The sequence below is a fragment of the Vitis riparia genome, unplaced genomic scaffold (assembly GCF_004353265.1).
Source record: "Vitis riparia cultivar Riparia Gloire de Montpellier isolate 1030 unplaced genomic scaffold, EGFV_Vit.rip_1.0 scaffold509_pilon_pilon, whole genome shotgun sequence".
NCBI classification, from domain to species: Eukaryota; Viridiplantae; Streptophyta; class Magnoliopsida; order Vitales; family Vitaceae; genus Vitis; species Vitis riparia.
Window position 1 is genome coordinate 177363 of NW_023269692.1, and position 72089 is coordinate 249451.

The following is a 72089-nucleotide window of genomic DNA, read 5'->3' on the forward strand; positions in this document are numbered from 1 at the left end:
ATCAATGCTCGAAGATGATGTACGAGCAGCCACCCAGCAAGTCTTGGTTGCCGGACAGGCATCCAGAAGTGGTGCGAAAAGAAGTGCCAAACTTCCGGATCCAAGACCATCCGATCGAAGGCAGGAAGGGCCAAGTCACCCGAAAATGCCACCCTTCACACCCCTTTCCATATCCCATGAGAAGCTTCTCCCTATGATCCAAGGCATGTTCGATTTCAGGTGGCCTAAACCCCTCGGAACGGACCCATCCAGAAGAGATCATAGTAAAAAATGTGCCTTCCATAAGGAACATGGTCACATGACGGAGGCGTGCAGGTGCCTCCAGTATTTAGTCGAAAAGCTTATAAAGGCGGGACATTTGAAGCAATACCTCCGCTCAGATGCTGGAGGTAGAGACGCTTCCCGAAATCACAACTCTGGAGCCCCCACGGCTCCAGCCGCCCCCAAGGCCATTATAAACTATATTAATGGAGGTCCATCGGATGAGGAGCATGACTCCAAGCAAAAAGGACAGAGATTGTTACGAGAAGCATTAGTGCGCGAGTGTATCAATTCCATCCGGCCTGGGATAACTGGGGGGGCCCTCGTCCTATAGATGGGACAATCATTTTCCCACCAGTAGATCCCACCCGGATATTGCAGCCGCACCGCGACGCCCTCATCCTATCCTTAGAGATGGGAAATTTTGACGTGAGACGCATCTTGGTTGACCCGGGCAGCTCAGCCGATCTTGTACAAGCATCGATCATTAGCCACATGGGACACAGTCTCACAGGCCTTGAAAATCCTAGGCGAATCTTGTCCGGATTCAACGGGGCATCAACTACTTCCTTGGGAGATATTGTACTGCCGGTCCAAGCTGGCCCAGTCGCTCTCAACATGCAATTTTCGGTGGTACAAGATTTATCACCCTTTAATGTCATCTTGGGGCGCACATGGCTGCACTACATGAAATCCATCCCCTCTACATATCATCAAATGGTAAGCTTCCTTACCAAGGATGGACAAATCAACCTATACGACAACCAATTAGTCGCTCGCCAATGCTACCAAATAGCGCGAGAAGCGGGGACCAGCCACGAGGATAAACCCCTCCTTGAGTCCACCCATACACTTGACCAATAGCAATCACTGTGTCCGGCGGACAAAGATCCCCCGGTAGCGGATCCCTTGCAAACAGTCCAAATTTCGGAAGAAGGTACTCACCTTACACACATCAGTTCCCTCTTGATGCCTGAAGAGACCCGGAACATTCAAAACGCTCTCCGACAAAATCATGATGTCTTTCCATGGGCGCATTCTGATATGAAGGGAATTCACCCCTCCATCGTCTCTCATAGGCTTAACGTCTTGCCAACAGCAAGACCCATCCGACAGAAAGTTTGACGTTTTCACCCGGACAGGCAAAAGATTATCTGGGATGAGATTGACAAGTTGCTGGAAGCCAGATTCATCAAAAAGGTGGAATATCCAGATTGGTTGGCAAATGTAGTGGTGGTACCCAAAAAAGAAGGCAAATGACGAGTGTGCGTCGATTACACCAACCTCAATAATGCATGCCCAAAAGACAGTTTCCCTCTGCCACAGATAGATCAAATCATGGATTCCACTACTGGGCAAGGGATGCTCTCATTCTTGGACGTCTTCTCCAGATACCACCAAATCCCCATGTCCCCGGATGACGAAGAAAAGACAGCCTTCATAACGCCACACGACCTTTATTGTTACAAAGTCATGCCATTCGGACTCAAAAACGCTGGCGCTACCTATCAGAGACTGATGACGAAGATCTTCAAACCTCTGGTTGGCCGCACAGTGGAGGTGTATATTGATGACATCGTGGTCAAAAGCAAAACCCGAGAGGAACATACCCTCCACTTACAAGAGGTCTTCCAACTCTTAAGGGAGTATGTCATGAAGTTGAATCCTTCTAAATGCGTCTTCGGCGTAAGTGCTGGCAAATTCCTAGGATTTATGGTCAGCCAAAGGGGGATAGAAGTTAGCCCGGATCAAGTAAAGGCAGTCATGGAAACACCACCCCCCAGAAGCAAAAAGGAATTACAGCTCCTCATAGGCAAACTTGTCGCGTTAGGGCGCTTTATAACCCGCTTCACTAATGAACTACGACCCTTCTTCTTGGTAATCCGCAAAGCTGGAGCAAGCGGATGGACGGACAGCTGTCAAAACGCTTTCGAAAAAATTAAGCATTGCCTCATGCAACTACCCATTCTAAGCAGCCCCCCCCCCCCCCCCCCCCCCCCCTAGAGAAAATTTGTATATGTACCTGGCTATGTCAGATTGGGCAATTAGCGCTACTCTGTTCTGCTGCCCCTCACCCAAGGAGCAGAAACCTATTTACTACGTTAGCAGAGCGTTAGCAGAAGTAGAAACAAGGTATTCAAATATGGAGCTAACAGCCTTGGCCCTTCGAAGTGTCGCCCAGAAACTTCGCCCTTACTTCCAAGCCCACCTAGTGGTCGTGCTAACCGACCAACCCCTTTGCAACATACTGCACAAGCCAGACCTAACCGGAAGAATGCTTCAATGGGCCATAGAGTTGAGCAAATTTGGAATCGAATTCCAACCCAAGCTATCCATGAAAGGCCAAGTGATGACTGATTTTGTGCTGGAGTATTCCCGAAGGCCTATCCAGCGCGAGGAATCAAGTAAAAAAGAATGGTGGACTTTGCGGGTTGACGGAGCCTCCCGGTCGTCAGGATCCGGAGTAGGGCTCCTGCTGCAATCCCCAACAGGAGAACATCTGGAGCAAGCCATCCGACTGGGGTTCCCCGTCTCTAACAATGAAGCGGAATATGAGGCCATCCTATCCAGATTGGACCCCGCCCTGGCTCTATCCGTCTCCAGGCTCCAGGTCTATAGTGACTCCCAACTTGTGGTAAGGCACGTCCAGAAGGAATACGAAACCAAGGATGAGCGCATGGTGCGATACTTGACCAAAGTAAGAGACACCTTACAGCGGTTCACCGAATGGACGATTGAAAAAATCAGGTGGACTGAAAATTCATGTGCAGACGCCCTAGCAGGCATAGCTGCTTCCCTCCCCATCAAAGAAGCCATATTATTGCCTATACATATGCAAGCCAACCCCTCTGTCACACAAGCCTCCACTTGCAATACCATTGAGGCAAACCAAGTAGACGACAAAGGTTGGATGGAAGTCATCATAAAATATCTCCTGATAGGCACTTTGCCCGAAGAACCCAAGCAAGCACACAAGATCCGGGTACAAGCCGCCCGCTTCACCCTGATTAGGGGGCACCTGTACAAGCGATCCTTTACATGCCCCTACCTCAGATGCCTAAACCACTCAGAGGTGTTGTATGTATTGGCTGAGTTGCATGAGGGGGTATGTGGAAATCATTCCGGCGGTCAGTCTCTGGTGCACAGGGCCCATTCGCAAGGATATTACTGGTCCACAATGAAGAAGGATGCGACACCTATGTCAAAAAATGTGACAAATGTCAAAGGCATGTTCCCATACCACATGTGCCGTCAGAGACATTGAAACCAATTTCAGGCCCCTGGCCCTTCGCGCAGTGGGGCATGGACATAGTAAGACCCCTCCCAGCCGCAGCCGCCTAGAAGAAATTCCTGCTCGTTGCCACGGATTACTTCAGTAAATGGGTGGAAGCTGAAGCATACGCTAACATCAAAGACAAAGATGTCACCAAGTTCGTATGGAAGAACATCATCTACCGCTTTGAAATCCCCCAAACCATCATAGCCGATAACGGTCCGCAGTTTGATAGCAAAGTTTTATGGAATTTCTGTTCAGAACTAAACATCCGGAATTCATACTTCACACCACGTTATCCTCAAAGCAATGGCCAAGCGGAGGCCACAAACAAGACACTGATAACTGCCTTAAAAAAGAGGCTCGAGCAAGCTAAAGGAAAGTGGGTGGAGGAGCTACTTGGCGTCCTATGGGCCTATCGAACCACACCTGGACGTCCGACAAGAAATACTCCCTTCGCCCTCACATACGGTATGGACGCAGTCATTCCTACTGAAATAGGGCTACCCACTATCTAGACCCAAGAAGAATCTCAGGATGATGCGAATGCAGAAATAGAAAGACATTTGGACTGGGTAGACGAAACAAGAGAGACCGCATCCATCCGGATGGCTGACTATCAACAAAGGGCAGCCGCTCACTACAATTGCAATGTAAGGCCCAGGAGCTTTAAAAGTGGTACACTGGTCCTTAGAAAAGTTTTTGAAAATATTGTTGAAATATGAGCAGGAAAATTCCAAGCCAACTGGGAAGGCCCCTATATAGTATCTAAGGCAAGTGAAAGTGGAGCCTATCATCTACAAAAGTTAGACGGAACCCCATTGCAACGACCATGGAATGTATCTAATCTAAAGCAGTATTACCAATGAAAGAAGAGATAAAAGAGAGATAGAAACTGTAGACCCTCAATTTTGTCTCTTTAGCACATGTCTTTAAATTCGTTTTCAATGCTCCACAGTAGTTCCTTGGTGGCCCATTGGTACTCATACTACTTACCTTTCTTAAGCCACCTTGGAGACTCTAGTTAAGGAATTGCCTAACCCCTTTATCGTGACCCTTGGCAGTTTTGATATAGACTTAAGCTTTCCATTCCTTTTTAGGATAGTTCTTAGGCATGTTTAGGTCACTTAGACCATATCCCGATTACTTTAGGACACTCAGGTACACCTAGCCCACTTAGGTCCACTTTAACCCACTTAGACTCACCTAAGCTCATTTAGGCACATCTAGGCCCACTTTGGTTTGCTAGGTCCACTTAGGCATCCTGGCCCACCTATGTTACCTTTTAGATAACTCCTGTATGACTTGCGTGTTTGCATGGCTCATGGGGCCCAATTTTTGTTAATTTGTTTATTTTTATTTATTTATTTTATTTTTAGTTTTAGTTTTATGATTATCATTCACTTTTTATTGGTTATCTTCCCCTTTATATTATTTTCCTTAACTTATTTATTTTTTTTATTATTTTTACCATTTTCTGATTTTTTTTTTTTTTTTACTTATTTATCTATTCATTCAATTATTTAACTTCTAAAATTTCATGCTTTTTGCAAGGAAACTTACCAAGAGAGTTTAAGGAAAGTGGGACTCTTCTTGGAAGGTGATTCTAGAGGGGAAGGGAGAGCATATTCGGTGATGAAGTGGGATGGTTTTGAGAGGAGAATAGGGTAGAGGATTCAAAGACAAGAAGAGCACCATTGAGAAGAAAGGAGAAAAAAAAAAATGAACAAGCAACAAAGGAGAGATTGGAGGATTTGGGGGAGAGAAGGAATTCTGGTGATTTTTTGGGGGATGGAAGTTTGGGAGAAGATTTCTCGGTCTAAAGAAAAGGTGCAGTAGCAGGGAGCCGAGCAATAGGGAGAGGAGATCGTGCAGAAGCGGTTCAGAATTCGCAGATTATACAGTAGGATTTGCCTCCTTATATTCATCAACCTAATGATGGGACGATTATTTGTGCTACCACTGAGGGGAGCAATGCCATTGTTTCTTCACGGTTGAAGGACAGCTTACGCCACTCACCTGCTCCTGTTGCACTGACTTTTATAGAAACAACAGAGCCTGTGAAGGAAAAACAGGAGAGAAATTATAGGAAGTTAGATTTTTTTGTTTCTGTTAGAAAATGGGAGTTCATACTGCAACTGATGATCCTCATGGAAGCAGCCTTGTTGCCATTCTCTGCTGATCTTATCATTATATGGAGAGGAATCACCGACTTCGAATAGCTAATTCTTTAATGAATTGGTATTGTAAATTCAATTCAATGGTTCATGTACCCAGATTATTTGATAAAACTCCTCACCCAAAATCCCCCAGAAAGAGGTCTTCCCAGAAACATAGGTTCCTTTGACATGGACTCCATTGCCCAAAATTTTCGATGACACAAGATGTCAATCAAACTGTCCCAGATGGTTCATATGAAGTGAAAGATTCAAATTCCTTTGTATATAGAGCATTATTGAAAGAACCTTATGTCAGTAATGCGTGCTTGAGAGCCTATAATGATCAACCAGACTTCGAGATCAATGAACTAGAAGCATTCTGTATTGCCTTTCTTGGTTTTACTTCTTTTTTTAATTCACAATCAAGACGCTGCAGTTTCGGATGACCAGGACATACTTAATCTTAATGGCTCACCCTTCAATACACCTGAGGTTCAAACTGATACAACAGATAAATCAGTCTCTGTACGAAATATTTCTTATGATTCCCTTGTAGTCTCTGATGGGAAAGTGACAACCGATGAGAACTCTGAACTGGTTAAGAACCTTCAGTTTGGATTGACTTCTTTCCAGAACTTATTGACAAGCAGCTCAAATTTGGCATCCATATCTTCTACTAAAGAACAGCTATTGTCTCTTTACGGGTGTTTCTTCGTGTCTGTTGCTTTAGAAAGTAACATTCTCCAACTTTGCTTTTAAACTTGTGGTTTAAGGATAACTGATCTTTCATCATTCTAGAAAGTTTCGGAGATACCAAAGCTTTGAATGAATTAGCTGCAGCCTGATTAAGTTTTCCTGATGATTACGCATTATAATCCCACTAGTCACAAGGAACCGCAATGTTAAAGCTTCCTCCACTTCCTTTCATTCTCACTCCATGGAACTTTGATGATCTAGCAATATGCTACACCCACGTAATAGCAGCACACTGCTCCAATACTTAACACATAGGGGATCTGCACTTTTTCTGGTTGCTCAACTTGGTGGTCAGTTTTTATGGTGATACTGTGAAGAACCTAATTGAAACAATGGAGGATCTCGGAAGAGGGGACTAGCAGCACTCACGAGGAAGAGGGGAAGAAAGGAAACAATTCAGATGTGTATTTCCTAGATGATCCCTTCAGTGTAGTGGATGCACATACAACTGCAATTCTTTTCTATGCAAGCGTCATAGCTGCCCTTGCTCATAAAATCATCAGTCTAGTGACTCATCAAGTGGAGTTTCTCTTTGAAATCGATAAAATTCTAGTTGCGGAAGCTGGATAGATAACTCAATCAGGAAGCTATGAGAAGCTCTTGACATCCGAGACAACATTTGAGTAGCTTGTAAATGCATATAAGAATGCAGTAACAGTATTGGAATTTCCAAATGATGTACAAGTAGAACCTCAAAAATTGGATCAGAATCTGCTAGAGAAGTCTCATGGATCTCTCTCCACCAAAGAAAACAGTGAAGGGTAGATTTCTATGAAGGAACTGCCTGGGGTTCAGCTCGCCGAAGAAGAAGAAATAGAGATTGGTGATGTTAGCACCTGAAGTTATTATATCTTGTGTCCTTAAGTTTATTGAGAATCTGTTGAACATTGATAACGAATTGGAAGATGAAGACATCACTATCGAAAAGGAAAGAAAACTCAGAATTCTGATGCATGTGTAGAAGCTTTGCAACTTATTCGAGATATTATACCAGTTTCAGGGAGTGAAACTTCTCCAAAAAATCTTGAATGCCATTTCTCCTCTGCTAATTTCTGCTAGACTGGATGTACGTTTGGTTATTTGTGGCCTTCTTGGTGATCTTGTTGAAACTGACCTTTAGGTACTCTCTGTGGCAAATCTCATAAATGAATTGAATGTGACCTCTGTTATGGAAACGAGTGGCCTGGATTATGACACCATAGTTTATGCTTATGAAAAGATTAGCATGGAGTTCTTTAATAATATCTCAGAGAATCAGGCACTGGTCATTTTGTTGCGTTGTATATATGATATGTCATCCAATGAACTGACCTTAAGGCACAATGCATATAGGTCATTGGTCTCTTTGTTGAACTCTCCGTCCAAACTCTTAGACTTGAAGTGAAGAGTGACCGTGAAATGTCTGAAGCAATAGTAACATCCATACCTGATGGTTATTGGACTGAAGCATGCATTTAGCGCATGATAAACAAATTCCTTTTGGAATTGGCAGTATGTTGGGCATAGAGTTTGCTAAGAGAATTTCTGAAACTGTTGAGGTGGCTCTCTATATTTGATTGAATGCGAGACATCATAAGAATGTTGTAGGGGAGCAGAATGCTGCAATTCTGGGTAGATGGGCAACTTTAATGATGGACAATATGAAGTTGCTGCACAGCTTCATTCTCAAGCTCAGCAGATTAGTGTAGTTCTATATCCTAAAGATGCTACAGAAAGTGGAAAGCTTTTGTGACTAAAGCAACATTTTTTCCCTATGCAATGCCTCACTTCAAGACATCGTTTTCAGATTTGAGGAGAAAATGCTTTTTTTTTTTGTGGGGACTGCCGTCATTGATTTGAATACCAAATGCAAGGATATAGATCAAGTTGTGAAGGAATTTTTGTGAATGCCAATCTGCAATGTAGTTTCCCGGACTATCATCATCTCTGGTTTTGTTCAGAAGGATGACGACACCAATTATTAAATGAGATATGCAGTGAAAGAGGCAACAATGGGGATGGTGATCCTTGTCATGATAAGGGTTTTGAAGGTCATGATTCATGCTTCAAATGCTCAGAAGTATGCGACAGTTTTGAAGTGAACCAGAAGTCATTGCCAAGGAGAAAAGGTAAAGGTTCCAGAGTAAAGCATGCAGGCGACAAGAGCTTATTTCAAATCATCTATTTTATTATCGGTTCTCCGTTAATTCACGTTCTCTTTCATATTTTCAAAAGAGCAAGTGCACGTGGCTGCCCTATTAGAAAGCACTTTGCAGCAGCGCCTTACCCTAGAGTAGAGACTGGTACAAGAAAGCAAGGTCTTATTACCTCACTTCTTCCTACTTATGAAGATGGATTATGCCCACTCCTATAAAGAGCAATTTTGAACAGAACGGGAATCTGTGTTCGGATCTCTTCCAAAACAGAGTCCCTTGCTTGGCGTGCTCTGAAGATTTTCTTCCTTAATAGAGAGCAGGATGTATCAGCATTTCAACTAGTTGATTTGGGAATAGTCAAGTATCCAACTTATAATTGCATAAATTCATAACATATCTTCCCAGGCTTGAATGATTTACTTATTTATGAAGAGACCATCGAAAACGATGCTGACCTGGGTGGACAGATTCAAGCAATTCCGACCTGATCAGGCCTGAAACGTTCAGTGAGGGTTGGTTGGTAGAAGTGATAGTAATAGAGGACATTTAAATAACCAAACATCAGGACTTGTTCAAGAAGCTGATGCGTTAAAACCTGAAAAACAGCAAATCTAATTGGCTCGTACACTCTACCAGGATGCCGGTATATATCCCTTGGACGTCCCATTCAGTGCAGTTGAAGCACATACTGAAATGAATCTATTGAATGAACATGTAATGAGTGCATTATCAAGGAAAACAGTCCTACTCATGACCCACCAAGTTGATTTTCTTCCTGTTTTGGTTCTGTTTTGTTAATGTCAGATGGGAAGATCCTACATGCGGCACCTTATCATCAGTTGTTGACGTCAAGCCAAGAATTTCAGGACTTTATGACTGCACACTAACAGACTGCTGATTCTGAAAGGCTTACAGAGGTTGCTCTACCTCGTAGATGTGAAAACCTCTACAGGAGAGATCAAAAGAACTCATATTCAGAAAGAGTTTAATGCGTCTGGATGTGATCAATTAATCAAGCAAGAAGAGAGAGAAATAGAAAATCCAGACTTTAAGCCCTACATGCTGCATCTAAATCAAAATAAGCAATTCTGGCTCTTCCCCACAGAGAGGGATGAAGATCACGGGAGTCCAGAAGATGATGATGATGGTTCTGAGTATGAAGGTGATGACACAGATGGTTCAGATGCTGGAAGCAATCTTTACAAGGATGAAGATGACAGTTCAGGAACTTATTGGGAAGTCAGACTGAATAGATTGGACTTGCTATCATGTTGAACTCATGAAGTTTGATATGGAGATTCAGCTACAGTTCTAGGTCCAGCAAGGCCATTGTTCAAATTAAACCTTTTGGAGTGGAAGTCCATTGCATTACCATAGATTATGAGAATATGATAAGCATAACAGGCTTAAGGCCTGGAAACACTGCCTTAGATTCAAGATGGAATAGGCCAAATTGTCATTCAACCACTAACTACTCAAGAAAATCTTAACAGCTCCAAAAGGCATCAGTAACGAGCAGATCATCCAACTTCGCACCTTTCATGTGATGGTCCTGCTTCATAGAACAGAGAAGAAGCCTGTTGAGAAGGAACCTTCAGGAGGAATGAGAGAATGGTGGAGCTTGGTGTCTTCTCGGCAACCACTCTCGAAAGTTCAGAGATGTAGGATCCATCAGAAAGTCTCTAGCTTACTACCCATTTGCCTTCACACATGCGACTAAGTTGCTGAATGCTTTTGACTGAGGGTTAATTTTTTTTATTATGGACAATTTTATATGCCTGAAGAATGAGGAGTCATTAGAGGAACTGGGCATCTGAAAATCAATTAGGACATGAGCACTCAGTTGAAGAAAATTATCTGTGAGCAAGTTGACGATAGAAGCAGAACTCAGATGTTAATTACACTCAAACGACCTCATAACATTCTCTGAACCTGAATTAGAAGAAATGTTGGGAGACGTCAGTCGAAGTGCACCAAGTTCTTGCTCAGGTTGTGAAGAATTCCATTTCAGCAATCTACAGAAGCATCCTCAGGCAACCTAAGTAATTCAGTCTCAAAAGCAGCCTAGACACTAATCTAGCTTGGCCGCCTTGCCACACATCATACTCCTCCGAATATTTCTCCTTCTTCTTTTTTGTGATCTTATGCATCTTAAAGCTGGATTTCAAAATCTTTTTCTGTAAAAAAATGAGTCTAATTTTCTTAAAAATTCCTTGGGAGTTTCTAGGCTTAAAATCCAGATTTCAACAAATCTTTTGCTGTCATTTTCCTTCCGACATGCGTTTTCACTATTTTATTTGATTTTCGGCTATTTTCATGGTTTTCTCGATTTTCAACAAGCATGAACAAAATTCATGATTCCAAATAATGAAATTTATAGAATCAACTCATGCAAAATTAATTAGGGCTTTGGAGGGGGGCCCGACATTCATGATATTTCCTCAAATATTTTTTGTTTGATATTTGATTAATTGTGCTTTCTCTTTGAGATACGTGAGATTATTATGCACCTATCATTAAGCAATCTTGTTTCCCATAGAGGCTTTTTAGCTTGCTATCTAGGTACGCTCCTTCACACCTATTTTTGAGAATTCTATAGACACATATGTTACTGATGACTATACCCATACATGATGCGATTCTTGGATGTTTTGATATATGCTTGATTTGCTTGGATAAAACACTTTGTGTGATATATCATCTAAACTAAGCATTGATGTTTTATAATAGCACTCAAGAAGCGGTTCAGGTACGCACCCTAACTCTCCTTTATTGTGATCTTATCTTGTTTAGCATGCAATTTTTTTGAAATCACCTTAGCTCACTTAAGTATCCATGATTAACCATTTAATTGCCACGTTTCCCTCAACTTAGTCAGTAGAGACCTTTTAGGGCTTAGAGGGGTGCTACCTCCTAGAGGTACGTTCCCAATAAGTAACTTGATCCTCAGACCTAGACTCAGGTTTCCCAAAGACATGCTTTTTTCCAAAACTATGGAGTCACTTTTTAGGGTTTTTCTTTCTTGTTTTATTTTCCCTTTAAAATAAAAATAAAATAGGTGGCGACTCCAACTTTTCTAAAATTAATTTTTCACAAATAAAAAGCGAGTCTCGCCGACCGAGTGGAGACGCACATGAAAAATCCGGGTTCACATAAACACAATTTGAATAAGTATATTTTATTGATACTTGTGAAAAATTGTATACAAAGAGGTCTCTGGACTACAAAGTACAAAGAGAAATCGCAGTAAAATTACAAAAAGAAAAGCTCTCATTTGGTGGGCTTGCTGCGCAGCTTGTCCTCCTCGCCCGGAGGAATCGAAGGGACGTCCCATTTAATCCCATGTTTCTTCATGCAGCAACGGTAGCCGAAAAAGAACATTTCGTCTACTTGCTTCTGGTAGTCCACTTCAAGTTCCTCTCTTTGTGCAACAAACTCAGCCTCCAACTCTTCTTTCTGTACTGATAGGCGCGACTACAAATCCTCTCTTTGTTTCTTCTCGATGGATACCTCTGTCCGGAGTTACCTCACCTCTCCCCTCAGCTGGGCCATCTCATCCTCCGCCTCATGCAGGCGGGCATCTGTGGATTCCTCCCGGCTCTTCGCCTCAGCAAGTTCCATCCGGAGAGCCTCATTGTCCTCCTAGGACTTCTTCAAAGCTTTAACATTTTCTTCAAAAGCTTTCCGGGCAGCGGATAAGCTGGCTTCGGCCTACTCCAGTCTCGAGCGTAGTTCCTCTTCACTATTCATGTGCCGGGAAACGAAGGCCTTCATGTGATCAAAAATTCACAGCAGGTCCGTAAAAAGAACGTGTTGTTGAACCATGCCACAAATCCCGCTCACCAGCTGCAGAAAAGCAACAACAAATTCAATCATCAGTCATGTGACAAGCACACCAGCATGGCAAGGAAAATTCAAAGGAAGATAAGCTATACCATTTCCGCCGATTCGAACATTTTCGTTGAAGGCGCAACAATATCTGAGCCGGATGGAATCCGTTTCAACATCTCTCCCAACTCCGCGTAACTGAAAGTGCTAGCGGAGGTGCAAGCTGCATCATCAACGGGACTCCCCCCTGATGAAGCGGTAGGGTGCGACTCCTCCCTGGGATCTGAGGCCCCATCAGGCACAACCGGCTGGACCTCTCCGGGTGAATCCTCATCTGGGACCAGCACCGGGACAGTTGGGTTCCCTTCTACCATCTCCGTCTCGCTACCTTCCGGATGATCCTCCTAGACGGATGAGCAGTTGACTTCAATGGTCTCCAGAAGGCGATCCTGAATCCGCCCGAAGAGGCCAGACTTCAAGTCACGGGCCGGACGAGACCTCCTTATAGCTGGCCCCTTCATCGGTACAGGGGCAAGGGGGCTTAGCTCATAAGGAGGCACACCCTGACTTTCAACTGCCATTTCTTCTGTTGGAGGCAACATTCCAGTATAAGAGACCCCGACTGTATCCTCGTCCGGCTGGGGAGAGTTCGGCTAGTTCATTGAGGTCACTTCCTCAACCAAGAGAGTCAGCCGTCTAGCCGCTGGCGCCGAAGGCCCGGATCCGTTCAGACATGCGAGGCGTCCGGAGCCGCTTGAAACAGACGGCAAGGCGGGGGGGGGGGGGGGGGGTGGGGGTCTGGCATTCTTATTGTTACTGCCTTTAAATAAGTTATAGGCAGTATTACCACTTCCTTTAGGGGAGTTGGAAGTTTTATTTTTTTCCCCTTATTGAGAGTCTTCTTGTTCTTCTTCTTCGCTGAGGCGCCAACAGTAGGAGTGGACGAGGGGCGTTTATCCCCAAGAGCCTTCCGCAACGTTCCTTCTTGTCTCTTCTCCTCCCGTTTGTTAAGACGGGCTTTGCGTGCCCGGGCGTTTGCCTTTTGTGCCTCTGTATAAAGTGGGAGGTCTTTGAGAACGAAGTGTTCTCCGGATACCACCTCCTTGGGCAGCCGCCTAGGGAGGATGTTCAAAATGTACGGCTGCGGGTCTTGGATAACCGCGCAAAGATTCTGTGTGGAGAGAAGCGTTTCACAACTTCTCTCGGCCACCGCAATCTCAAAAAGCCTGTTCAACCGGTCGAACGAGGCTTTCTCCACCCACTCTACCAGCTTTTCCCTTTGGTCCTTGCCTGCACCTAAGAAAGCAAAGCACATCAGCCACCTGATAATGCTGATTGAACTCACAACAAGAGGAGACTGGGAGTAACTTATTCATACCTGGGATCCTCAGTGATCGGTTGGGAGCAAACTGCCTCTCCGGATGTGTCATCAAGCCCGCCCACAAGCCCTTGACCAGCACACTTCCCTTGGCAGCCCCCTTGGTTGAGTCCGGAAGGCTGGTCACCATCTGAAGGGATGGCAGGCTGGCAACGAAACTGAAGAGGTTATTTTTCCCCTTCTTAATGGAGTAAATGAAGAGGACTTTCAGCAGCGTCAAATCCAAATTGAATAGCATACTCAGGATGCTGCACCCCATCAGCACCCGGACCATGTTCGGATGGACGTAAGCTGGGGGAATCTGGGTCAAATGAAAAAACTCCTTAAACAAAGACGGAAGGGGAAACCGGAGCCCAACGTTGAACTACTCCTTGGTGAAGAAAATAGAGCCGTCCTCAGATTTTTCAGTTGTTATAGCTTCTCCATCCATAAGCTCAATGAACACTCCATTCGGAATGCAGAAGCGTTCTCGAAACTCCCTCACGTTCAGTTTGTCAACGGACTTCTCCGCCTGAACATCTCCGAACGAGCCAGCTGAGGTAGCTTCCTTGTTTGCAGACATTTTTCAGAATAACGTTGACACAGAACCTACATGAAAGAATACCAACAGTAAAAAAACTGCAATCTGGACCCACAGTCCTAAAACAATATAAACTCTCTCAAAACCTAAAACATAACCAGCATCCCCATCCCAACCCTTATCTCTACACCAAAGACGAGTCGATACCCACAAAAAGCCCAGAGGGGCAACAAAAATCCTAAACCCACCCAACACACAGTCAAATACTCCCCGAAAAAGCCCTAAAAACTAGTACTAACCCCCAGTCACAAGCAACTTGCCCAAACAAACCAAAAGCAACCACAAAGCAAATAAAAATGGTAGGAAACAGTATAAGAGAACGTATCGAGTGTACGCTGGCAAAAAAAAAATGAACTCCGTAGTGCAGTCACCGTCTTGGCAGAAATGTTGCTAGCAGGAAACCTTCGAAACCTCACTCACAAACGAGAATACGCAGAAGGCTGAAAAGAAAGCGCTAATAGCAAATGCAGTAGAAAATGCAGAAGACAAAATGCAAAAGTGAAGGACTCCATCTGCTATTTAAATGAGAGACATCCTCTCGGTATTCTAAACGCCCAAACTGCGCTATCATTGAACAGACACGCTGCCTAGGAATTCCCAAGAGACGGCGGCTCATCATAAATGCTCTACTTCCTCTTCGCCTTCTCGCACCACGTGGCCCAATGAGCGAAAGAAGTAGCCTCAGTTTCAAAAACAATCATTTTTTAACCAGCCCATTTTGTCTGGGCAAAATGGGCAGGTTAAAAGGGGGGCATTGTAGGGACCCTTCTCCCTGATGACACGTGGCACGCATTTCTATCCGAATCAGCTCCATCCAGATTCCCCCAAGAGGACACGTGGCGCGCTTCTCTTATCCGGACTCTCTTAGGGAGAAGCACACGACACTCGCAAACACCACATCCAGACGACCGCCATATCACATCTGGACGACCGCCATATCCTATCCGGATATATGGTTGTCCGGATCGTTGACCAAAGTAAGAAAGTCTTACTACGTCATTTCGACAGCCTGCCACAGCCCACATTCCGCTATCTGCAGAGCGAAAGGACAGGAATGATGGCAAGCCACTTCCCACGATCTGTGACAGCCAAGTCACCTCCAAAGATCTCTGACAACTGCTCGTAGGGTGATGATGGCCCTGCCACCACCTAGAGGCATCATGACGAGCCAAGAAGTCTCCTCACCATTAAAGAGGGAAGTAGAGCTTCTGTCACTATATATATGAACCTTCACACAAGGAGGAAGGTAAGCTTGCTATACCTAGTAAAAGGCCAACTGATAAGTCTCTCTAGATACATGGCTGACAAAACCATCGGTGGGTGTGTCCGGACCCCTTGTCCGGACATCTTTTGCAGGTATTACTGAACTAGAACTCAGTATTGGTTGGGATCGTGCATCCATTCAGCAGCTATGTGGATCATAGGGACGTGAGGCCTCAACAGTACTTACAGAAAGCTTGGCCCATAGAACCCACACAGCCAACAGGAGAACAAGCAAATATGGCTCTCAATCACACGGACCACTCTACTATGCCCTTTTGCTTTAGCATCATCAAGTGCAGTTTGACAATCATCATTCATCACTAATGCATATGCTCCATGTGAAAGAAGCAAGTGCACAGTTTCCTCAAGCACAAGCATTTCATGCCACACATCCAATATCATCAACAAGAGTACATAAATTAATCATTCAATCATATGCCATACCTAGCGCCCAAAGTATGACGACAAGGTCCCTACTGATCCAACACTAGGATGAGGCCTCCCAGCTCTTGCAGCAACAGCTGATGCAGGAGACTGACCCAATTGGGAGCTCTAGTACGCACCCAACCCTTGGAAAGCAGCCGGAGAACCATAAGCACCAAGCACACCCGGATTTATACTATTCATACCAAGCTGTGGACCAAACCCTTTCTGGTTATCATAAGTTCCATCCTTGTTCTCACAATCAAAATGATCAGCAGAGGAATCGTCTTTCACCACCCCCATTTATACTCATGTCCATTTTCCTTCAATGTCTTTATGATGTCACTAGTATACTCGCGATTCTTGAGCCCTAGAGTCTCATCTTTGTGTCCAAATCCTTTCTGATTATAATTCTTACTCCTCGACAAGTTGTGCCAAAACACATTCGCATCAAAATCAGAATCAACAGCCACAGACGGGGAAGAAGAAGACTCGGACTCACCTAAACACCAAACAGAGAGAGGCTTCCGACGCCGCCAACAGTGGCCAAGGCCACGGCCATAGCGGATTAGGTGATGACGCTCATCGACGGCGCCACGCAGGGCAGTGATATGGATGTCGCGGCTGAGTTTGGTACCCAGTTGGACTGAGTTGGCAATAAGGTGCATGTCGCAGCTGAGTTTGGTACCTAGCTGGACTGAGTTGGTAGTGAGGTGGATTCACAACCACTGAGGGATCAATGACAGACTATGGGAGCATAGCTACTGGACCCAATTTTGAAACTACTTTACAGATTTCCTCATCTTTCCCATGATTCTCTACGGTCACCACGTCTATCAACATGCTAACTGTTGCTTTGGTCATCACAGGATAACCACTCTGTTCAAGCCCTTTCCTCAAGACCCTGCTTTTATTAACATCATCGTGCTCAGGCTTTGCAGCTTGCATCCACAACTTGACCGACACGGAACTGACAATCTGGGTGATGACGTGTAGATCACAGCTCTTGGAGACCTAGCAGTTCTTGGTATTTCACCATACCGACATTTTTACAGACACGCACTGTGGCTTGGCTCGATGGATGAGTATGTGGGTGAGAGGATATAGAGGTGTCCTTGTGCATGGGACTAAGAGGATGCGTCTGTTGGGTGCAATAGGTTGGTGATAACCCGACTCTTGGTAACTTGGCATGTAAGGGTATCAACAAAATTTATACCTAACATCCTTACACTAAAGTAGCAAAGCTACTATAGCATAGTGGCTCTAGCATCGAACACTGGGAAGGGTTTTTACTTTAACTGGTGAAGTTCCGAGGATGGAGTGAACTTTTCTTAATAAAAATTACGTTTAAGATGAAAACATAAAAAGATGAAGGTGTTGTAAACTAAACTAACATGAAAATAGGTTAAAAGATGGAAAAAGAAGTTTCTCAAAGCTTTGGATAGCCATGCTTAACTCACTGAGTAAAAATGGAGATTTTGGGACTTTTCACCTCGAGTTGGGGAAGCAACTAAGGTGATGCTTACTTCCCGAACCGGTATGAGTTTAACAACTAAGTTTTAGTCCTTGAAAACTTACAAAAAGGGTAACTGAACCTCATAAATGCTCTTTTATTGATATAGGACATCTCCTCCACTTGCAATACAATGGCTCGTAGGAGATAACTAATGAACGTCAGTGGATCTAACAATAAGAATCCACTGAGACCAAAAGGTTATCAAGTATTGGCCATTCAAAGCAAGTCAGAGGGATTAAAAGCTTTACTTTGAATGAAAACATTTATGATGCTCGGCTACTTACATTTATGGCTTGGAAATCTCCATCCTGACACGGGAGCTTCACAAGGCATCCATTACTTCAAGAAACTAAAAGGTTTTAGCCTCTCATCCTTGGGGATTTCATCCTCCAAGGATGTTTGGCTACTAAGAAAATGAGAAAGAAAGGAGAAAAGAAGCGTATGAACAAAAGTGCTCTTATAACTTCTAAGGTTACAGGTTACCAACTTTCTTTCGTCTGAGGCTCTTCACCTCTATTTAAAGACAATAACAAGCTAAATTACAAGAGCTATTACAAAAGCAACCTTTTCATTGGTTGATTACAAGGTTACAAAAGGAATTTACATGAGAAAATATCAAGCTAAAAATATATGGGAGGTCGGTGGTGCGTGCGTGGAGAAACAGAGGAAATTTGGCATTTTCTCAATGTGCCTAAATCCTCCTTGCGAAATTTCACAACGTTGCGAAATGGAAAAATTTCGCACCATGAGGAAAATCCCCTTGCGAAATTTCGCAAGGAGAAATTCACCTTGCGAAATTTTCGCAAGGTTTGATGCAGTTGTCTTCCGAAGGCCATATCTTCCTCATTTCAGCTCCAAATCATACACGGTTTGAAGCGTTGGATTCTTGACTTCATGATCTTTGAAACAGTATATAGCATGTAGAAAATGGACTTCGGGAAGTGCCCCAAAAGTGTGAAGGAAGACTGCAGCTGCTGTCCTCTGTTTTCCTCTTCTCCATTGTTCTTTCCTTGCATACTTTGAACGACTTTGGCAAAGGGCTATGGAGCTCCAAAGCTTGGTTCTTTATGAATTTGAGCTTCCAAAATCCTTGCTTTAACTTGTCCAAGTAGCTCCTCCATCATTTGGCATGCTTGAATTGATTCATAAGCTGATAAAAACATGTAAACTTGCCACAAAATGGTTAAAACCAATTACTAAGGACCTTAATGAATTAATTGGGTTAAATGAATATGATTACTACACAAAGGTGCTTAAAACCATTATAATTAGGTCTACAAAATAGCACTTTTTGATAGTAATCAGTTGGGCATAAGAAAGGCTTAGAAGCACATGGAGAATGGGTTAGTTACTCCCATGCATGGTGCCCACGTACGCATGATAAACGAGTAGTGGTCTGGTTGGGGAAGGCATGCATCCTATTTTCAATAACTGTAGAACTACTCTCCAACAAGGTTGCTGATGAGGAAGCTTGATTGTCCATTGATATGCTCCGGAATGAGAAAACCTGAGAAGAGATAAGAGTCTCAGTCACCTCGGGTGCAGTTTTCCCTTTGAATCTGTAGAGCGCTTGGCCTGATGATGGTCTCACATTCTCTGGAACTCTACCATACTTCAATTTATCTCTATTACGGGACTGCCAAGCCACTATTTCTCCTCTATAAAAAGGCCTCAACGGGTGAAGTTGCACATGAAGAGCATCTTGTGGCAATATTTCCTTGCCAACTAAACTACTGCTTCCATCCATGGGCTCAATTTCTCTTTTGTTAGAACATAATTTCATAATATTAACAACAGCAGTCTCTGAGCCATCAGGACACTAAAATAAAGAATTAATAGGTAGTGGAGCTGAGGAGCCCAAAACATGACTCACAACAGCTGCAATAACATCATAAACAGATATGTAGGCTGGCGGTTCCGCAATGAAAAAAAAAAAAAAAACAGGTCCTTGATTGGTTAACAAAATAGAGAGTTCGATGTTGGAATTCATTTTTACACTCAAGGATGGATTCCTTAGCTACAGAGGTAATGTCTAAAAGCTTTGGATGGAGCAAAAAATGAGTGAGAAGGCAATGAACAAAACTGCAACTACTCAGCAACATGTTCTAGAGAACTCTGTGTCTTTTCCAAAGTAAGATGATTAGAGGCGGGCATGTAACCATTTACACTATTGATTATAGTCCATACTGCAGCCTGAAGTGATCTGCTTAACAACTTTTGTCTGATGGATGCTAGTGGAACTAACCTAATACATTCCACTGTCTGTAAGTGCTCCCCATGATTAAGTTCCTCTATGACGACACCAGACAACTTTTTGATGCTCAATTCTATGCATATTCTCTCTGGAAGATCTGGGAGAACAAATCTTTACCTAGGGTTGCTAATCTCCTGGAGTTCATTTTCTCCAGGAGCACTCCGGTCATGGATCACAACTTTTTAATCAGTTACCCAAAGGATGGACAATGGACCAGAAGCAAGTCAACTAGCAGCTAGTGAGCAGATTGCATCAGGGACACCCAAATACTGCTACTGATCCACACAAGGTAGAACCTGAAACTTCAACAAATTCATCAACTCAAACGGTCTGAGCAATCCCATTTGTTTTCCTTGTCCAGATATCTACCAGAGACTCTGATGCTGAGCTCCTTCAGAAGCACCCCAAACCTGATTTCCTCCGGCAATGCTTTACTCTTTTAGGTAGAGATGAGAAATCTAATACTCACCATGGTAGAGCACCAAGAACAGGGGAAGACAGGAAACAGAGCACAAAATAATGGGAACCAAATGAACCCCCACAAACCTCATTTCATGTATCAATCCATGAGCTCAGATGAAGGTGAGTGAAATCAAATAAATATCCTATGGAATTGAAAACAAAAACAAAACAAGATATCCACATGATGCATAGTGAAACCAAAAACAGAGTTGTGTCACTCTTGAATCATTCCAAAGAAGATGAAGAAGATAACAGCCAAACATGGATCATAAAACTAAGCACTAAGTCAAGTAATTCACATAAAATATCAAGAAAAGAGAACAAGATTCTACTCCAACAGAGAAGAACAAAGTATTCATGGCAGCCATACCTTTTCCTTCTTCTTCAAGCTGCCTGCAACTCGCTCTTTTCCATTGCTACCTTGCCTCCCCTTCAAGGCTTGCCTCCGCTTCAAGGCTTGCCTCCCCAGAAAAAGAATTCTCACCAAAAACGTCCCTCAATGCACTACCCCTCTGCCGAAAATCTTCCCCCCACCAGACTCGCCCTTCTGAAAGAAAAACCCTACTATCTCTAAAATATCTCTCCACCCACATGTCCAAAAAGCCATCTACACCTAAAAGCACCCACCTTCTCTAACAAAAAAAATATGCTCCTCACTAACAGCCAGAATATCTCCATGCAACGTGTCAATCTCTGATTTCTTACCTCAAAGATCACTCCTCTCATGCCACCCTCTCATACCAGCTGCCAAAAGCCCATACCCTCAGACAACAGCCTGCTGCCTATAATCGAAAACACGATCCCCTTTATTCTTCTTGACAAGTGTCACATTCCCATTGCATCTCCCATCCACTATTGTGATTCCCTAACAGCCAACCAGGAATCAACACGTGGCCTTATGAGATTGTGACACTTGGCAAACACTAGCTGCAAGAAAGTGAGCCCCAAATGGGGGTCCACAAAATGGCGACTCCACTGGGGATCGTTTAAAGGGTCAAGCTTGAAGTTAAGATGAAACAAATGTGACGTTTGATGAGTCAATCAATGGGTACCTATTTCTTGATTGCACATTGAGAGTTCCCGATATCATTGGAGGCATGCTTGAGTGTTTGTTTTTACTTGGGACATTGACATGTTGATTATGATGATTGTTTATCTTGATTGAGGATTCCGATTGTGGCGATTTTTCCCGTGCTTCATTGCTATATTTGTTTGAGACATTGATATGCTAGTTGTGTTGATCGATTATCTTGCATTGTTTAGCATAGTGACTATGATTTTGCCATGTTTGTTCTGATCACCTCACATGTATAGACTCATCATCGTATATCATTTGATTTGACATGATAGATTCTATCGGTTATATGTTATCTTGATTATCATGGAGTATGCTATCATTTGCCAGATATTCTTCTCGGATTAGCTTGTGTGTAGATTTGGATGATATATACCTGTTTTGCATGACTGTCTGTTGCATGACTTCTCTCATTCTGGGTGATTGCATGAGTTGCATGTCTATGTGGGACACACACTTATCCCCTTATTTCCAAGTCCCTAGTCTCGGTCGACAATGTTTTCCTTGATCTCGTATTTGATATGAGACTTGTTGCTTTGTTTCCTCTTCGACTAAGCTAGTGATTAGGAGTAGGGTCTAGCGATGGGCTATATCTATGTTTGGGAGTATTCTGGAGGTGGTCGACATATTGATGCTGATTGGAGTTCGAACTTTGAAGACTTGTATAGCTTAAAGCTAGATTTCAGGATATTTGTGTGGCCAGTGTGTTTTCTTTTAGTTTCATAGGATTTTCGGATGCACCCACACCACTCACTGTGCACCTTAGATCGTCAATGAGTGATCAAAGTTGTGAGATACGCCAACCATTAGGAGAGGTTTCACCATAGGAAACCCCCTAGGATGTGAGGTAGTGCATGTGTGGAGGTGATGACCACCTTGCATGGAAGCGCCCCGTCTCTTCGGAGGCGTGTAGAGGGTTGCATACCACCGGAGGGTATGATAGCTTCCGGTAGGGATATTTTAAAGTTTACCCATATCCATTTAAAGCCACCTTGATCTCGTAGGTTGAGCCGTAAATCCTTCGTTTAGGACTCCCTTCCTACACGTGGGTGCATCTGAGAGCCTTCAGAGCCTTTGTAGTCATAGTTCGGATTCGACACTCCCTTTTTTAGTCTCCAGTTGAGATTGCTTAGAGATTGATATGAGTTTGAGTATCGGTTAGATCACCTTTGTCCTGTCACCTTGGATTGTGTTTTTCACTCGATGAGTTTGTCATGCTTTCTCTCTAAGGCTTTCATATTTCTTTCTTGGCTCGACACACCCTCTCACTTTGTTGTCACTTGCTGGATACTTTGGGATATGTTCATTGATCATGATCATCTTTTTAGACTGTGCACCTATCACGGGCTCAATGCCTTGTCCTTTGTTTGATTATTGATTTGATTTTCAACTCGATGCTCATATTTTTATTATAGAAAGGTGAAAGACACATTTTTTACATTCACATTTTTTCGAGAGATTTGCTTTGATTACCTTATCATTTTTTTCTTTATGGAGCTCGAGTTAAAGGTTAAGTCGAGGATATGTAGTTATAGATGGAGTATTGATCTCGTGATACCGTGTTTTTCACACCTCTTTTATCTTGGATTGTTGATAGGGATTATCTAGTCACATTTGTAGCCATCTCACAGTGGACACCTTTATAACTCCAGAGTTCTCATCATACATCCAGATTTCGAATTGCCACCCCAAAACCATGTGTTTGCATGTTGTATTGTCGTCTTTTAGAGTTCTATCTCGCGTCCTTCATCCATTTTGTTTGCATTGTAGGGAGTCAATTTAGGAGTCGGTTGAGTCTGGAGTCGCATTCTTGGAGGAGAGTTGGAGGTCGATTGATTAGAGCAGATTCATATCCAAGTTAAGACAGTTCAATTGAGATGTCAGATGAGCTAGCTTCCACACTTGCTTCCATTCAGGAGTTCATGGCAGGAGTTAGTAGACGCTTGGATCAGATAGAAAGTTCTCGCCAAGATCTTTATTCAGTTGGCATGGTCACTGATGAGACGATTCCTCATGCATTTCAGACAGCACAGACTCTCCCACTTAGGGTTTCACTTGGTACTCCATTCCATCTGGCAAATCATTATGAGACCATTCCACCACCTACTGTCACAGTGCCACCTCCCATAGTTCCTACTATTAAGGATACTCGATTAGCCGAGCAGGAGGCCAGGGTTGAGAGGCTTGAGTCCAGGATGAGACAGATCAGATTGCAGGATGGAGGTTTGACTTGGGATGATAGGGATGGCATACGGCTAGCTTGCTCGCCAAGTTTGCATGCCAGATATCAAGCGCTACAATGGGATTGGTTGTCCCAAGATCCACTTGAGGCTATACAGCACAATCATGAAAGCACATGGGATAGATGATGCACAGTTGGTGGCCCTCTTCCCCATGTCACTTAGTGGAGTAGCTCAGAGATGGTTTGCTTCAGTTGAGCCATCGAGACTCCGCACTTGGGAGGATGTGGCTCATGAGTTCCTAACTCAGTTCGCTTTCAATGCCAATATTGATGTATCTAGACGAAAGTTGGAGGCCACCAGGTAGAGGCCAAATGAGTCTATTTCTTCCTTTGTCACTCGTTGGAGGGCAAAAGTGGCTAGTATGATAGACCAGCCTAAGGAGCAGGATCAGATTGATATGGTTCTTCGGAACCTATAGCCGAGGTTCTGTAAGCGTCTTATGGGCATTCCATTTCAGGATCTCAAGAGTCTGGTTCAGGCAGCTTTCAGCGTTGAGGAGGCCATTGCTCGAGGATTATGGATAGATGCTACTCCTTCCCTTGATAGTAAGGGGAAGAAGCCATTTGGATCATCTAGTAGACATGGAGAGGTTGACGCTATTAGCTATCAGCATCGGAGGCCTGCGCATCACTCACTTTATAGGCCTCCTACAGTCATAGCTCATTTCCCTCATTTGTAGTATCAGTATCAGTCGGTTTATGTTCAGGAGCCTTACATTGCTCATACTAGCATGCAGCCACGACCATCACATCCGAGAGCCACTACTCACCCATCGCCTAGACCATATGCATAGAGGCCCGCGAGACAGTTCACTCCCTTGGGCATGACCTTGACTAGAGCTTTTGAGAAGCTCAGAGATGGTGGTTTGATTGTTCCTTTGGCGCCACACCCTTTGCCATATCCTATTCCTCAACATTTTCGCTCCCATGAACATTGCTTGTATCATAAGATTCAGGGACATGATACTGAGCATTGTTTAGTACTCCATCATGCGATACAGGACTTGATTGATTCGGGGTTGGTCAACTTGGCTGGGCCAAGTGTGACCACCAATCCTTTACCTACGCATTCTACACATGCAGTTCCTCTTCCTCTTAGTCTTCAGTAGATTGATTTGGATGTTGATGGTACTGTTGACATATGGTATTTTGGGACATCCCGAGCTGAGGGCTTGGTTCAGTCGACATGGGTACATCATTTGGTAGCAATTTAGCTTAGAGCACTTTTCATTCTGATTATGGTCATCATCAGAGTCATTTCAATTTTGTTGAGTCCAGTTTTCAGTTCGTCAGAGTTGTTTTTGTTTTGTTGAGTTCTGTTTTTGGTTTAAGGTCATTGTTTGTAGTTTCATGTTGAGAGTCCAGTCATTTGTAGTCATTTTCGCTTCACATGATATACTCATTGGTTCATTTAGTGATATGACCTTTTATTTGGGTATGTGGTGTTTTTCTCGTGAGTGTGCTTTAAATACCTTGTGTTGATGTGTGTTATGCTTTCGATATGAGACATCTTTTCACTTATACATCATGATCACATTGGCCTGACCTATCATGGAGAATGTTGAGCCTATTGACCTAGGATTAGGAGATCAACCTAGAGAGTTTGGGATTGTGATCCATTTCACCTTCTGATCAGAGCCGTATCATATCCATATTCATACTTTGACTTTGTAGGCTTGATGACCTACCCATTTTGAGCCTGACATGACACCACCCCTAATACCACTATACGACCTTACCATCCTCGTTCACCTTAGCATATTACATTACCATTGCCTATTCTTTCCATCATTTCCTTGATCTGACTAGGTAGAGTCCAAGATGGTTAGACCTGAGGTGAGCTTTGCATGATGATAGATGGATCATGATGAGAGAGTGGTTTGATTGCTTGATGATGTTGTTGAGGCAGAGGGGTTATCATGGAGTATCCAGATTTGAGTCATTGCACATGACTTCAGAGAGTCGGGAGGATTAGAGATGGTGATTTTATGACACGATGGTGAGTGGCTTATGATGATAGAGTGAGGTGACTTTCAGAGGACATTGACGGTTATCACAGAGCATCAGTGGGAGCTTTCACATGATTTCAGAGGAGTTGACATGACTTTGTTGGACGAGTACTAGTCTTTAGTATTGACCATGTGAGATCTTAAAAGCACGATGTTCGAGGTTGTGGTCAAAGGATGGGTGGCCATCATTTCAGGAACTTATTTACCCTATCACCCTCACATATAGAGTTACCCATTGGTAGCCCTTTGAGCCTCACACAAGCATGTAGCTTTTTCTTTCATCACCTCATTTACCTATTACACCGGGTTGGGGACCCTGTAGTGCTTCCATGCTATGGTTGGATACGTCATGAGTTCCAAACCTGGCATACATATTCAAGCCTCATTCATCATTCTACATCGTGATATTTGCCACTTGGACATCATTTCATCACTATTTTCTGATATCACATATCACCACTTGTGATATTCATTCTTTGTCTTTTCTTTGATCATTACTTACTCGACATTATCCTTGTTTCACCTTGAGTGGTGGTTTCTCACATGTCATTGCATGGAGGATTGTCACGTTCTTTCCCCCATTCGCCTTATGGGTAGTGGTCCAGAGATCCTATTTTGAGAGGTTGTCTTGTTAGTGAGAATTCATGTTACATTAGTACATGGGGAGAGTTTATTCATTTAGCTATGTATTTCATGGGAGATCATTCACTATTGATCAGAGTATGCGAAAAAAAAAAGGATACCGCATTGTTCATTTTCTTATTCTCTATTAGGCATGTGTATGAACGTGCTAGTTTGTTCCATTGAGTTCATGTGTTAGAGAGAGTTCGTATGAGAGCTTCTTTATGAGATTCTATCTTGGTATATGTTTTAGGCGATAGTATGAGTCGCCCATTCGATTTTTGTAAGAGAGGTGAGTGACCTTTCTTTAGTATCTCTGGATTCTTGCTCTATCCATCATTCCATCTATTTCAAATGTGACTACTTTCCATGTTTTGATGCAAGTTGACCACCATCACTCACTTTTCTATCTCTTCATTTTCTTCTATCCTTATTTTATCCCTCCATTTCACTCTACCTCATCTGATCTCATTTTTTTCTCATTCTGCTTGATGTTTGACTTGGGTTTGGTACACACACATCATACTTGTTTATTCAATGTGTCCATTCATTTATCATCACTTTTCATGTGGAAACCCCTAGGTCCGGGACTCATGACGTTTTCTACGCATTGCATCTCATGGACGAGGGGTATGGGGATTATATCATTGGGATCTTTGAGCCTAGTTTCCTTTCATTTCTTTCACCTTATTACCTTGGCCTACGTTACATCCCGTGTCTTAAGACCACCCTGAGGCCATGACTTCACACATTGTGTTTGACAGCTCACACGTGGGCAATACTCGAGCTTGGTTAGAGCTCATTTTTAGAGCATGATGGATGAGGAGCTATGATATGATTTACACTGGGGCATACCCCTTTTATCAATGATGGATTTTCATAGATGACGTTATCTACACTAGGGCACACCCCGCTCATCGATGGCGTTTTCTTTCGAGATGATGCCTTACATTGAGGCATAGTCAGTTCATTTCTTTGCGTGGATTATGATGGATTAGGAGTTGTGGGAGGACTTTAAACTAGGGCTTAGCCATTTTAGAGAGCACTTTTATTGGAGATACAGTCACTCTACTTGATACTTTGCATTGGGACACACTCTACTCATTGATGGTTGATTTTTGAGATGACGATTTATTTTGAGGCGTAGCCCTCTCATTGGTGATGGACTTTGATTTATCTTAGAGCATAGTCACTTCAGGTGGTTTATACTGGGGCATGGCCACCTCATTCATATTCATAGAGCCTTGAGATTCTGATTCATATGGATTATGTTGAGATGTTTCCGTTTTGGCACCAGGAGTAGAGATTGATTGATTTGTTAACTTGGATACACTGCTTTATACTGAGGCATAGCCGGGATGGAGAGCATTTTTCATTGGAGCATAGCCACCCTATTGAATCCTTTATACTGGGACATGTCCATCTTTCGGAGGGAGATCCGATTGGTTCTTAACATTGGAGCATCTACCGAGTGATATAGAGATCATTGGATTATTTCATGTTGTTCTCATTGCACACTGGGGCATAGCCACCTAGTCGGATGTTTTGATATCGAGACTTGACTTTCTGTTTGTGATTATTGCTTTCGATGGATTATGGAGCCATTGATACCTCAGGTTTAGTCTTCTCAGCATACTTGGATGATCTCAGATACTTACATACCTTTCATTTCGTACTTAGACATTTCACCCTGGATACTTTCATGCCTCCTATCATACTAGAGCCCAATCATCACCTTATTTTATCCTACACATCCCACCGTGACACATGACCTCACCCCTATCTCGATTAAGAGGAGACGTGGATTAGTCCTTGATCACTTTGGTTGTGTTTTCATACATCTTTTGGACTTTAGGTTCAACATCTTCCATGATGGCAGGGCTTGATAGATTGTTGATTTATTAGTGACGATGTTTTCACTTTGACAGTTATCATGTTGAGTGTTGATTTGCTTGCTCCTTGAGTTTCGAGCACTGGTCATCATTGTTCTTATTCATCAGTTACTTTTGTTTTGTTAGCATGGTGTCACGATACATGGTCCTGTTTGGCATTACCTATCTGAGGTTGGACATTTTCATTACATGATGGATGAGCATATTTTAGAGTACGGTGGTTTGGAGACATTTTGCATCTCTGTCTATTCATCATCACATATTGGGGAATACCCCATTTTCCGAGAGCATCGGGTCTTCCATAGGTTTCATTCACCCCTTGATTTAGTTGTTGACCCCTCCGAGTTGTCATACTGGGGCATACCCCCATTCCCTAGGATCATTGGACCTTCCATAGGTTTCATGCACCTTTCGATCTAGTTGTTGACCCCCGAGAGTTGCATACTGGGGCATACCCTCATTCCCTGGGATCATCGGACATTTCAAAGGCTTCATTATCTTTGGACCTAATTGTTGATCCTCATGAGTTGTCATACTGGGGCATATCTCTTTCGACCGAGTTTGCTTGCATTATCATCTTAGTTATCCTTTGGCTTTGGGTCACTTGATCAGATCTTTCATCCTATCAGTTTGAGTTCAGTTAGAGTTTGGGGTTGTACCTATATCGATCGGCCATCTCCTTGTCATGTTAGTTTGCGTTTTGGGACCGCACCTATATTTATCAGTCATTGTCTTATTAGTTAGAGTTTGAGGCTGCACCTATATCGATCGATCATCTCCTTGTCATGTTAGTTCAGTTTCTGGGGCCACACCTATATCGATCGACCATCTTCCTATCATTTCCTTGTCTGTTTGAGTTTTTCGGGACCGCACCTATATTTATCGGTCATTCATCGCGTCAGTTTGAGTCTGGGCTGCACCTATATTGATCGGCATGTTCCTATCGTTTTCCGTGTCAATTTAGTTTTTAGGAGCGCACCTATATCGATCGGCCATCTCCTTGTCATGTCACTTTAGTTTCTGGTACCGCACTTATATCGATCGACCATCTCCTTGTCATGTTAGTTCAATTTCTAGGACCGCACCTATATCGATCGGCCATGTTCCTATAAATTTTCGTGTTCAGTTTGAGTCGGGACCGCACCTATATTAATCGACCATCTTTCTGTCAGTTTATGTTCAGTTTGAGTAGGGACCACACCTATATCGATCGACCATTCATTGTTTTGTTAGTTTCAGCTAGATTTTCGGGGCCGCACCTATATCGATTGGCCGTTTCCCTATCAGTTCATGTTCACCTTGTGTCAGGACCGCACCTATATCGATCGGTCATCGTCTTGTCAGTTTGAGTTAGAGTTTAGGGCCGCACCTATATCGATCGACCATCTCCTTGTCATGTTAGTTTAGTTTCTGGGACTGCACCTATATCGATCGGTCATTCATCTCGTCAGTTTGAGTTCAGTTTGTGTTGGGACCGCACCTATATCGATCGGTCATCATCATTTTCTGTGTCAGTTTGGGTTTTTCAGGGTTGCACCTATATCGATCGACAATCTCCTTATCATGTTAGTTCAATTTCCGAGACCGCACCTATATCGATTGGTCATCACCGTGTCAGTTCGGGTTTGTGTTTTAGGGTCGCACCCATATTGATCGGCCGTATTATTATTATTTTGTGTTCAGTTTGAGTCAGGATTGCACCTATATCAATTGGTCATTCTTCCGGGTTCAGGTTGAGTCGGGGCATTTTGCACGATGTGTTCCCACTCGATGGCAAACTTGCTTTTTATTTATTGAAAAATATGATTTTTAGAAAAGACTTGGAGTCGCCACTTATTTTTGTTTTATTATTTTTTTTAAGGGAAAAACAAAATAAGAAATAAAAACTCTAAGTGTGACTCCTAAAGGAAAAACAAGTCTATGAAAAACCAAAGTTGGGTTTGAGGATCAGGTTACCTATTAGGAAAGTACGATAAAAGACCGTAGCACCCCTTTAAGTCCCTAAAATTGAGTCTCCACTAAATAAGGTAAGGCACGTAAGACAATTGATAAGGAAATCAATAGATACCAATGAAATGATCAAATAATAAAACGAATCATGCATGAAAATAAGCAAAGTAGGAGTGAAATCGTACCTTAGCAGCAAGTGCGCTATCATGAAACAGGATTAGTGCACAATAAAAAATACAAAACATATCACAGGTGTCACAAAATAGAGCGAGAAATCATCAATGGCAATTATGCACTTCACTCAAATCATTTTTAAAGAAAAACATCATGGATGTTGGGCCCCACCAAAGCCCAATTTATTTTGCATGAATTAATCCCATCAATTCCATTATTTTAGAATTATGAAAATCATATTCATGCTTATTTAAAATCAAGAGAAACAAAAAATTATTTGAAAATCAAAGAAAATTTGTACAAGTGCATGCCAGAATGAGAATGGTAGCAAACTTATTAAAATTGGGATTTTTGGTGACCTAAAACCCTAATGAAGGACGAAAATCGAGGACTTAAAATTATTTGAAAAAAAAATCGAAGTGGCATGAAAAATATTTTGCAAATCTGGACATTCGAAAATTATTTAAAAATTGAAGTTTTGAAAATTAAATTTGAAATTTGGAGTTTTGAAAATTATTCGAAAATTAGAGTTTTCAAAATTACTTGGAAATTGGAGTTTTTCAAAACTCAAATTTAAAAATTAGAATTTTGAAAATTAAATTTGAAAATTGGAGTTTTGAAAATTAGAGTTCCGAAAATTATTTGAAAATTGAAGTTTTGAGAATTAAATTTAAAGATTGAAGTTTTAAAAATTATTTGAAAATTGGAGTTTTGAAAATTATTTGAAAGTTGAAGTTTCGAAAATTATTTGAAAATTGAAGTTTGAGAATTATTTGAAAATTGGAGTTTCGAAAATTATTTCAAAATTGAAGTTTTGAAAGATTAAATTTTGACATCAAAAGCTGAAGAATTAAGAGGATGACAGGCACATGTACTTCAGGGTGGTACACCGGAGGGTGGCCATGCATGAGTGGGGCCCTTGATGGAGAGGCAGTTGGCGTAAAATTGCAATTGCTTTACTGGTGGTGAGTTAACATTCTCAAGTTCACTTCTGAATTCTGCAATCTACTGTTTCTGATCTCGCCCAGTTTTCCCATACACCTTAATCATGAAATCATTAACGCAATCCTTTGTCTCATGGAGCATTACCCTTTACTCACTCACCCAAATCTAGCAGAATGCCCTAATTCTCTCCATATCTCCTGCAACTCTAGTAACCTCATTCAGTGGCCTAATGAGTGACACCATTTGATCCTTTATTTTCTTTTTCAGCTTTGATTAAGATAATTTCAAAAAAGACTCAACCATTTCATGAGCATGCAACACCCGAAAAACAAGATGTACTACAAAGCTTTCAACCTCATCAAGTTTACTAACAAATGATAGGATTTGATCCCTCACAGCCAAAAGAATTTCATTTTCTTGTAGTAGAATAGAGTTTAACCTCCATTGGAATAATGTCACAAAAGACTTAACCATTTCATGAGCATGCAGCCGCTAACCAAAAAGAAAGATTAGTTGAGTTTTCCCTCTTCTACTAATTCAAAAATTGTTTCTCCTCAGTCTCAAGTCAAAATTCACCCTTGCATGTACGGGGTTTCTATTGCTTTGTTGATTCGATTCCCAACCTACTGGAGCGGATTGAAAAGAAAGCATTAAGCACCAACTTACCTGGTGTGGATGATCTTGAGCATGGCACTTTGGTTCTTTTGCCAATGGTGGTCACCTCGCCAGTAGTCATCAATGAGATTAACAGTTCCCTACGAAAAATAACTCAATTTCTTTCTCTCTATGTTGTTCCGAATGCTCATGTCCACCATTGAAGTCATTGCATCTGGGTCATCGACTATAGGAGGCCGAAGTGGCTATGCACCAAAGGATTGAAGATTATAGGTCATTCCAGTGCATAGGCAAGCTTCTTCAAAGTCTTCCATTTCAATGACATCCTCTAGTTGAAACTTGAGAGTATAAGCTAAGCTTCCAACTTGATCAATTTATGAGAGATGTCGACTCCAATGATAGCTGATGATATACCACTACATGAATAGGATTTAGATATGGTTTGTTCCTTGTTAAAACCAACAATGACATCTGCCACGTGTATGAGCCGTGAAAATAAGCAATGCACTGCATGCAAACTATAGTGGAGTTTCTCGAAACCACTCCATAACAGTTCTCGGTACATTCTTGACATACAAGTCTTTCTTGCCATTGACGAAAACCTTCCTATAGTTGTAGGCTTGTAAAATGAGGTATCCAAAGGGGTCATGCATGCACCGAAGTGGTCATGCATGCAGGTTGCATGCACATAGGAAAGAATGGGAAAGAAGTTTATGGGGAGCAAATGGTGGAATGAGTGGATGAGGTAGTGAGAGAAGTGGGTTTGTGGTGGAATGGATGAAGGAGATAATAAGAGAAGTGGGTTTGGTGGGTATGAAAGACAGGTATGAAAGGTTTGTGTGGGATCAGTTGCTAGTAGTGGGTATGATAGATGGGGATATGAATGTTTAGGATGGGAAAGCAATGAATATGAATAAGGGAATAAGTTGAAGGTGGTAGGCAAATAAGAAGTGGACGGTGACTCGAATGTAGAGAGAGCTTGGCGGCAAGTTGGAAAATTGGAAATGAATTGGCCACGTGTTCATGTATGATGACCACATGCGCATGGAGTTTAGGGACGGATAGAGAGTTGAGACTTTGATGGAGGATCAACTTCACTACTTCTTCTGCTTTAGGCTCACTTCCCACATAATAGGCAGGTCTACCATCATAAAGGTGTTGGGTAAGTGCTTGTCTCAAATTCTCTGCATGGCCTACTTCAACTGTAACGCGAACTACATGCAATCTTCCTGAAGCAGTTCACTCTGTTCATGACTATCGGGTTGGAAGGCTATATGAGGGTGAGTCTTCAAGGCATGTTACATCCTGAAGCAAAAACTCTTTTCCCATCGGACACTTTGTGGATTTCATCACTATATTCAAGTCTGTGTGTGATGCATGCATAGCAAGCCATTTATGCTCTATCAACTTGAAGATGATGCGATGAAGGAGGTCAAATACAGACTTGCTTGTTGAAAGAAACTTTAAGAAAATTGCTACAACCATTGCTCGTGATTTGATTGCTTCCAAACCAAATATCTTAATAAGCATGAACGTGACATTAACACCAGCTCCAACAAAAGGATCTGTTCCCGCAACTCAGATGACTTCCTAAGAACAAAACCAAACCCATAAGCAAATTTTCGCAAGCTGTGTTCAGGGAACGAAGGCCTCGAGGTGTTTTCACATGATCGATAACGCCCACGAGCACCATATGAGTTTCAATAATTGTCACTGCCTTGATTTTCATGCATGATCAAAGAATGCTCACCGATAAAATTGCTAAGAAGCTTGGATTTTACCCTAAGTGACAGTAGGTGGTTACATATCTCAACTCTGTCCCATAGGCAATCCTCTAAGCTCAGTTCATTTCTTTCCTATTTGATTTTGGACTCTCTAATTCCATATTACAGGATTCAAGTTCGTTTGTAAGCTTGACAATTTCCCACTCTATAACTTCTAAGTTCCACTTGATCTTATGATTAATATTCACAAGTTTGGACCACACTTCTGTATAAACTGCATGACATCGAATTAATTGCATGTGCAAACTAGTAGGGCAATCAACCTTGGGATTCCAGTTAAGTTGTTGAGAGCTAGCATCTCCAAATCCTCTAAGTCGTCTATCACCCGTGGTTGCCATGGTTTGGGTTCTAACTAAAGTGGAGTTGAATCAACAACAACTAGGGTAGGCTCATAGGGTTTTATAGTAGCATAAAGCTCCTTCAAGTATACCCACTCAGGTTGACTTAGAAGACTATAGTCATCAAGGACGTTGGCCATGAACAGAACCTCATGACCCTCTTATTTGATGAATGGAACCCAACGAAGAGAGGAGTAGAAGGCATGTGCTAGTGGAGCTGAGTGATGTTGAATCTCAAAGACCATGGTACATTACAGATGCCTTCTACAACTAAATCTATTGAACCGACCCGACACCAATGGCCATCATCTTCTTCACCTTCCAAATCTATCTCCATTACAGTGGTTCACATAGTTTTACAGGCATTCTGAAATTTCCAACTGTATGCAAAATGACTCGCATAGGCTCTCTCAAAAGCACTCCAAACAAGATGGGCATCCAAAATTAGATACTCAACACCCCTAAGCACGCCAAAACAAAAATATAAAAGAGAGTAAAAATAGAAATAGAGCATGTACAAACGAAAAAAAATGGTTAAACCTAGCTCTGTTTCATAAGTGGCAATGGGCTAGATATAGGTGGAATCAAAAGGAAGCAAGAGCATGATCTTTAATAATCAAATTCAGTGATGGATCCTTATTCAAGTTGTTCGTGAACAGAGAAATGCACAAGTTATTCATAAACAAAGCTAAAAAAACCAAACTAGAATAAGACAGAAATGCATAAAAATAAGTCTTAGATTTTACAAATATGCACAATATTTGATGTCCACATTCAAGCATCAAGATGAACCCAAAATCAACAAGAAACAGGAGAGAACAGTTTGAAATGGGAAAATGTAAAATATATTATAATCATACTTGGACAAGAAAAAGAATGGCGAGCTACTTCTCTACTTCTTCTCTCTTGTTACTCTCTTTCTCTTCTCATCTTTGCTACTCCAGATGCCTCCCTTTTTCTCTCTAGCTTTGTCTAAAATGGCCTTCACTGAAGCTGAAATTATTTATCTACTGATTCACTCTTTCTATTCCACACATTTTCTCAGCTCTCACTCAAACCCTTCAATCTTAGAAAAACCCCCTTAGCTCCTCTGTAAAACAACTTTCTTTCTCTTCCTCCCTTTTACTCCCTCACCTATAGTCTTTCCTTCTCTTGCAAGCCTCCACTAGTTCTACTGCTCCTTATTAAAAAAAAAAAGTCTCTATTTCAACCACCACCATTCCAAGGTGGTCATAGATGTGTTGGTTCGCAAGTATATGAATCGTTTAAGTAATATAATTGTACCTAAGTAAAAATATCGAACCCACAAGTACTATGCTACTAATTACTAAAATTTATTATTTCTACTACTATTTGATCAACCAAATATTTAAAGTTGTAAAAGAAAGCAACTTAAACAATTAAAGAAAATAAATTCAAACTCTTATGATTTAAATGATCTAGGGCTTTTGATTTCACTACAAACACTTTTCATGTAATTGATTTCTTGACCTAATTCTTGTTATGCTTTATTTGGAGATTTAATTCCCTAAGCCAACCAATATTTTCTCTCAAAATATATCAGATTGCTCCTTAAATTACTAACCCAACATATCTCTATGTGAATTTAAGTCTAAAGGAGTAATTAAGATCTATGGAATTATTATAGATTTAACTATTAATCTCTTCGGACATGGTAATGTATCTCTACTATTCATTCATTCTAACGTAATCTATTCTATGGATCTAATTTAGATTCTAACTCTCGTTATCAACGTAAAACATAAAATCAATAAAAACTTGGCCCTTAAGAATTGAGAGCATTAAGCGCAGAATAGATACACAAATAAATTGATGCAAAATAGAGAATTAATTTAAACCAATCAAAAACATAAATCGTAATTGAGCTACATCTCAGCCCTAGACAAAGGAAATTAGTTCATCTTAAGAGGAAGAACAAACATCTTGAATTATAATCATAAAGAAAAGAGAAGAATAAACCAGAAAAATAGAAGAAAATCTGCAAATCCCCTTCTTGTTCTCCAAGCTCTCTCTTCTCCTAGATCTTCAAGATCCTCCTTCTCCCAGGTCTCCAAGATCCCCAAATAAACCCTACTTTCGTCTATTTATAGCCCTAGTATCGTAAACTGACGTTCCACCTAATTCGGATCTGAACAGAATGAGATAAGGACGAATAATTTTCAAATTTTAAATATCGGGCCGCAACGCTCAGTGTCTCCCGCTGCGGTGCTTTAGTCTCGGGTTCCTTGGATTTTTGAAATTCCTTCAAGCGCCACGGTGGACAAGCTCCTCTAGCCGCGACGGTTTTGTCTCGGGTCCCTAACTATGATTTTCCACATGTGTACGTCGTGCCACTTAAGTCCTTCCTACAACAGCGCTTTCCTCTCAGGTGAGTTACGCAAATTGTCACGTAAGAGGCTATCGCGGTGCTTAAGAGCTCCCGCCGTGGCAATTTTCACATTTTCACCGAACTTCATATTTTTATTCCAATTTTGCCTTATATTGCTCACTTTTCATACTCTTGACTATTTGAGACCTAAAACAATAAAAATAATGATTGTTGAGATAAAATTACTCTTAAACTAATGACATATCAAGTTAAATCATAGATAATAAGTTGCTCTAAATCGACTTATCAAATTCCCCCAAACTTAACATTTTGCTAGTCCTTAAGAAAAAACAAAATAAAATCTAACCTAAAAACAATTAAATCACAAACTAAATCAAGACTCAACTTCTTAAACTTCCAGAATCAAATTCATTCGTCAAGTTTAATTCATAATTTTGTCTTAAAAATTACTAATAACACAAAACCGTTAAGAATCTATCGAACATTACAAAAATTAGAAGGATTACTCAGACATTCATTCCATTCAAACTGATTCATGCCTAATTGGTGTCTCAGCTGATTCGTGTACAGCTGGTGCTCCTTGATTGAGGGATTAATCAACAAAATTTATAACCTATTACACCATATACTAGGGTAGCAAAGACAAAGCTACTATAGCATAGTGGCTCTAGGATCGTTCACTGGGATGGGTTTTCACTTCACAAATGATATTAATTCAAAGCTGAATTGGTGCCTTTTCATTTCAAGGTTAGCTTTAAAAGAAAACATAAAGACGTTTGAATGAAAAAGGTTTGGTTTTAAGCTAACCAAAAGTAGCAACTGATTTTTCTTACAAAGAAAAGTGTTTCTTGGAGTTTCAGATCACTAGGCTCAGATTCATCATACAAAAATGAGAGTTCCGGTCACTTGTTTCATTTCCTCACATTAGAGAATTAACATAAAGTCAATTCTCTAATAGGTGCTGCACAAATGCATCCCTCAATTGGATTTCAGCTTTAATTCTCTCACTGATGCAACTTGCAATGGTTTGAGCCTCTCACTAGCCTTTACCATTCAAGGTGATCTTTAACCTTGGATTACCCGTCAAAAGCTCGCAAGAGGTAACTAATGGATGTCTCCTAAGAGTCCAAAAGCTTACCAAGTGTTGGCTATTCTAGAAAATCCTACCTTCAAGTCACCTACCAGAGGCTCGCAAGGGGTAAACTAGTGCATCTCCATGGTTAGAGATCACTTGCCTTACCAAGTGTTGGCCCAGGTGACTCCAAGGTGTTTTAAGTTAACTAAAAACGTAGAAACCATTCATGGGACACACTTACTCTTCATTCCAAACTAAAACAACAAAACTTCCAATTTATGCCTGAGGAAACTTACCCGGTTACCTTAGCTCCAAGAGACAAAGAGCCTAGCCTCTCATCCTCTAAGGAAAAATCCTCAAAGTTTGATTGGCTAGCAAGAAAATGAAAATGAAAGAGAAGCCAAGAATATATAGGAAAAACAGAGCAAGTGCTCTGTATTTTTCTTCCTTCCCAAAACTGTACAAAGGATTCAACAACCAGCACACACAGAACAGGCTCCTCGGGCTCCCTTTAAACCAAAATTACACTTACAGCTATTACCTTGATATTTTTGCCAAATTCCTAACTTAAAAACTAAGGAAAACTATCATTGGTGACTTACAAGGAGAATTTAGGCATTTAGGCAACAAAAATCTAATGAAAAATATCTCCAAGAGTCGGTTACAAATATCAGGAAGCACTAAGGACCACTTCGCAGGTGAAAGATGAGGTCTGCGAAATTTCGCAGGTACTCAATAGGAGCTGCGAAATTTCTTCATAGCAGCCAGCTGCTTCAACACCTTTGCAAAGTGGACTTCCAACTTGAGGTGTTTGGCTTCCATCGCGGCGTGAAGCTTCAGGGGAACTCCATAGCACTGTGCAAAAAGGCTGCGAAATCACTTCGCAACAAAAAATGGTGATTTCGCAGCACTTTACTGAAGTCTTCCTTCCTTCAGCTTGGAGCAGTTATCTTCCAATGGTTGTAGCTTCCTCATTTCAGATCCAAATTGCACACGGTTTGAGGCATTGGATTGTTGACTTCCCAAGCTTTCAAATGACATATTGTATGCATAATTTGGACATCAGGAAGTGCTCCAAAACTAGCTGCAGTGACTGTCATCAAGAGTGCTCCACGGCTGAATCCTCTTTGCTTCCCCTTTTGCATTTCCACTTTGCTTATGGCAAAAGAGCTTCAAGGCTTTGATTCTTCATGCCTCTGAGCTTCCCATAGCTTTCTAAGGATTCCATATAACTCTCCTCAATCTCCTAATGCTTTGGTGATCAAAATACTAACAAAAATACCAAAACTTACACAATTTGATTAGAATTGATTGAAAGGGGCCTTAACATGCTAATTGGGTTAAAAGGCACTAACTACTACTCAAAAGTGTTAAAAAGGATTAATTATAAGCTATCAAATAGCACTTTTTGAGTAGTAATCACTCCCCCCAACCGACATATTGCTAGTCCCTTAGCAATGAAGGAGAGAAAAATAAAAATAAACAATACTATAATTTACAACATCATGCTGATCACTTCAAAAAATGTTTAAGTGGCATGACTGATCTAACTCTCACATGGAACATCAAAGAAATATAACTTCAAATTTCAACAGGAGATATCAAATAATTTGCCTAGTCACAATTCATAAAGAGTAGGCATTATGCAAATTTAAGCTTCAAAAGAGTTTCCACTCCCAAAGGGTCAAACCTTACTCTTCCACAAAAATCTAAGTGTTACTTATTAGTTTCCGAATATAGTATGTCAAACTAATCTCTCCCCTCAACCTAGTTCTTTTTCAAAGCTTAGCAAACTGATCAACCTCCAATAGGCTAAGAACGCACCTCTTTTCTTTCACAATTTTTTCTTGTAGGAGTGCAAAGCTTAAAGGCATTCTTTTCTAAATTGTCCATGTAACGGGGGTCCATCGATGACTCCCAACCAATCAAGGTTTAGGGCATCAAGCTTTAAGGATTTTTCAACCACTAACTCCTCGGATTTTACCCCGGACTTTTGAGAATGAATTTTAATACCCAAGCACCTACAGTATGCTAAACTCCACCTATCCACCCATGTAACGAGCATTGAGGTCGGTGACTCCCAACCAATTAAGGCTTAGGGCACCAGGCTTCAAAGATTTTCACCATATACCCCTCAGACCTTGCTCGGGTTTCAAGGCAAGCAAACATTTTTCCTTCTTTTTTTTTTTCAAAGGCTCATTGGCCTTTCATAAGGTGTCCCAACACTATTAAATGAGGTCAAAGGTACCAAGTCTAAAATTTTCCTAAGTCAAGAGGGAAATAGTTTTTCATCTTATAATCGGAACCTAGTGTGCACAGTGTGTGAATAGCTTAAAGTGGAAGAACTAAGGTTGAATTCAATAGATGTTTCAACAATTCATCAACTTTAGTAAGCATAATACAAACTCTAAGTCAAGTAAAAAGATAAAAATTCAATTTCTCCCTTTTCATTTTGAAAATTTTTCCTTAATAACCATGGAGAGTAGAATAAAAAACTTAAAATTTTTAAAAATTAAGCAAAAAACAACTAAATTACCAAAATAACTTAGCATTAATAGCAATACTTACTTCCTCAACTCTCCCCCAACCAAGCTGAACATTGTCCTCAATGTGACAAAAGCGATTAAAAAATAGGGAGGAAGTGGTACCTCTTGAGTGACATGGAGTTTGAATCGTAGAGGAGAAACCACATGTTTCAAAAAACAAAAGAATCAGTGAGTAGAGGAAATAGAAAAATGCCAAGTTTAAACAAAAATGATGTCTATATATGATGCATCATCAGTAATACATCCAATCCTAGAATATAAGACATCAAAACATGGAATTATGTATACTAATATAATAAGTAAATACAAAAAAAATAAAGAGATGATCAAGTAATAGTAAGGTCATGTGGAGCTGATGCATCTGTGGTGGCCTCTTGAGTGGGCTGGATCAGCACTTTGGCCTTTGTTCCGGTAGTCTCCTTAGATGGCATAGTCTCCTCAACTGGAGCTCTCAGTTGGTAGCTATGGGCTTTGATGGTTTTAAGGAGGTAAGAAATGAAGTGAAAGGCTTCATGTGTGTGATCCCAAGGTGCACGGGGCTCTCCTCTAGTCTTGGCCATGGCTGAAATGGAGAGGTGGCTGTTCATGAGTTCTAGAGGGTACTCAGCTGGTGCGTGGGGCTCTGTTGGCATTTTAGCAACTTCCCTTAGCTTTGCAAGGTGTTTTTGCAAACTTCCCTCCATTTTGTAAGTCAATTTCACAATTTGAAGGCCATTTCGAAGCTTGGAGGCGATTTGGCAGCCATTTTGAAGCTTGGAGATCATTTCATAACCATTTCGAAGCTTGGAGGTGATTTTGCAGCCCAAAAATGCCCTGCAAAATGGAGCTTTGTCTGCGAAATTGGAAGTTTTTACGTTCGCAGCCATTTTGCAGCTTTTAAATACCCTGCGAAATTGGGACTTTGGCTGCGAAATTGAGAGTTTTTATGCTTCACAACCGTTTCACAGCTGCGAAATAAGGGTCAATTTGCTGCAAAAATGGCACTCGTGTGCCAAAAGTTGGCTTCGCAGCTTCGAAATCCTCTGCGAAATGGCGCTTTCCCTGCGGAAATGGGATCTTTCATGTTTTGGTGGTTCGCAGCCCACTTCGCAGCTGCGAAATTGGGGTCACTGTACCGCGGAATGGCACTCGTGTGCCAAAAGGTGGCTTCGCAGCTGCGAAACACCCCGCGGAATGGAGAAATCGCTGAGAAATCGCTGCGGAATTGCATTTTTTTATGCCTTAGTGGTTCGCAGAGCACTTCGCAGCTGCGAAATGGGGGTTCCTGTGCTGCGGAGTGGCACTCGTGTGCCAAAAGGTAGTTTCGCAGCTGCGAAACACCCTTCCAAATGGAGCTTTCCCTGCGAAATGGAGGATTTCATGCTTTGGAGCTTCGCAGCCCACTTCGCAGCTGCGAAATGGGGGCTCCTGTGCTGCGGAGTGGCACTCGTGTGCCAAACACTGGTTTCGCAGCTGCGAAACCGTTCGCAGAGGGCTAAAAAGTGTTGCGAAGTGATTTCGCAGCAAAAGGCCGATTTCGCAGAGGCTGCGAAATTTCGCAGACCCCTGTTTTCCCCTGTTTTTGCTCTGTTTTTGCTCTGTTTTCGCTCCGATTTCTTCCCGATTTCTTCCTTTGCATTTCCTCCTGATTTTGATCATCCAAAAACCTATATTACATCAAAACAAAGTAGAATTAAAGCATTAAAATCAAAATTAAAGCATTGAAATCAAAATTAAAACATTGAAATCAAAATTAAAACAAGTAAAAAGTAAAACAAAAAGTTATGGACTAGTTAGTCTTAAGAAAGACTAAGTCCATCAAAAAATTTGATCCTGATTCAGCTTGCCCGGATCCCATATGAAGTTAGCATCCTTCACTAGAGATTTGCATTGTATGATGGCAATGGAAACAATTCCCTTTCTCTTTCCTTTAATTTCCTCCCTCTTCTTTTTCTCTGTTTCATTCTCTGTTTCATGCTCTTGCTTGGATGTGGCCATATCAACCTCTTTACCACTCAAAGTGATAACCGTTTTAACTTCCTTCACCATTGAAGATTCTCCCTTTTGAGCCTCCATTTCATGGATACTCATGGAATTTTGATAAGGTTGAGAAGGAGATTTTTCTTTCTCTTGCACTGTGTTGAGGTTAGCAAACCTTGAGATTGAATCTTGGAGATTATCTATCTTCTGAGATAGATAATTTTGCACTTCATCCATCTTTTTCTCTACACAGTCATTTCTTTGACTGAGCTGAGCATTGATGGATTTGTTAGCTTCAACAAAGTCTTCCATGACCTTGTTAAGATTCATCATAGCTTGGTCAAGGTTTGAGGCTTGCTGAGGTGCTTGAGCAGGTTGCTGGTACTGAGGTGGCTGTGACTTCCAAGAGAATTTTGAATGGTCCTTCCAATTGGAATTGTAGGTGTTGCAATCACCAAACATTTCCCTTTCCGTTGGAATGATAGGACACTCTTCCACCAAGTGCTCATAAGATAGACAAATGGCACAAGACATAGCTTGCAATGGTGTCTGAGAGATGGCTTGCATGTTCTTCATTTCTAGCTCATCCAATCTCCTTTCCATAGCTGCAATCTCTGCCTTCATGTCTATGCCATCATTTAAAATATACATCTCACCCTTAGCTTTAGGTTGAGACGTCCTTCTTCCCATATCTCTAGCATTTGGTTCACCCCATTCTCTTGAAAATTCAGCCACATAACTGATGAAGTTCATGGCTTCCTCTGCTATCTCGTATTCAATATGGCATGCACAACTAGCAATTTGTGAATTAAAAACAAAGAAAACAAAAGAAAACAAAAGAAAACAAAAGAAAAACAATTCTAAAAAAAAACTAAGGTAAACTAAAACTAGCTGAAAGGTTAACTAAAACATAAATAAAGAAAAAGAACAATTAAAAAGAGTTAGTAAAAAGAAAAGAAAAGTCACCAAACTTGTGATGAAGATCACAAGTGTTCTCAAAAGATCATATCACTGCAAAGTGGCACCATTCCCGGCAACGGCGCCATTTGATTCATGCCTAATTGGTGTCTCAGCTGATTCGTGTACAGCTGGTGCTCCTTGATTGAGGGATTAATCAACAAAATTTATAACCTATTACACCATATACTAGGGTAGCAAAGACAAAGCTACTATAGCATAGTGGCTCTAGGATCGTTCACTGGGATGGGTTTTCACTTCACAAATGATATTAATTCAAAGCTGAATTGGTGCCTTTTTATTTCAAGGTTAGCTTTAAAAGAAAACATAAAGACGTTTGAATGAAAAAGGTTTGGTTTTAAGCTAACCAAAAGTAGCAACTGATTTTTCTTACAAAGAAAAGTGTTTCTTGGAGTTTCAGATCACTAGGCTCAGATTCATCATACAAAAATGAGAGTTCCGGTCACTTGTTTCATTTCCTCACATTAGAGAATTAACATAAAGTCAATTCTCTAATAGGTGCTGCACAAATGCATCCCTCAATTGGATTTCAGCTTTAATTCTCTCACTGATGCAACTTGCAATGGTTTGAGCCTCTCACTAGCCTTTACCATTCAAGGTGATCTTTAACCTTGGATTACCCGTCAAAAGCTCGCAAGAGGTAACTAATGGATGTCTCCTAAGAGTCCAAAAGCTTACCAAGTGTTGGCTATTCTAGAAAATCCTACCTTCAAGTCACCTACCAGAGGCTCGCAAGGGGTAAACTAGTGCATCTCCATGGTTAGAAATCACTTGCCTTACCAAGTGTTGGCCCAGGTGACTCCAAGGTGTTTTAAGTTAACTAAAAACGTAGAAACCATTCATGGGACACACTTACTCTTCATTCCAAACTAAAACAACAAAACTTCCAATTTATGCCTGAGGAAACTTACCCGGTTACCTTAGCTCCAAGAGACAAAGAGCCTAGCCTCTCATCCTCTAAGGAAAAATCCTCAAAGTTTGATTGGCTAGCAAGAAAATGAAAATGAAAGAGAAGCCAAGAATATATAGGAAAAACAGAGCAAGTGCTCTGTATTTTTCTTCCTTCCCAAAACTGTACAAAGGATTCAACAACCAGCACACACAGAACAGGCTCCTCGGGCTCCCTTTAAACCAAAATTACACTTACAGCTATTACCTTGATATTTTTGCCAAATTCCTAACTTAAAAACTAAGGAAAACTATCATTGGTGACTTACAAGGAGAATTTAGGCATTTAGGCAACAAAAATCTAATGAAAAATATCTCCAAGAGTCGGTTACAAATATCAGGAAGCACTAAGGACCACTTCGCAGGTGAAAGATGAGGTCTGCGAAATTTCGCAGGTACTCAATAGGAGCTGCGAAATTTCTTCATAGCAGCCAGCTGCTTCAACACCTTTGCAAAGTGGACTTCCAACTTGAGGTGTTTGGCTTCCATCGCGGCGTGAAGCTTCAGGGGAACTCCATAGCACTGTGCAAAAAGGCTGCGAAATCACTTCGCAACAAAAAATGGTGATTTCGCAGCACTTTACTGAAGTCTTCCTTCCTTCAGCTTGGAGCAGTTATCTTCCAATGGTTGTAGCTTCCTCATTTCAGATCCAAATTGCACACGGTTTGAGGCATTGGATTGTTGACTTCCCAAGCTTTCAAATGACATATTGTATGCATAATTTGGACATCAGGAAGTGCTCCAAAACTAGCTGCAGTGACTGTCATCAAGAGTGCTCCACGGCTGAATCCTCTTTGCTTCCCCTTTTGCATTTCCACTTTGCTTATGGCAAAAGAGCTTCAAGGCTTTGATTCTTCATGCCTCTGAGCTTCCCATAGCTTTCTAAGGATTCCATATAACTCTCCTCAATCTCCTAATGCTTTGGTGATCAAAATACTAACAAAAATACCAAAACTTACACAATTTGATTAGAATTGATTGAAAGGGGCCTTAACATGCTAATTGGGTTAAAAGGCACTAACTACTACTCAAAAGTGTTAAAAAGGATTAATTATAAGCTATCAAATAGCACTTTTTGAGTAGTAATCACTAACCTTCAATCTTCTGAAAAATCCAAGTAAGTAACCTTTCAAACAATCAATTCTACTACCTAGATAATTTTATAAAAACAATTATAGACAAAGTCGACCTCTAACAAGTAATGTATGATATCAAATCTCATAGGCTTGGCTTTCTTGTTACTATCCACTTATGTATATTCATCATGTTACCTCAAATCAAAAGGTCTTTAATAAGCTTGTAATGTTAGGCTAAGGTGTTGGCTCACAAAGAATGGAAAAGATAAATTCAAAGAATGAGAACATTCACAATTGAACAAAATGTAACAGACTCAAGAGCTTTTAATATTAACACCACTTCCTATCTTCTTGAAACTTTTCATACTTTTTCTTTCTTTCATGCTCATAAGCACTTTTCACATATTTCACCCTAATGCCATTTTTATTTTATTTTTATTTTTATGCACACTCTTCCTTTTATTCTTCAAAAACCCCAAACTTATTTCTCAATTATAACTGGGTTAACAATACACATTTCCATCATTTCCTCAATAAGATATTTTTGCTCTCAAACAAAATAAATAACAAACATGTAAATGTTCTCATTAAGGGTAAGGATAAGTGTTTAGGCTTAAAATAGGTAGGAAGATAGGCTTAAAGAAAGAAAAATAAGGCTAACATTATATAAAAAGGCTCAAATAGGTAACTAGCGGATAAAATATTCTGGGTAAGGTAAGAAAAGCTCAAACAATCCAAAAATGGCCTAAATCATCTCCTAAGTAACATGAAAATGTAGGATTTTGCCTTGAGTAACAATCAACCAAGTTCTAAAATTTGTTGAGATCTCGAATCATCCATAATTGTCTAAATAAAATGTCTCTAAGCATGCAAAACAGGATCGTTATCAAAATAACCATACTAGACCAACATCGAATCTCAAATCCAAACAGAACAAACATCCAAATTATCCTCAAAATCTAAGTAATATCAAATTCCATCTCAACAACCATGCATCATAGCAATCAAGATATTATCATTGATTATATGAATCAACTCAAAAAATAATGCTAAAAAATCAAGAAGTTTTGAAAAAAAAGAAGCATTTTTAGCCGAACTTAGCTAAACCCAGAAGAAATTAATCGTTCCCCCCAAACTTAATTACTTTCATTGCCCTCAATGAACAAAAGAAAATAAAGTAAGGAAAAGTAAGGAAAATAAAAACTCCATTTTTGATGAATTTTGGGGCACATAAAAAAATTGCTCATTTCTCATTTAGTAGTGTCTTATCGCGCAGCGACGCTCAAGTCTTTTCGCTGCGGCACAAAACCCTAATTTTTACAAGAGAAATTCAATTGGGGGTGACCACTACGGCGCAAAGCTTTACCAGTCGCTGCAGTTTAGCCTCGAGTCCTCTTATGAGCAGCATTTGAAGAGTCAGCCAGGACACTCAATGCCTCCCGCCGCGGCTCATTTCACTAGGTATGTAAAAAGCCATTTTTCTCCTGAAAATAAAGGAAAAGTAGTTAAAAATAAAAAAATAAAATTAATCCCAAACTACCAAACAATTAACTCTAAAAATTCACTAACTAAATTAACTTTGAAACAAAATACAAACAAAATTAATAAAAATCCTAACAACTAAAAATAATTCAAGATTCGAAAATAAAATTGCTCAAAATAAATCGGGTTGCCTCCCGAAAAGCGCTAAAATTTAAGTCGTTAGCTAGACTTTCTCCACTTTTCTATTTCAGAATTGAAAGCACAATAAACACCCGTTCGGTGCTAAAATTTCCTCCCAAATAGTGCTTTAATCATTGCTCGTTCACTGTAAAATTTCTCTTTGATGGATGATGAACTTTTATTGCTCCTAATGGTAAAACCTTGTTAACTATGAATGGACTAGACCTTCGCGATCTTAATTTACCCAGAAAAAGCTTGAGACATGAGTTGAAAAGAAGAACTTGTTGACCAACTTCAAAATCGCACTTCTGAATATGCTTATCATGCCATCTTTTTGCCTTGTCCTTATAAATCTTAGCATTCTCATAAGCATTATTACCGAAATCTTCCATCTCATTTAATTGTAACAATCTCTTCTCCCTTGTAGTTCATAAGTTAAAATTCAAAAGTTTAATAGCCCAAAATGATTTGTGTTCCAACTCAATCGGAAGATGACACGATTTTCCATAAGCCAATTGACATGGAGATATCCCAATAGGTGTTTTGAATGTTGTTCTATAAGCCCATAAAGCGTTATCCAACTTACTTGACCAATCCCTCTTAGAAGAATTAACTGTTTTCTCCAGAATTCGCTTGAGCTCATGATTAGATACCTCAACTTGACCACTTATTTGCGGATGATAAGGAGTAGCTATATGATGTGTTTCCCCATATTTACCCAATAGTGACTCAAATTGACTGTTACAAAAATTAGATCCTCCATCACTTATGATAGCTCTTGGTGTACCAAATCTTGCAAAAATGTTCTTCTTAAGAAATTTAACCACCACCCTAGCATCATTGGTCTGTAGCGCCTCAGCTTCAACCCATTTGGAAATGTAATCTACAACAACCAAAATAAAATGATTAGCATAAGAGGATGGAAAATGACCCATAAAATCAATACCCCATACATCAAACAATTCTGTTTCTAAAATATTTGTTAGAGGCATCTCATTTTTCCTAGATATATTCCCAACCCTTTGACATCTATCACAATTGAAAACAAAATTAAATGAATCTTTAAAAGAGAATGCCAATAAAATCCTGATTGCAAAACTTTGGCTGCATTTTTAGTAGCTCCAAAATGTCCTCCAACTTCACAGGAATGACAATGATGCAGAATACTCTCCATCTCCTCTTCCGGCATACATCTCCTAATTATTTGATTGGTGCATTGCTTATATAGGAAATGATCATCCCATATATAGTACTTGAGATTTGAGAAAAACTTCTTCCTCTTTTGATAAGTAAGCTCATGAGGCAAAATCTTCTTAGCCAAATAGTTAACAATGTCTGCATACCATGGCGCTTCTTCAACTGTAAAAAGCTACTCATCAGGAAATAGTTAACAATGGGGGTTTGATTGTATCCTGAATATCCATCTAGAAAACAATAATAATCATGACTGGAAAGTCTCTCCACCATTTGGTCAATGAAGGGTAAAGGAAAGTGATCCTTTCTTATGGCATCATTAAGTTTCCGGTAATCAATACAAACTCTCCAACCGGTTATCGTTCTTATAGGGATAAGTTCGTTATTATCATTCTTCAGTACAGTTATACCTCCCTTCTTAGGAACTACTTGAATTGGACTTACCCATGTACTATCCGAGATTGGGTAAATTATACCTGCATCCAAAAGCTTCACAACCTATTTCTTAACCACTTCTTGCATAGATGGATTTAATCTTCGTTGTGGTTGAACTGTTGGCTTGTAGCTTTCTTCAAATAGAATCTTATGCATACAAATCGATGGGCTTATTCCCTTGATGTTATCAATAGTCCATCCAATAGTTTTCTTATGCTCCCTCAAAACTCTTAATAGTTTTTCCTCCTCCAAATCATTCAAATAAGAGCTAATAATAATAGGATAAAAACTAGAATCTTTTAAGAAAGCATACTTGAGGTGAGATGGCAACAATTTAAGTTCAAGTTTAGGAGGCTCCTTCTTTAATGTATGATTGTTAACATGAATGGCCTCTAATTCCTCAAATTTTAACTTTCTTGGAAACTCATAAGTTGGCAATACATCAAGATTATTAACACATTCAATTATATCACCATCATCACAAAGAGTTCCTAAATTTCTACCATTCATTATACAATTTTCTAAAGGTGAACTGGGAAAAGTTTCATGAAATGTTTCAGCTACCACCCTATCCAAAACACTGATTGCAAAGCATGCATCAACATCAGATGGAAATTTCATAGCCTCAAAAACATTAAACGTAACTTGTTCAACTTGAACCCTTAAAATCAACTTACCTTGATGAACATCTATAAGAGTTTTGCCTGTAGCAAGGAAAGGTCTTCTTAATATAAGTGGAACATCCCGGTCTTCTTCCATATCTAATACAATAAAATCAGTCGGAAATATAAACTTATCCACTTTTACCAAAACATCCTCAATAATGCCTTTTAGATGTTTGATAGATCTATTCGCAAGCTGCAAACATACCGTAGTAGGCTTCACTTCCCCCAGTTCAAGTTTCCTGAAAATAAAAAGAGGGATCAAATTAACACTTGCACCAAGATCACATAAAACTTTATCAAAATCAAAATCACCAATAGTGCAAGGTATAGTGAAACTCCCTGGATCTTTTAGCTTAGGAGGAAGCTTCCTTTGAAGAATGGCACTACACTCTTCAGTGAGCATCACCTTCTCATTGTCCATCAATTTCCTCTTATTTGATAACACCTCCTTTAAGAATTTAGCATATTTCGGCATTTGCTCCATCATATCTATAAAAGGAAGATTGATATGTAAGCTCTTAAAATTATCAATAAATTTAGAAAATTGCTTATCTAAATTTTGTTTTTTCAACCTTTGAGGAAAATGGATGGCGTTAGATGATGGTTTTGGAATAGATGGCTATATAGGAGTGGAAGCATCATGTTCCTTTGAAACCGAAGTATCCTCCTTATTTGTTTGCTGCTCGGCCTCCTTTGATTGTTCTAACTCCTTCCCACTTCTAAGAGTTATGGCCTTTACATGCTTCTTAGGATTTGTCTCCGTGATACTAGAAAGTGCTCCTTGTGTTCTCTTCATCAATAACTTAGAAATCTCCCCCACTTGATGCTCAAGGTTGCGAATACTTGCACCTTGGTTCCTGAAATTTGCTTTAGTATCATCAATAAAATGTTAGTCTTTTGCATAAATTGGGTGAAAACTTCTTCCAAGTTTGGCTTATTCTCTTGAGATTGGAAACCGGATGGTGGTTTTTGCACATGAGCGTTGTTACTCCATGAGAAGTTCGGATGATTCATCCACCCTTGGTTGAAATAATTGGAGTTGGGATTGTATTGACGTTGATTATTGGCCACATAGTTCACTTGTTTGGATGGATTTGCTTCATATGGGCCTCCAACTTGATACTCCAAGTTAGGATGATTACTTGCACAATTTTCACAAACTAAATTAGAAACAGCAGTAACATTCAGTTTCTTAAAATTATTATTTAAAATTGCAACTTGAGTAGCTAAATTATTGAAAGCATCGATATCATGAACCCCGACTGTCCTCTTTTGTGCATTTCTATTGATAGACTTCAAGAAATTGTTGCTAACCATCACTTCTATAAGTTGATATCCCTCATCCAGTGTCTTATTAATAAAGCTCCTCCACTTGCTGCATCCACCATGGTTTGAGTATTAGGGTGCAAACTATTGTAGAACGTTTGCATTTGCATCCACATTGGTAAGCCATGGTGGGGGCACTTTCTTAAAAAATCTTTGAACCTCTCCCAAGCTTCATAAAGAGACTCTTGATCTTGTTGTAAAAAAGTTAGTTATATCATTCCTCATCTTTGCATATTTTATCGGTGGGAAGTATTTAGCAAGAAAAGCATTAACCAGTCCATCCCATGTAGTGATTGTCCCCGGAGGTAATGAAATTAACCATGCCTTAGCCTTGTTATTTAGAAAGAATGGAAAAAATCGAAGTCTTATTGCATCTTCAGTCACACCATTATGCTTGAAGGTATCACAAATTTCTAAGAAATTTGCAATATGTAGATTACGATCATCATTAGCCAATCCTCCAAATTGAACCGAAGATTGAATCATTTGAATAATTGCCGGTTTGATCTCAAAATTGTTAGCTTAGATGGGTGGCCTTCGAATGCTTGAGACACCCACATTAGGAACATAATAATCCTTGAGTGCCCTATTTGGGACTCCATTATCACCATGATTCTCATCCCCCATTGTAGGAACCTCTTGAATTACTTGTTGCTTGCATTTCCGATTTAGCTTTCACAGTGTTTTGTTGATATCAAGGTCGATTGGTACTAAGTCCAAACTCCTTGTATGTCTCATACACTAAGAAAACCTAAAAAGAGAAAAACAATTGAGTAAGAATAAAAAGAAAATAAATTAAGTTAGCATAGAAATAACTGGAATTAATATTAGTAAAAAATAGTCCCCGACAACGGCGCCAAAAATTGATGTGTTGGTTCGCAAGTATATGAATCGTTCAAGTAATATAATTGTACCTAAGTACGAATATCGAGCCCACAAGGATTATGCTACTAATTACTAAAATTTATTATTTCTACTACTATTTGATCAACTGAATATTTAAAGTTGTAGAAGAAAGCAACTTAAACAATTAAAGAAAATAAATTCAAACTCTTATGATTTAAACGATCTAGGGCTTTTAATTCCACTACTAACACTTTTCATGCAATTGATTGCTTGACCTAATTCCTGTTATGCTTTATTTGGAGATTTAATTCCCTAAGCCAACCAATATTTTCTCTTGAAATATATCAGATTGCTCCCTAAATTACTAACCCAACATATCTCTATGTGAATTTAACTCTAAAGGAATAATTAAGATCTATGGAATTATTATAGATTTAACTATTAATCTCTTAGAACATGGTAATGTATCTCTACTATTCATTCATTCTAACATAATCTATTCTATGGATCTAATTTAGATTTTAACTCTCGTTATCAACCTAAATCATAAAATCAATCAAAACTTGGGCCCTTAAGAATTGAGAGCATTAAGCGCAAAATAGATACACAAATAAATTGATGCAAAACAGAGAATTAATTTAAACCAATCAAAAACATAAATCGTGATTGAGTTACATCTCAACCCTAGACAAAGGAAATTAGTTCATCTTAAGATGAAAAACAAACATCCTGAATTACAATCATAAAGAAAATGGAAGAATAAACTAGAAAAATAGAAGGAAATTTGCAAATCCCCTTCTTGTTCTCCAATTTCTCTATTCTCCTAGGTCTTCAAGATCCTCTTTCTCCCAAATCTCCAAGATCCCCAAATAAACCATACTTTCGTCTATTTATAGCCCCAGTATCGTAAACTGACATCCCACCTAATTCGGATCTGAACAAAATGAGATAAGGACAAATAATTTTCAAATTTTAAATATCGGGCTGCGGCACTCAATGTCTCCCGCCGCGGGGCTTTAGTCTCGGGTTCCCAAGATTTCTAAAATTCCTTCTAGCATCACGGCAGACAAGCTCCTCCAGCCGCGACGGTTTTGTCTCAGGTCCCCAACTATGATTTTCCACATACGTACGTCGCGACGCTTAAGTCCTTCCCGCAATGGCGCTTTCCTCCTGGGTGAGTTATGCAAATTGTCACGTAAGAGGCCACGGCGGCGCTTGAGAGCTCCTGTCATGGCAGTTTTCACATTTTCGCCGAACTTCATATTTTTCTCCAATTTTGCCTTATATTGCTCCATTTTCATACTCTTGCTATTTGAGACCTTAAATAATAAAAATAATGATTGTTGAGATAAAATTACTCTTAAACTAATGAAATATCAAGTTAAATCATAGATAATAAGTCGCTCTAAATAGACTTATTAGTCATGTCTTTGCCACACGTCCCATGCAACTCTGAACACTTGCGAAGGTCGTTTCCCACTCCTCCAAATGAAAAGAAAAAACCCAGCTCCTCCCAGTCCAAAGAGGGGTCTACGCTAATATAGTGTAATTAATGATAATAAAAAAAAAGAACATCGAAATAATAAGAGTAAATATTAAAAATTCATTCCAAGCAATAAAAAAAAGAAAGAAAAACAATTCAAGCCAAATACTCACTTAAACTCATAATCATGTAATCACAACTAAAAAAATACCTAAGTGAACTAAGCCTAAAGAATCTATCTAAGTGAACCTAAGTAGGTTTTAGTGAATCTAAGTGGGCCTAAGTGAAATGAAAAGTGACCTAAGGTGATAAAAAAAGTGTCTAAGTGACCTAGGGTGAGTTTGTGTAAGCTTGAAGGTGCCTAGGTAAACCTAAACGGGCCTATGTGAACTAGAGTGGGTCTAGGTGAACCTAAGTGAGATCTTACCTAAGGATGAAGGGCGGGCAAGATCATAATATGGTCCGAATGAGTACTTAAACAAAGGGTTCCTGAAGGTGACTCAGAAAAGGAAGTTATATAAGTGTTAATGAGCCACCAAGGGATGACTACGAGTCAAGATAGGTGTATAGGAAAACACCTAGTGTCACATGTGCTAAGATGACAAAATCGATGTGAATCCTTGATCTCTTTACTTTTCATATATATATATATATTATTAGTTATTAAAATATGAATTTTTTTATTTTCTTAAAAATATTTGAGGCAAAGACTCTTGAAAAAATGATTTGGGTAAGCAAACTTCAAGAAGAAAATATGTTTTCAAAGGATGATTTTAGGTAAGAAAACATTTCTTTGTAAAATTTCTTTTTTAAATTGTCTTGTTTTAAATTATTTAAGTAAGACACCATATCTAAGTAAAAATTATGCGACCAAAAATAGGGTAGTATTATAATTTTTTTAAAAAGGGTATTTTACCAATTATTTTTTTCAACACCTATACAAGAATAAAGAGCCAATAAAAAGGGGGTTGAATAGGATTTGAATAAGTTGTCTAGTACTCATCCTCTCTAAATTCTAACCTATCTATTACTTTCTCTCAAGAGACGTTTGCATCTTAATTTCCTATCAATATTAATATATGTGTTAGTCAAGACGGACACCACAACTTTTCATGTAGTAACCTAAGAAAATCTCGAATTTTGGATATGGTGGCACCTGGATTAGAAGATAAAGATTCAATGTTAATGGTATTAAATTTATATTAGGTCGCGGTATGTTCTCTACTTCAAGTTACTAATTGGATAAAAATTCACTATCATCCTAACAATGATTAAGTAGTAGTTAAGAAACAACAAAGTGGGAATCAATTTTCATGTCAACATTGACAAGTCTGTTTTAAAGCACCATGAAATTAAATATAGCTATAGAGCAAACTAGTGGAAATTTTGGGTGGGATTTTATATAAACTAATCTTAATCTTTCCTTAAATAAAAGACTAATAGACGAAAAATGTAACTCTAGTGATATATAAATAAATAATCATTGTCAATCTTACCATTATGGTGGAATTGCCCCTAGGTAATCAAAATTCCAAATCAAGGAGTTGTTCAAGTGAAATCAAAATTCTTTAAAGTTAGTCAAGGTTAACTTTATTAAGTGGTCACTTAGTTAACTTTTAAAAGCCTCTAAACTATGTTTTTGTAATAGTTACAATTTTAGATAAGAAGTTTGTCTTTAATTAATGTCTAATTAATATTCTTTATTTTATTTTTATTTTCATGCTTTTTTGTCTCAATAATATCCATGATATTAAGATTCTATCAAATATATATTTAGTGCAAAACTTTCATATTTTTTAACTTCATAAAATTATTTATTAGATTGATGATAGTTTGTAGAATAAATTGTTCTCATTATTGTTTTGGCAAATCTCAAAAAATGAGGCATTAAAATTTTGGGTTGCTAAAGCAAGTGAAATTAGTGAAATGGAAAGGTATATGCTCCTAGTGAAAGCAACAATTATTTTTGTGTGATCCTATATTATATTTTAATTATAAATTGAATGTTAAATCTTAGTATGCTATGTAAATTTTTTCTTTCTTTTTGATCAATAATTTTTTTTTTTTTTACACAAAATTCTAGTTGATTGTATCTTAGTGAACGCATGTCAAATGGCTATGGCTAATTTTAATTACACACTGTAACTAATATCTTCAAAAATAACATCTTATCTTCAAACTATTCAATCATTTTTTTTCTATTTTTATGGTGTCAAGACTTAATTTTTTTTATTATTACCCATAGGAAAGAAACAACAAACTCAAATTTGTAAGTATTATGCTAAATTAGCTAAATTATTAGTCTTCCTACTTTGTTTTAGTATTTATGCATACTAAATGAAGTTATGCATCTATTTAATTCATACTTAATAAAGTAATATATAGGGTTTAAGATTAAAAATATGCAATTGGTTGCACATGATATAATATAGGTACAATTATGATGTTATTTCACTTTTTAATATTTTATTTACTAGTTGTATATCTCAATTTATATCTTTTTTTGGTTTAAGAATTAAGAATTAATAAATTATGCAACTTGTGTTATATAGGAATTAAGTTGAATCAACCTAGAAATGGATTGATCTTGGATGTCTAAAGATAGAAGATCGCAAGAGTATGAACAATGGGTTGAAAGCTTTATTCAATTTATAACTCTAAATTCTAGAGATTTGAACTATATTAGATGTCCATGCCTATAATGTGACAACTTAGTGAACCATACTCCTCAAGTGATTAGAGAATACTTATATTTCAATGGGATTGATAAAAGTTACTGCACATGGTATTGGCATGGAAAGGTGGTTTCTACTAAGGAAGTAACAATATCATTATGATCAACTTAATTGTGAAGATTTAGACAATACCATTAAGATAGTCCATGCTACACAAGATGACTATATGAAGGATCCCCAATCATTTGGAAGACCACTTGAAGATGTTGAAAACCTTTATATCTTGGTAGCTCAAAGTTTACAAAGTTATTTGCATTGATAAAATTGTAAAACTTGAAAGCAAGATATGGGGACAAAAGTTTTTCAGATTTAGTTCAAATGTTAGGTAATGTGCTCCTAATGAACAATGAAATGCTCTCATCCATGTATGAGGCAAAAAAAACTTCAAACACGTTGGGAATGAAATATGAGAAAACACATGCTTGTCTTATGTATATTTTTATATACAAGTAATTTATATATCATATATTAATGTTATTTTATAAAGGTTTTTTTTTAAAAAAAATTAACCATAAATTTAATTTTTAATAATTAAAAAAATTATTTTACAAAATGAGTATATAAAAAAATTAAAATTTGATAAAATAAATTTATGATACATGAGATATGCATATCTCATATCTTAGTATGAGATTAACACATCCTATGTAGAAGGGATAAATAAATAAATAAAGGTGAATAATATATCCAACCATTTATCATGTCCCATGTTTGGTTGAATATAGAATAAGATAAGTGAGGAGATGAATTATCCTATTTCATCACCAAACAAATATAGGATAAAATATAACATCCTCTATCTTATCCTATCCCATATTATATATTGTCAACCAAACATGGCCTATTGCCAAAAACCATAAGAGTTGGATAAGGTTTTATTGTGACCATATTGGTCTTTTGCAACTGATCATAAATGTATTTATATTGAGTAAGATAAAGTCATTCTTCATTTTGAAAAGCTTGAAAACCAAGAAAATAATTGAGAGAGCCTAGAATTTTCAAAGCAAACTTTGTTTGTTACTTACTACTTTATCAACTTTACATTATCATCATCGGTTACTAATATGTCATCAATATATACAAACATAAAAATAGACTTTCCATTTACTTTATGGATGATTGTAGATGAATAAACTTGCATCTGACATGGGATGTTAAACCATAAAAACAATTTCTTACAATCACCATTTAGAAAAAGCATTATTCATATCTAAACGAATTTTATAATATATAGATTTGGGGATTATGTTGTCCTCTTAAACCAAACATTATATAGAAAATTATATAGGCTAAAGATAATTCCATAAAATAGTACATTAATAAGATGTTTAACAAGGATAACTTGGCTAATCATTAGTTTATAATATTACCTTTTTTTGGCAAACATTTTGTAACTATAAATTGATTTCTTGGATTTTAATCCAATAGATTTTTTAGAATGAGAATATTCAAATGAAAAAGAAAAGAGTAACAATAGTGTGTTTCCACATATCATATAAATAATAAAAAAAAAAAAACTAGAACAAAAAACATTACTCAAAGATTAATATAATCATAGTTATTATTCATAAAATTAATTGATGTTATAGATCGATATTATTCTTATTATACCCATATAGAGCATATGATCAACAATAACAATGACAAACATGAGAACCGCTAGATAATTTTTTGCACCAGCCACCATTTGGAGAATCTGTGATACAGTATGTCCAACATTTTCCACCATTTGGATCATCATCTTTGCGAGAATACAATGTCCAACTTCTAGTGATCTTTGCAACACCTTCCATCTTGTTGACTAACCACTTCCATGCAAACTAAAAAAATGAATAGCAAAACTCATCAATATGACATGCATTATAATCAATTGACTTATTAGTGTCTATCCTAAAGTTTGTTACATAATTTCTACAACCCCTTCTACAAATGCACATATATATGTATATATTATGTCATGATCAAAGATTGAAAAATGTTTAATTCAATACAATTTTGTTTACTACATGTTTTCTAGGTAAAATTAATATGAAATATATCTTCATTGAATAACTATATCTAATGAAAATCATATGAAAATTATTCAATAAATAGATTCTACAAAGTTGAAATCAAAGATTTAAAAATTATTCCATTATAATATTATAATATGCTTTGCACAATTTGTAAAAAAAAATAAAATATTAACAAGCCTAAACCTACAATTAAAATAATGGATGTTTGAAAGATGGATAAATGGACAATTATTAATATAAGTGGTATAGATAAAACCAACCTATGGATAATATGACAACCATAACAAGGACAAATGACCCAAAACTCCTTGATTTGGCCATCTTTTTCGATTCAAAATTTTGGTTGTAGTTTTTCAATAAAATTGGAGTGTGAAATCACTGAGAGAAGTTTCTTGAAAATTATTCTTATATCTCTTTTTGTATGAGAGGTGATTCTCTATTTATATGTATTGAAATGGTACAACCTTTTAATAATATCAAAACTATCTAATAATTAATTACATTGTATATGGCTTAATATGGTGAAAAATCTCAATTATAACGAGATTTCATGGGTATAGAAAGATTTCCAATAAGTAAAGAATACTAACAAAAGGAAATAGAAAACTAACTAAAAAAATTCAATCCTAATAAATATTAATTACAATCAACTTTGTAAAGTCAATGTATCTCGTAAAAATAAAAATAAAAATAAAAAAATCAAAAGAGAATTAATTTCAATATTGAAAAAGGAAATTGTGGACCCTTTTGGCTGGCCACCCCGAGGAGTAAAACATCTTTATTTTTTGGAGAAGTGGGAGACGACTTCCATGCTCAGCTACTTGAGACATGTAGCCTTGGACGCGACCATGTCGCCATGGTGGTGGTTGGAGTTTCAGAGGAAATGATGATCTGAGTAGGCAGGGAAGCTAGTAGCAACTGGTGAGAGAAGAAAAATTGGACGGAAAAGACATGAAGAAAAGAAGGAGGGTGGGTCGGCTAATTTAAGGGGACTGAGACGTGAGAGAGTAGGAAGGCAGGTGAGGTTGGACTCAAAAGAGGATTTAGGGGGACGGAGACATAGTGGATTTTTTTTTTTTTTAGAGCAGGAAGGATGGAGAGCTAAATGAGATGAGGCAAGAAGGAGTTTCACTAGAGGAGCTCAAGTATGGCCGTTATGGGAACCTTAGCTTTGGGATTTCTTTATTTTCATTCCTTTCTATTGTTGATCTTGAACATTGTTTGTTGTGGATTGGATCTTGTTGAATCTAAGCTCGCTTCACACTTGCTCTATTTTGTTTTTTTTTTTTTTTTAATTTCTTTGATTTCTCTTATAAATGAGTGAGATATTGGATTGTTTTCTCGGAATTTGATATTGGTTTAATTGCATAAGTGATCATTGTTCATCCCACCCGCTTGAAATCCCTTCAAAGCTTCCATCAAAATCCCAGATTTATGCCTACCCTGAACCCCACGTGCATGTGATCTACATGCATGGGGCGGCCAATCCCTTCCCAGTTGAATGATAAATCTCTTCATACCCATTATGTCCCCGATCTTCACGCTTGCCCAACTCACTACCCTCTAATCTTTCATACCATTGAAACTGTCTTCATACCCATATTTTCGTCATTCTCACTCCTCAAACTCGTCCCCATGTCCTCTACCCTCAGCTCATTTCCAAGACTGGCTGCCTCCTCTACATCATTGTCACCCATTCCAGCTAGTCACCCTCATCCATTTCAACTGTAACGGATCTATTCTAGGTCCGGAGATATCTTAACTTATATGATAACCAGGTCCATCACCACCGCCAACCCATCTTCCATTATCGAGCCACCTGAGACTATTAGGGTTGTTGCTACAATGCACCGAGTGCGTCGCCATGGACAATTTGGATGACGTGAGTGATCTTTTACCAAAGATTCCAGCACTGTTGTCATTATTCGAGACGTCGCCGGAGCGAGTTGCAACGTACTTCGCGAACGTGCTTCAGGCTCATATAACCAGCTCATGCCTTGGTACCCACTTGCATCTCGCCACCTCTAGTTGGCTTTCACAGCGTCCCCCGTTCTCGGACAGTAGGACGATTTGTTCCATTTTTAAAGAGAATAAAAATGGTCGACTGCGACGACGACTTCAAGTTTGTGAGTAGGGAAGGTGCAATCGGGTGGAGGCGAAACCCATAGCCGGGATGACCAAGAGAACAAGCCCCATTCCTATCGATAGCCTCTCCAACAAGGGATCCATGCCGACACCAGCACCTGTTGGTGTAACCAGGCCAAGTTCAGAAACGAATAAGAAGAGATAAAGTCGTGACCATGGGCGTCTTTGTCGCTCAGCAAAAATGGGAATTCCTCGTGATTCCATGCACGAGAGGCATGCCACTGGTGGTAAGAGGAAGGCTTAGAGGAAGCAGAAGGTAGGGAGTTGGAGATATGAAGGAGCACAAGGGAATAACCTGCAAAACGCATTTGGTGAGTTGGAGAGGTTAAGGATTTGCATTTAAATTTTTAGTGTTGTATTGGGCTTGTAAAAGGGAATGCATTGTTTGAATATGTGAATCTTGAGGGAGCATGGGCCATGATGAATGGGACTGAATTTCTCACGCAAACAATCTACGAGTTGTGAATCCTATATTAAGAGTGTCCTTTTTGTTTTATTATGCTGCCTCGAGCCCACACTTTGCATGGCCACCTTTGGGTTGCAATGCCAACCACTGCACCTTATTTATTTATTTATTTGTTTAGTTATGTATTCTATTTATCATTCCTTCATATTTTGATATCTAAATATAATTTCTAAAATTCCAATTTCACATTTATTCATTTAATCTTTATTATTTTCGTTATTATTATTATTTCTATTTACTTATTTATTTTTAAAACTCCATCTTTAAACAATTCTTCAAAATTCCGATTTCCAAATTTAATTCCTAGTTTCCAAAATTCCAATTTTCACATTTATTTATTTAATCATTACATTTTCATTATTATTATTATTCTTTTTATTATTTATTTATTTATTTTCAAATTCCTTCTTTAAATGATTTTCAAAATTCCAATTTTCGAATTTAATTTCCAATTTCTAAATCCCATTTACATTTTCTTATTATTATTATTATTATTTTATTTATTTTTTAAATTCCATCTTCAAATAATTTCCAAGATTCCAATTTTCATAATTTAATTTTCAAAACTCCAATTTCTTTCAAATTTAATTCCAAAACTCCAATTCATAATTAATTTTCAAAACTCCAATTCTTAAATGATTTTCAAAATTCCAAATTCTTTCAAATTTAATTCCAAAATTCCAATTCTTGAATTTAATTTTCAAAACGCCAATTTTCAAATAATTTTCGAGCTTTCAATTTTGAATAAATTTCAAAACTTTAGTTTCTTTCAAATAATATTAATTTCACTCCAGTTTTCAAATATTTCTTTAATTCTACCACGTTTCATCTTTTCTTAAGGTTCAGGGTCACCAAAAATCCCTTTTTAATAAACTTGTTGCCTTTTTCTTTTAGGCAAGCACCTTCATACATTTTTCTTTGATTTCAAAATAATTTTTCTGTTTCTCTTGATTTTAAATAAGCAAGAATGAATTTTTCATAATTCCAAAATGATGGAATTTGTGAGACTAACTCATACAAGACAAATTGGGCTTTGGTGGGGCCCCACATATGAGAGTTTTCTCTTCTGATTGTCAATTGTTATACTTAATGAATATTGCTGGATCTTTGTCTTGCTCTTTGATATGCATGTGATAATTTTATACTTGAGCTAACCTTGTTTCTATGATATCACACTATTACTTGCTGCTAAGGTACGTTCTCACTCCTACTTCATTTATTTATTCATTCTCATGCTTGATTTGTTTACTATTCTATCATTTCATTGGTATCCATTGATTTCCTTATTAGTTTCCATACTTACCTCACCTTATTTAGTAGAGACCCCTTTTTAGGGGCTTAGAGGGGTGCTACGGTCTTTACCGTACCTTCCCAATAATTAACCTGACCCCCAAACCCAGACTCGATTTTTCATAGACCTGTCTTTTCTAAATAAGGAGTCACACTTAGGGTTTTCTTTCTTATTTTGTTTTCCCCTTAAAAAGAATAATAAAACAAAATAGTGGTGACTCCAAGTCTTTTTCTAAAAATCATATTTTTCAACAAAATAAATAAAAAGTGAGTTGCACCATCGAGTGGGAACGCATCGAGCAAAATACGGGTCCACAGAAATACTTTACGTGTCAATATTGAAATGGTTACAACCTTCTATTAATATCAAAACAAACTATCTAATAATTAATTACAACAGTATATGGCTTAATATGATGAAAAATCTCAATTATAACGAGATTTCACCGATATGGGAAGACTTACAATAAGCAAAGAATACCAATAAAAGAAATAGAAAACCAACTAAAAGAAATCAATAATTAAATATATTAATTATAGTCAACTTTGTAAAGTCAATATATCTCATCAAAAAAAATATTTCCATAAGAAGATATTGATTTCAATATTGAAAAAGGAAATACTTTAGGTGTCAATATTGAAAGGGTTACAACCTTCTATTAATATCAAAACTAACTCTCTAATAATTAATTAGATATATGGCATAATATGGTGAAAAATCTCACTTATAGGAAGATTTCACTAGGAAGACTTACAATAAGTAAAGAATACCAATAGAAGGAAATAGAAAGCTAACTAAAAGAAATTCATCCTAATAAATATTTTTGTAAAGTCAATGTATCTCATAATAAAATATTTCAATAAGAAGAGAATTCATTTCAATATTGAAAAAGGAAATACTTTATGTGTTAAACAACACGTCCCTCCCTTGAGTTTGGTGTGAAAATATTCTTTTCATTACCTAGGAACAATCTATCCAATAGAGTCTTCAGGTTTGTATTTATTTATTTTTTGTGAACCTTGTATAAATATAGAAAGTAAGTGTATGGAGAAATAAGTGATAGAGTATATTACAAACTCATTTACATACTAAATACACCCATTAATTTTTGGTTTTAACATTTCATAGAATATTTCTATAATGGTATTTTAAAATAAATATCAAATCATATATTTTTTTTCTTTGGTAAAAATCAATGGTAATATTAAAATATTTTAATAAAAAATATAATATTTAAAAATTCACAATAAACCTTAATTTATTTTAAATAAATATTAAATTATTGGTTAGAGACACATAATGTGTAACACCCCAAAATAAACTTTAGGGGCAAAATAGTAAATTACAAATTAATTAATTAAACTCATTAAAGGTAAAAGAGTCCTTTTACATTAATAATCGTTGGTATAAATTAGATTTTCCTTGTCTTTTTATTCAGAAAACTCTATTAACCAAAATAGAGAATTGGAGAATGTAGGACTAAAGGTTTGAAGGTCTAAAGTTTGAAATTCAGATTTTTCCAAGTAAGATTCTAACCCCACTACAAGAAAAAAAGCCTTCATTGACAATGTTTCACTGTCAATGTAAAGTATATCTCTGAAGGTAGGTTATTGTTCATATATGTTATTATGCCAGTGTCAAGAAAAGTTTAAAGGTAACTTGACATATACATATGTTAAGATTTTCTCTATTTTTACAAATGATGAAATCTTATGAGTATGTGATATATCAATGTTTCTTTCATATATGTTAAGGTTGGATTCAACTTATATCAAGATTACTTAATCTTATGTCAAGGTTAACTCACTCTTTTGTTAAGATTAGTCCAACAAATGTCAAGGTTAGGTATCATATATCTCATGATTAACCCCACATATATGAAGGCTTTTAGATACATATGTCAAGGTTAGATTTTATATATATCATAATTGGCTTATATATGTCAATGTTTGGTATCACATGTCTTGGTGGGCACCATATATGTTAAGGATAGGTACCACATATGTCATGGTTGCTCCCATATATCTCAAATTTGAGTATAATGTATGTCAATGTAGGGAATAAGTACAAATGTCAAGGTTCCCCTCGAAAAATTTTAAAATTATTTTTTAATATGAAAATTGAACCTGTTGCAATGTATAATCAATTTGATATTATTTAAGAAAGATAATGACAATCAAATTATCATGATTTTATATATAATCAAAACATATTTAATATACATTTGATTATTAATTAAAGCACAAATCAATGAACTTGTTTAAAGTTGTCCCCAGTTTCTCTATATAGAATAAACTCATATAATATACAACAAAATTAAAGACACACTATAAGACAATATACATAAACTTGAATTAAGTTGCTCATTTATATATCTTTAACTAAGTCTCTTGCCTCCATCTTAAAGCATTACTTTATAGGAAAGCCTTAAATTTCCAACACCCAAACTTTTAATCTGTAGCAAAAAATATAGAGCATATTAACAAATTAAAAAGAAAAATGTATAATGAGGAGCAATCAAATATCAAGCTTTATGAAGAATTTTAATAGTAAGCTAGCCACTACACCTTTATTAGACAATAATAGATTATTTCTTAATAACACAGGTAAACAAACCAACTCTCAAATATTAAAATATTAATATAGCAAAAACATATGGAGGCTAAACCTAGGAGCAAAACCTATAACAAAAATCATTTAACCTAATGAAGTTATTGTTTTAATCCAACCTCAACCAAGATATTTAACTATTTAGATCATTATTATGATTTTTTAACCTAACACTTTCCTTGAAATATCCAAGGTTTCCATCAAACTATACAAGTCAAAGATAGCCTACAAATCATGCACAAATGCTTAATTTGGTTGCTTAGAAAGACCAACAAAAATAACAACACAACTAGCTATAGTTTACCAAGCTCTACAGAAAGGTACATGAAAAAAACAAATATGACATCATATTAAATGAGGATAGGAAAAATAAATGAACAAATTTAGCAAGAACTAAAACAACTCCAAATTTATGTAAATGCAAACTATACCTGGTTTCATCTAAAACTGCTCATTTAAGTTTTTTTTTTTTAATTATTTTTCTATACAAAAAGCACTTGTCCTTATGAAATCTGAGGAACCTCCAAGAACTTGTCTTTCCACATTGGAGCTTGGAATTTGAGGACAATGAACTATTGTTGATCACCAAAAGTTGTTCTGAACAACCCCACCAAAGCCAAAGAATGTGGGGAGCAAAACAACTCTAAACACTAGAGCAACACATTTACATGTCTAGAATTCAAATGGCAACTAAAGAATCTCAAATGCTTACAACTTGACAAGTCCATTTGAGACCCAAAACAAAAAGAACCCAATAACTAAATATTTTCAACCATCACACAATCCATACTTTTTCTTCAATAAATCACAAAGCAAACCAAAACGTACCCAGTAATTAAAGATCTAATATGGGGAAAATTTGAGGTTTCTAATCTCAAGTTTAATGTAGGTGAAACCAAAGTCAACATAATCTTGATTCAATGATGTTCTACATGACCAAAAGAGGAAAATGATTATTAGAATTTAACTAACAAGAACAAATAAAAATATGAAATATTACCACTTTCACACTTTCATTTAATCAAATGATAGAGGCAAAGACCCATTCAAAGCCACAAAATTAAGTGCCTAGGGAAGAAGAACCCATTTTATTTGAAACCCAACAAGCATGTATTTATCGGTATTTTTACCGATTTTTTGAGAAATTTCCCGATATTTCCTACCAGTCCAACCCGAGCACAGGATACAAAATCTGTCCATTTAAAAAAAAAAAAAAAAACATAAGATGTTATTTGGTAATTTGATCATGATTTGCAAGCAAAGGTTGTGTTTTTCAGCTTGGCTCAAAAATCATGGAATTAGGGTTCATGAAATTTAAATCCAATGGCACAAAAGCAAAGAAACCCTTAGAACAAATCCAGAAAACACAGAAAGCAACAAATTTTTTTGGTTTTCCTTGGGATTTTTGCATGGATTTTCTCGGAAATCGAATGGGGGGTGGATTTTCTTGGGAATCAAATGGGAGGGTTTTGCAAAGAGAAAACACAAGGAGCAAAAAAAAAAAAAAAAAACAAATTTTTTTTTGGTTTTCCTTAGGGGTTTTGCATGGATTTTTCTCAAAAATCAAACGAGAATGAATTTTCTCGGGAAATTGAATGGGGGATAATTTTCTTGGGAATCAACGGGAGTTTTTGCAAAGAGAAAACACATGGAGCAAAAAAAAAAAAAAAAAAAAAAGCAATTTTTTTGGTTTTCCTTAGGGGTTTTGCATGGATTTTCTCGGAAATCAATGAGGATGAATTTTCCCGGAAATCGAATAGGGGGATGGATTTTCTTGGGAATCAAAACGGGGGTTGGAAAAAAATACAATAATACATGATTGATTAGTACCTACGAGGATGAGAGTCGCAGAGAAAATAGGGCGGATTCTCTCGTTTGGAGAGTAGCTTCAGAAAATGGCTTCTTGATGCCCGAGGCCCCAAGTGAGAGAAGCGGGTGGCCTTTTTTATTTTTATATTTAGTATAGATAAAAAAAATAAAAAATAATAAAAATGAAACAAATTATGAGAACAATTTTCCTCTCTTTATATAAATAATTATTAATTATTCATCTTTATTTTGATTAAATCACTTCCATGGATTGAAATTTCTGTTTTTATGGAGGATATTTTATGAATTAAAATAATTTTATAAAATAAATTATTAATAATTTCAATTAATAAATTAAAATTAATAGAAAAAGTTGTTACCACATATTTTTAATAAAATTTAGAAATTAAATCTCAAATAAAATATTTTATACAAATTAATTTAATTTTTCATTTAAAATGTAATAAGACGTGTTTTAATAAAAATATTTTAAAAATTTTAAAATAAATATTGTCTTCAACAAGATGGGTTCCCTTCATTTAACAATATGGTGGAACCACATCAATCTTTATTTTGATACTAAGACTATTACAATGTCATGTGTATTATATTTATGTATAAATTATTTTTATTCAATAAAGTCAAATATTTTTTAACTCAGTTCTAACTTTATACACTTCCAAAATTCATATTTATTATTCTTAAAATTCAAATATCGAATCTATCGATATATCTCTGTCTACCAATGTTTTTTTTTTTTTTTCATATTTATGTCAATTATATTTACAAAATAACTTTAAAATATGAATTCTTACTTATTTGATCATTTTTTTGGAGTTTTCCAAGCATTCCTATAATTTTAAATAATTTTCTCTCCACCGATATTTGTAAAAAAATATCCACCAATATTTTTATGATATTTCTAATATATCCGTAAAATCGAAGTATCGATATATTCGTAATTACCAATATTTTCATCCTTGGTTTAGAGAAAAAAGTTTCAAACCCTAAGCTCTCAAAATGAATATCGGGTTTTGAGAAAATGAGGAGTGTTCTTTGTAAATACCACAGGGAACCTTGACAGGTAATTATAACATGATATCTTGACTTATAATCCATAGGTCATTTAAGATCATTTTACTAGAATTAAAATGGCATATATGTTTAAAATCATACCTTGACTTTTGATTTTATGTCAAGCTAGCCACATTATATAAGTACCTTGACATATGAACATACTAACTATACATTGACTTATAAATTATCTGTTAAGATTCTATTATATAAGTCATGAAAGAATTCAACAAAATTTTATATATGTCATTATTGGTTTAAACAAGTTGTATATGTCACAGTTATTCATTTAAATAGGCAATATTGGCACATATCACCTTAAGTCAAGATAGTATATGTCAACAATGACCTTTTTTCTTGTAGTGCCCTAAATTAATATATTATATTCGTTAGCTAGTTTTGAATACATTACATATTCTTTCAAAAATTTTAATTTAGATTAGGGTTAGTTTAGTTAATTTATTTTAAGATAAAAAAAATGAAATTATGAATATAGGTTGTTTCATTGATGAAAATAGGGAAATTCAATTTTTTTTTAGATAAATAGATCTAAACAATGAAATTTTAAAATTAAATGAGCAAATAAATATATGATTATATGTGGCTTAATGGTTTGGAAAATAATAAGAAGAAGAATTGCATGTTTTTTGGATTTTAGATTTGAGGCACTGTATTGGGGTGAAAAAAAAAATAATATGTAATCATGAGAGGCAAAGGGGTAGTGGAATAATTAAAATGATAATAATGAGTAGAGTTGGTAGGGTTGTTGGAGTTATTAAAAGTACATGAGGTATTTTGTTAAGTAAAAGGGACATTGGGATTAATAAGAATAATGATAATAATAATAATAATATAATAATAATAATAATAATAATAATAATAATAATAGTAAGAATTGTGTGATTTGGATGCTTGTAAGTGACGTAAGAATAATAAGAATAATAAGAAGAAGAATAAGAATAATGATAATAATAATAATAATAATAATAATAATAATAATAATGATAATAATAATAATAGTAGTAATAATAATAATAATAATGGTTGTTTGGATGTTGTGGGGTATCGAAAAAAATATATTAATAATAATAGTAATTATTTAGTTTAAGTATACAAAGAAATAAATGGTTAGAATAAGATTTGGAAGAAATATGAGTTTATAAAAAAATTGAAAATTCATTAAATTATATTATTATTGTTTAAGAAGTTGAGAATAATATTGGGTAGTAATAATATTAGCATGAGAAATTAATTAGGATCCCTAATACTAAATCAAATATTTTTAGGATTATCAAATTTTTCCCTTTAGATAATTGTGTATGATATTATGTTAGGTGAGGAGTAAATTCGTCAAGCTAAATACTTCAAGTTTTTGAGCGCTACTTCAAGGTAAGGGAAATTAATGTAGATTTTTATAAAAGAAAATAATTTCCTTTTTTATTGTATTTTGAAATGTGTACAAATATTATTTTTATCTTTTCGCATGGATCAAATATGTGTTTTGTATGGAAAGTATATTTGAGAATTTTCTTTGTTTATGAAAAATGAAAATTTTTGGAGATATGATATTTTGTTTTGCAAGTTTGAATGAATGAAATAAAGTGTTTGATTTTGGTTTTTAGGACCCTAGTCAACGGGTTATAATTGTTCACATTTCTATAACCCTAGTCGACGCCCTAATCAACGGGTTATAATAGTTGATATTATATGACCCTAGTCAACGAGTTATAATAGTTAACCTTATGGCCCTAGTCAACGGGTTATAATGACCTTATGGTCTTAGTCAACGAGTTATAATTGTTAACCTTTGGTTTTGTTCACCTTTAATGGAACAAATTTGAAACTAGCCACTCATTTGTAAAGTCCCACTTAACTAGGCACCATTTGTTATTTGATAATCAGAGTAAAGATATTTTGAATGCATTTGATTTGGTTTTGATGAGAAATTGTTTTGAAATGGATTTGAGAAAGTTTTGTTGAAAAGTTTGAATGTATTAGTATTTTGAACTCAAAATTTTTTATGAAAATAAGTATATGTTATATCTCCTATTTGCAAGCATGATTGAAAATGTTTGATCCATGAAACTATATTAATATTCCTTATTGGGCTTTGAGCTTATCCCATTTGTTGATAATCTTTCAAGTAACCTCAGTTCAAGCGAGGAGTGACCATTAGAAGGGAAATTTGGCTTTAGTAGGACATTTGTTTAAACTCTTTTTATTTTGGAGATTGTTTAAATGTTAAAACTTAATTCTAGTTGGAATTATTTTGAGTTTGGAGTTATTAGGACAATAACACTTTGGTTGATGTATTAGTTTTTTTTTAAAGTTGATACTTGGAGATTTTAGAATTTTGTCCTACTACTCTGGACAGGAATTTGGTAATTGGTAAATTTTCAGTTACAATACGAATTTGTATCGTTTCCACTTTGAGCCTTTGGACTTGAGGTGTGAAATAATCATCATGTCCTGGAGTGGGTTTTGGGGTGTGACATGCATAATGCTTGTGCATTACACGAAAATTCAAAATTATTAGTATGATAGTTAAATGTCAACTAATATGAATATTAAATTAAAAAAAAATTAATATCATAAAATCACAATCTTTACTAGTTTAAAGAAATAAATAAATTTTAGGTAGAGAAAAGAATCATATGATAACCATAAAAAAACACAGCAACAGATATGCACCAGTTAAGATCCAAGATGTTAGACAACTGAGAAGTCTCAAACTGAAAAGTTGTTAGTAGAAGAAACTGTTACCATAAGCTATTAGGAACTATTAGCAACTTTATCTGTATATAAATCTAAAAGATCAATAACAGAAAGTAATGTGGATTTTCTCGTTCAAACTGCTCCATCAAGATTTCTACCATCATAGAAGAAACAAAAACTTTTTTTTTTTTTTTATTCTTAACTGATAGGAATTTTTCATGAAAAAGTTATAATATTTTAATTAACATTTTTAAAACTTTTAAGACTATCATTAATTCCAACTCAAAATATATACAATAAAAGAGCTAAATTTTAAAAATAGGGGAAAAGAAAAAAAAATGAAAAATAAGGACAAATAGAAACTAAGTTAAAACGTTATTAATTTTTAATCTAATAAAACTTTACATTTCTATTTTTTTTTTTATAATTTGAAACCCATTTTCAAGGACGTAACATTTTTTCTTTTAAAATTTTGAAATATTAGTTCAAATATCACAATTCGTTTATTATAACAATGTTTGAATATAAGAAACATAAAAATAAAAATAAAATAAATAAAAGTGGTGTTATAGAGAAATACATAAATTAGAAAAGAAAATTCTCTTTTTAATAAAATAGATAGATATAGAAATATCAATTTTTTACTCTCTGAATTGTGTACATTCATACATCTTTTCATTTTTCTATTGGGCATAACTCTCAACATTCCTAAAAAGAAATTAAGAGTTAAAAAAATGTATAAATAAGTTTCTAATTTGAAGAATAACCACACATAAATATCTAAGATTATGAGGATTTAAAGAAAAGTAAAATAAATTATTAAAAAAATTCAATAAATAAATTAACAAATAAAATTTTAAATAATAATAATAATTTAATGTGAATTGAGAAGAAAAATTATTAGTCTCTCAAACAAAACTATTTGAAATTAAAAAAATATAGAAAAATAAATTAGGTTTAATTGAAGAAAGTTGGGATGAGGAAAGTTATTTGTAATAAATACTAACTACATTTAGTGAGAAATAAAAAATTAATAATGGAAACCGTTTTTTACTTCTATGCACTTTGTTTCTCTTTCTAATTTTTTTTTCTAATTTGAAATTTAAGCATGTACCATACCTACATCTATATCTATGCTACTCCATATCTCTTACCAATAATCCAAACTTGATAGAAAATTTTGAAAAATCAAGTGTGTGTAGGATTTTTCTTCTCTAAAATAACTTTTTCACATATTAAAAATTGCTCGTATGTCCTATATATAAAAAATATTTTGTAAATTTTTCTTTCTTTAACATACTCTTTCTCATATTAAAAAATATTTTCATGCATTATATATTTCTTTGATATTTTTAATATATATACATATATATATATATATTTTCCTTATCAATTATCCTAAACTTTAAACCATCTATTTTTCTCTCAACATTCTTTTTCCATATTTCTTTAATATATAACATTCTTTATATATATATATATATATAAAGAATTCTAAATAATTTATTTATTTATTAATTACTTTGGAACTTTATTTACCTTTTTTAAAATCTAAACTTTCTCTTTTCATATTTCATTAATACATTATTCTTTTTAATTCTAATAAAATTTCAATTCAATGTAAATTTTATAATATTATAAAAAATTTAGAATTCTTTTAGCGGTGATTCTTAGAAATGTTTTTAACCTAAAAAGTGCTTTTGAAAAAAAAAATCAAGGCCCTATTTGGTAACTATTTTTGAAAATAATTTTAAAAAAACAGTTTTTGAGAATGTTTTTGTAGGAAAAAAAAAATTGTTTGAAAACCTGAAATGTTTTTAATCTACTTTTAATATTATTAAGATGTTTTAAAAATAATTTTTATATCTAATATTTTATTTTAAATCATTCTACATGTTTCTATAGTTATTTTTTAAAACAACCCCCATAAAATAGGTGAAAACTAACATAAAACAACTAAAAGAACACGAAATAAAAAATCTCAAAACAAAGTGTTTATAATATATAGATTTGGGCATTATGTTGTCCTCTTAAACCAAACATTAGATAGAAAATTGTAAAGGTTGAAGTTGAATAGGTAAAACAGTACATCAATAAGATGTTCAATAATAATAACTTGGTTTATTATTAGTTTACAATATACTATTGTCTTTCTTTCTTTCGTTTTTTTTTTTTTTTTGGCAAACAATTTGTAACTTTGAATTGAATTTCTTAAATTTTAACCCAATAGACTTTGGAGGATGAAAACATTAAATGAAGAAGAAGATGGTAACAATAGTGTGTTTTCATATATTAATAATAACAATAACAAAAAAATTAAACAAAAGACATCCACTGAAAGAATAATATAATCAAAGTTATTATTTATAAACTTTATTGATATTATAGATCGATATTATTCATATTATATTCATATGCAGCATATGATCAACAATAACAATGACAAACATGACGACCACTAGATAATTTTTTGCACAAGCCGCCCTTTGAACATTCTGTGATACAGTATGTCCAACATTTTCCACCATTTGGATCATCATCTTTGCCAGGAGCACAGTGTCCAAGTTTTGGGTGATCTTTGCAACACCTTCCATCTTGTTGACTAACCACTTCCTTGCAAACTGAAAACATGAATAGCAAAACTCATTAATATGACATGCATTATAATCAATTGACTTATTAGTGTCATTCTTAAATTTGTTACATAATTTCTAGAACTTCTTTTCTACAAATGCGCACACATATATACATC

At 37.1% G+C, this 72089-nt stretch overlaps 3 protein-coding genes and 1 non-coding gene across 4 annotated transcripts; 3 read left to right on the forward strand and 1 right to left on the reverse strand.

The window, feature by feature from the left end:
* The first annotated feature begins 4 nt into the window (after positions 1 to 4).
* On the forward strand, positions 5 to 1125 carry LOC117909967. The gene is made up of 2 exons (XM_034824012.1): positions 5 to 473; positions 596 to 1125. Exons 1-2 carry the CDS (start codon positions 5 to 7, stop codon positions 1123 to 1125), a joined length of 999 nt encoding a protein of 332 aa, XP_034679903.1.
* A 1165-nt stretch (positions 1126 to 2290) lies between these two features.
* Positions 2291 to 4053, forward strand: LOC117909968. The gene is made up of 2 exons (XM_034824013.1): positions 2291 to 3512; positions 3653 to 4053. The coding sequence occupies exons 1-2, from the start codon at positions 2291 to 2293 to the stop codon at positions 4051 to 4053; spliced, it is 1623 nt and encodes a 540-aa protein (XP_034679904.1).
* Positions 4054 to 24372: 20319 nt separating this feature from the next.
* On the reverse strand, positions 24373 to 49306 carry LOC117909969. Its single transcript, XM_034824015.1, has 4 exons — positions 48835 to 49306; positions 47872 to 47940; positions 47115 to 47411; positions 24373 to 24509 (listed from the first exon to the last, which is right to left on the reverse strand). The coding sequence occupies exons 1-4, from the start codon at positions 49304 to 49306 to the stop codon at positions 24373 to 24375; spliced, it is 975 nt and encodes a 324-aa protein (XP_034679906.1).
* Positions 49307 to 50268: 962 nt separating this feature from the next.
* Positions 50269 to 50376, forward strand: LOC117909970. The gene has a single exon (XR_004650509.1). It is a non-coding gene; the product is annotated as a small nucleolar RNA R71 (small nucleolar RNA).
* Positions 50377 to 72089: the final 21713 nt, after the last annotated feature.

Excerpts from the sequence above, each read along its gene's own strand:
- LOC117909967 (XM_034824012.1), top strand. The coding sequence starts at position 5 with ATGCTCGAAGATGATGTACGAGCAGCCACCCAGCAAGTCTTGGTTGCC. Across the intron at positions 474-595 it reads TATAAACTATATTAATGGAG|ATGGGACAATCATTTTCCCA; the intron begins GTCCATCGGATG and ends CTCGTCCTATAG.
- LOC117909968 (XM_034824013.1), top strand. The coding sequence starts at position 2,291 with ATGTCAGATTGGGCAATTAGCGCTACTCTGTTCTGCTGCCCCTCACCC. Across the intron at positions 3,513-3,652 it reads GTTCCCATACCACATGTGCC|CTGAAGCATACGCTAACATC; the intron begins GTCAGAGACATT and ends AATGGGTGGAAG.
- LOC117909969 (XM_034824015.1), bottom strand. The coding sequence starts at position 49,306 with ATGGAGCAAATGCCGAAATATGCTAAATTCTTAAAGGAGGTGTTATCA. Across the intron at positions 47,941-48,834 it reads TCTTATAGATGTTCATCAAG|GATACAATCAAACCCCCATT; the intron begins GTAAGTTGATTT and ends ATGGATATTCAG. Across the intron at positions 47,412-47,871 it reads ACAGTTGAAGAAGCGCCATG|ATTACATTTCCAAATGGGTT; the intron begins GTATGCAGACAT and ends TGGTTGTTGTAG.